We start from the raw sequence: 72,089 nt of genomic DNA, 5'->3' as shown, positions 1-72,089 counted from the left end.
GGGTGGGGGTTTGGGGCATGGGTTAACATGTGGTTTGGAGGGCTTTGCTGGGCTGACCCACATTGAAGACGGTACAGTGGGGCGGGGGTTTGGGGCGTGGCCAGCCCAAATGGCAGTTTTATATTTTTTAAAACAAATAATTTAAATTTTTTAATGTTTTTTAAATAAAGAAAATTACATAAAAAAAATTCCTAACGCTTATATTTTTTCTTTATCTCTTCTCTCGTCTCCAACATTAGTTCCAACTTTTCACCCTCTAGGTGATCAATGGGCTGGGCTAGAAATTTCATATCATCTCGTCTTTGTTTCAGGGCATCCCTAGCTTCTTTGCTCTTCCGAATTTCGGCCCTTTGTTGTTGGAATACGTTGAATGTATCTAACTTGCATGCAATGTCATCCAACTGATCGCTGTATATTCCCCTACGCGAGCCCGAACTCCCAACTGAAGGCGATGCCGTACCCGATCTTGATTTTTGAGCGCGCCTTTTTGCGGCATCTCTTCCGTATTCATGCCGGTTTGGCGAATCATCCAAAAAGTCCTCCAACTCTTGATCTCGTGCATCAGATTGGGCTTGGGACGAGGCCCTTGACCTTTTGGAAGACGTGTTAGTTTCGCTACCACTGGGGGATATTCGCCCACTTTGGATGAAACTTACAAATCTCCCAACAATGCATGAAACAGAAGTCGCTCCCCACATTTATTTTGAATGTAACCAATGCATTTGTCACAAAGTCGGCTTCGGTTTCACCTCTTTTTGGGTTTTGCTTTGCTTTATTTAAAAAAGCACTAAATTTTGTAAGTTGGCCGCTTATCTCGCTCCACTTCGAGGATAAACTATCGTTTTCACGATAAGTCTCCCTTCCCATTTCTTCATGGAATGCTTTACTAGTCGCTTCCTACAAATGGCTTCGATGTTGAGAATTTCCTATTTTAATGAAAACAAAATTTAACATATTACAAAGTTATATAAAAAGAACCATAAATATTAAAATAAGGGCTACAAAATATTTAAAAATACCTAAAGTTGGATGTTGAGATTGTTGAAGCCAAGCCCTCGCCAATGCAAGTTCTTCATTAACGACCCATCTTTGTTGTTTTCATTTGGCGGTTTCAAGTATTTTCTCCGCCTCTGTTTTTTTTTCTTATGACTTCTCTTTTTGATGGGTTTGGATGCGGAAGGAACATCGTTGGGTGGTTGAGTTTCGGGGACGGTTTCGGTTTGGGAAAGGTTGATGGAGGTTGGTGAAAGGTTGATGGGCGTTTGTGGAATCGGGCTAGGTATAGAATCGTCGGTGTGTGGGAAGTTAGTAAACAAACGATTCCCGAGATACGATGCATAACCCGTCATATCGGGCATAGAGGAGTGTAATAAAAAATGGACGAGGCATTGGACGATTGGGTGGTGGGCTAGGATTTTCTTGGAATGCCCACGGGTTGTTCGGGTCATAACCACGATTATGAGGATGCATTTTTCGTTTTGTAGAATGAGAATAGAGATGATTATAGAAGATGTGGAGTGTATTGTAGTTGAATGTGGTAAAAAAAGGAATAGAAGTGTGAGTTTTATAGTGAAAAAATAATTTTTTTAACATAGCCGTTGGCCAACGGCTAGTTTGGTTTGGCCAACGAGAACCCGCCATGTCATACTGATAGACCCGCCCCACGCCCGACTTTAAACTCCCGCCCCTTGGGCCACGCCCCAACCCAAGCCCACCCGGGGTGGTGGCTTGGGTGTTTTCAGCCAACCCACGCCCCAACCCAACCCAAGCCCCATACCCCACAGTCTTAGTTTGGTCTTCCAAGAAAATGCCTATTACCGTTGGGACAAGCGTATTTTTCTCTATTATTTGACCTAAGTTTCATAAAAAAATCAGAGTGGGGTCAAATATAATATATATTATTTATAACGATTCAAACCGGTTTATAAATGGTTCGGATCCGATTTTCAAAACGGGTCGGATTTTGTGAGCCCATTTTATCGGATGTTACAGTCTCCCCTACTTGTAGGAATTTCGTCCCGAAATAAACCATAATCGGTAACTGTTTTAGCATTTAAGGTAGAAACAAAGTAGGGTTTAGGTTCGATTGTGGTGGTAACGTTCCTGGTAGAGGAATCGTTCTCTGTTGCCAGAGGTGTAAAAATGAAAAGCGTCGTAACGCGGTGATGGCTGGTATCATGACAAGGATTTACTATTGAGTTGTAATCACGATGTCTAATTGGAATTTACATCATGACGAGGGATTTTGAGGCAATCGAAACGTCATAATGATAAAGTTACATATGAAATCACAAAATGAATCTTCAAACACATCGTTATCCAAACTGAGATTGACACTACTTACACAGAACTTGTCATGACAATCTAACAAATCTTTTGATCCTTTGACAAGAACACTTATATATAGGAAGTACCAGCGGCGTATCCACCATGTCGTTGTCAAATTTTCATCGGCTTTGTTATCAAATCATGATTAGTTCTACGTGAATCATCCTAAAATCTACCAAACACAACAACCAATGTTTGAGTCTCGAATCCAAAGAAAACAATACTAAATGATGGCGGTACCTCTATCTTGTGTTATAAGGAAGTGGTCAGTCTATGAAAAAGTGAGACGTGACCCACTTTCCCTAAGTTATGAACAAGGTCCACTGTGATATATGATGACGTGAAATGAAATGAAACTTAACCGATGTAAAGTGACATGATATGAAGTGTAATGAAAAACAAGTGGCGTTGCACCATATTAATTGCAACGATGGCAACAATATGAAATAATGTTAACTTGAAACGTTAAAATCCAAATTGAAAACAATTGTACCTAGAATAGTCAAAACAAGAAATGAAATTGATGGAAAATAAAGTAAACAATTGGATTGAAGCATTGAGTCTTCATGGTGGATAAAACTAGTTGGGTTGCTCGCTCGCACCGTTATTGTTGACCTCAGTTGGGTTCGCGTTGATGTTGTAGGCTCCACCTCTTGCTGGTGGGGTTACTGGGTTTGCCTGGTTTGCTTGGTTGATTGGGTTTGCTTGGGCTTGAGCGTTGATGATGTTAACCAGTCTAGGGCACGTGGTTCTAAAGTGGGTAGGGTCACCAAGGTTAAAGCAACCTCGAACATATGGAACCATGGGATACAATGGTTATTGATAGGGTTGGATCATGTTTTGGGTAAGAGGTGGAGTATAGTTTTGACGGGTACAACAGGTGTTACTCAAATGACCATAACGCCCACAATTTGTACACAGTCGGCAAGGAACAGTCGGTTGAGGGTGATAGTGGCAACTGGTGTAAGATGGGTTGGGTGCCACTTGGGTGATTGGGAAGGCTTGAAGAGGTACGACTTGTTGAGCTTGGATCACAATGTTAGGAATCACGGCAGCCATTTGCTTGGCAATTTGGGCAGCCATGCGTTTACCGGAGTTTTTGGAATCAACGCAAACGAGGTTGTGAGATTTTTGATGGATTTGCTTGCAGATATGCGAAAAATATAAACATATGATAAAATGAAAACGTTTGGGGTGTATTTGAAAATAATAACTCATGATAACACTTTTAAAGTGTTCTTGGGCTTTGCTCGTAATTGGGCCTTGCGTTGTCACACCCCGATATTTACAGCTCAGCCCGGTGGGCCCGGTGGAGAGTATCGTGACGTAAGATTGATATCGTCATGCTCAAACATACACAGAATAGCACAGCGGAAGTCTTGGAATATAAAATATTATTACAAACCCAAATGTCTGAAAATATCAAAGTATTAAGTACAGACAAGCTTGTAATAATCCATAGGCGGATCGTTAAAAAAAAGTTTATCAGACTAATGGCTTATGCGAAGGAGTTGCAAGTTCCTCGTCTAACAATCTCGAGCAGCTTCTAGCCTATTTACGTATTTGTACATATCACTTAGCCTTTTGAAAATACACCAGTTTTCACTAGTAAATACAATCAACCGACACATTTGAAAATGTTTATGAAAATTTGGCTTAGGTACACAAGGCATGAAAATCTTTTATACTTGGGACAAACTATATCTCATGTTATCAGTTTTACATAACTTGCTCTACATACGGGGCCCGGTACTATGCCGGTTCATGATTAACCGGCACACCACTTATTCCCTTATTGGGAAACCCATATTGGGTATAAATTTTTGTTTTAATAAACTATATGGTATCTGTCGGGTGTATGCCTACACCCCGTGCTTAGGTCGTGGCCATTGCAATTAATGAGTCAAGGATATCCAGGACACGGTCGCATTAACCCCCATTGTTTCAGTCAAGCAATACGAATTAAAACGGGTTATTTGAATTTCCCGACACATTGGTCTTCGAATCCCATACCCGACCATGCGGTAATTATATTACCGTATCCCAAGCCCGTATAAGGGAAAAATAGGTTAAGAGTTGTAACAACCCTCGAAAAATTTTCTAATTCCATTCTAAAAAGGCACATTTAGAAACCCTAATTAAAATCCCCAAGTTGTACGGTGCGACCCGAAAATTTAAAAACGAACGAAACTAGCAACAGGACCCCCTAAAACTTAAGGGGGGTATTCCCTAATTATGTTTATCGTCACAAAACGAAAATAAAAGATGTATTTCGAATTTTTACAACCCACCAGGTCTATACTCAACACAAGGCAGGCCTAGGCTAGGTGGCCTAGCCCCGCGACTCGCGCCAGGGACGGCGAAACCCGTCGCGACACGCGGGCGGGTAAAATTTTGGCAAAAAAGCCTCCGGCTTGGGACTTGATCTGGTTGCATGTTACGACGTAAAAAACTCGTACGTTACGTTTAGCAATCGTCTGTTTCTTTCAAAAACAATCACAATCCCGAACCTCTGCTACGATAACAGGGTAATAACTCGATCACTGCTACGATACAATGTTCGATCGATTAAAACCGATCCGATGGATGTTTAAGTGCTGCCTACATTAGGCTATACTTTGTCATTCGTCGTGAGGGTTTCAATCTCGTGAATTATCCTAAATGTTGAATTAAGTTATTAACCTAGTTTGGTTTGCATTTTATATTTTACTAGGTTTACCAGCATAACCAGTAGGCTACCTGTGACCGTTTAAATATGCAATGTGAGTCATTCTATTTTTATCAAAGTTGCTTTACAAAACCCTAAATGTTTTCCAGTTATATTTACAGTGATTAAGTCTTTGTTATCTTAAATTACTGACAGTACGTGGGGTTTTGTATACATTACTTAGTTAGCATCACTTTTAGGTGAACAGACCTAAATAGTGATAACGTCACTGTTGGGTGAACGGACCCAATAGTGATATGACCACAATCACTGATCCGGTCGAGTGACAACTTTGTCAGCTAATTATAAGATAGAAGAAATTGTAATCGCTTTTAATACTGTAAATTATAACAATGTGTCTTTTGTATAAATTGAATGCACTCGCCAGTATTTTTCTGATCAAATCTTTTTAAAACATGTTTCAGGTGATTTACTGTGAGGAAAAGGAAAAGTGCCGCATAGCACTTCGGCTTGAATAAGTGGCTCAGTAAATAAATAAACATGTTTTCTGTAATCAGGGAATTTCCCAGTGAAAATCCTTTATCGTAAAATATGGGGTTTGTCCCGAAACTTATAATAAAATAATTCGGTGTTTTCGGTTTAAAGATCCTGTTAAAATTTTCGATGCCAATCAAATACCAATACCACGAGTTTCTGTCCCGCGGCTTCTGAATCAGGCAAAACGGGTCAGGGGCCGTGACATAAAATGTGGTATCAGAGCCACTGGTTTAAGCAAATTAAGTATTTGAAAAATACATAACTTTTAATTAGTAATTTTGTGCTTCTGTGAAATTTAATTTCAATAATTAAAAATTTAATTTGGAATTTTGTGTTTCCCTATGTGTGACTAACAGCATGAATGAATTATAGAAGCCCTATGAAATTTCACGATACATTCCACTGAGATGGAGACTACCGGGAACCAGACCGGGTACCAGGCAGATGCAGACGAACCAATTGTGTTTCAAGCCCAGGAAAAACCCAAACCAAAGAAGAGGAGGAGGCTTTTAGACTGGAAATGGGGGAGAAAGAAGAAACCTGCAGCTCAAAAAGTGAAGAAAACCATTGAGCCAAAAGGAAAAGAGAAAGAAGTGGGAGAAAGTTCTGGACAGGCCCCAACCTTACCACCCTGGGAGGAACTCGACATAAAGCTGGCAAACTGCGACCTTTTTGGCCCAGTAGATGAAAACCTTGTGAACATTCCCATTCAAAATGAACTTCCAGTAAACTTGGAACCTGCCATCCCTGAACCTATTGTCAATCCACTACCCCTACCTGACCAAATCGAGGAATGGTGGACCAATGACTGACACTTCCAAAACATGATGATGATGTGTGTAAAATGCAACATATAAATCACATCAATTAAGGCATAAAACTAACCCTTTTTAAGTATTAATGTTGGAAAAAGAGTGTTTTTGTCTTCCTTTTGTATTTTCAGGATGAAATGAGCTCAAATTCACAAAAGAAGCAAAAAAGACAACTAATTCTAGCATAAATACAAGAAAAGGAATAAAAGTAGACTGCCTGGACCCTCAACGACATCCTCCAAAGCAAAGAAGAGAAAGCAGAAGTCTGAACACGCCCCGTGCTCAACCAGCACGGGGCCGTGCCCAAGAAGCAGCGAATTACAATTAATGCGGAGAGAGAGTGTCAGACGGGCACGGGGGCGTGTCCAGCGGACACGGGGCCGTGCCCAGCCTTCTGTTCAGCCTATAAATAGGAGTGCTTGGTTTCATTCCATCTCATCCCTTGGCACACCACCTCTCTCACACTTCATCCACCACCCACCACCACCATAACACCATCATCCACCACCATCATCCATTGTCCATCGTAGAGTGTGTGAGTCGTCTCGGGATCCAAGATTGATCGTAAGAGTTCTTGACAATCAAGGCCATGTTTGCCTAAGTCTCTTACATCACTTGGTGAAGACAAGTGTTTAGTATAATACTTTTTATTTTCAATCTTTTGCACTTTTTATTTGGTTTTGTATTAATGACTTTAATAACTAGTTACTTATGTTGAAGGTGATCTTTCCTTATCGTTTGTCCGTGGTGTCTTGGCATTATTTTACTGTCTATATAAAATAAAAGATTTTCACCATTCATATCTCCACGGTCTATATGGAGGTATGTTGGCTACCTGGTCGGGGGTTAAGGGAACGGTTTGGTAAGGGTCTTGCCCTTGTTCAGCGTTTAGAGGTCCTGCTTGGGACCTGGGTCAAATTTAGTAGGATCTCCTTCAATGCCCATAGGTATTGGATGGCGGGGATCCAAACTCTTTGACCCCCTCATAAGTTAACTACTATTAATACTATAACCCGGCTATTTAGGACTGTATCCCTGCTGACTCAGACTACTTAGCCGAGGGTAACGTCACCGCCGAAAGCGGGGCCTACCACAATTTGCATTAATAACTTAATTCATTATCTTTCAATAATCCGACCCTTTAGGATTGTATCCTTGCTGACTCAAACTACTGGGTTGAGGGTAACGTCGCCTTCAAAAGAGGGGCCTACTACAATAACTAAGATAATCTCTTAAACAAGTGCAAAAGTGCGAAAATAATCAAAGGTTATACTAATACACGTGTCGGATCCAAGTGATTCATCTTGTCTATCTGTTTTTATTTTATTTTATTTTTCAGCATTTAGTTAGTTTTTATTTTCTTAGTTTAAAAAAACATTTTTCTCACTTTTTGATTTGATTAGACGTTGAGGATAAACCGGTATTAAAAGCTCTTGTGTCCTTGGACGACCTCGGTATCTTACCAACACTATACTACGTCCACGATGGGTGCACTTGCCCATATGTGTGTTTAGTGTTAGTGAATATCGTGTTTTATAAATTTAAAACTTGGCTAAAAGTGTAAAAAGGGCTTAAATATACATCAAAAATATATCACACCTAACGCACATCAAGTTTTTGGCGCCGTTGCCGGGGACACAAGGATTTTAAGAAAGCTTAAAATCAACGGCCTAATCAGTTTTTCAAAACCTTTTTAAAACGCGCGCACATTTTTCTGCATTTTAGATTAGTTTGCATTTACAGTAGCCTGAACACGGGGCCGTGCTCACTGAACACGCCCCCGTGCTGCATATTTTTAGTTAGATACCTAGATACAGAGTCTGAACACGGGGCCGTGCTCACTGAACACGCCCCCGTGCTCAACGTGACCAGTAACTTTAATTAAAACGCCCAGATACAGACCCTGAACACGGGGCCGTGTCCACGGAACACGGGGCCGTGTCCAGCCTCTGTTTCCATCTTTATTTTTGTTTTCTGGTCCCGAGACTCAGTTGTGGTCTGTTGAGTGATTCTTATGGATCAATACTCAGGAGGTTACAACTACACCTACGATGAGGATGATTATAGGGGTAATTATTGCACTAATTGTCGTAACGCACGCTCGGTTCAATATAATACTTCATATCAACCATCCGATTCATACAACTATTATGAGGAACCCAGGTACGAACCATCAACTTCATACACATCCTATGAAGACCAAAGGTATGAACCTCCTCCCTCACACTCATATTTTAATGAACCAAGGTATGAGCCTTCATACTCATACTTTGAAGATTCAAGATATGAGCCACCACCTTCATACTCTTATTATGAGGAACCATGGCGTGAACAACCCACCTCATATGAGTACTATGAAGAACAAAGTTTCGACCCTTATCCATCATATACTTACAATGAAGAACAATGGTGTGAACCATCTACTTCATATGAGTACTATGAGGAGCCAAGGATCGAACAACCGGATTCAAGCTTTGAGGATCCAAATTCTTTTTCTCTCACCGAAGTGACCAATAGGATATTAGAACACATTAAAACTATCGAACGTTACATGAAAGAATCTCGCGCAAGGGAAGAGGAGTCCCGCGCAAGAGAAGAGTTAAACAGTAATAATAACGTAGAGATAGTTGAAAATGTAAAAATGGAAGAACAAGAAAGTGAAAAACCGACACATGAGTTAAACAATGAAAAAAGTGAGTCCGATAATGTTAAAATTCAAGAAGAGTCTAATTTTGAAGAAATTAATCTCTTGTCGCCTACTTTCGAAAATCATTGTTTAGTAACCCCCCATGCTAAGTTTTTAAAAGAGTTAAACACTAATACTAAAATTGTAGAAATGGTAAGTGTTAAGTTAACTAATGATCAAACTTCGCTAATAAAAGAAGATTCTTTTGAAATTAACATTACACCGGTTCCATGTTTCTTTGAAAATTCATTTATTAGTAATATCACCATTGATAAAGATCTTTGTGTTAACATAATGCCTAACTACATTTTTGAAAAGTTAAGTATTAGTGATTTCGCTCCACTTCAAATACCCATTTTTCTATCCGATCGGAAAGTAATAAAATCAATCGGTGAAGTTGAGGATGTCTTGGTTCAAACAAATCAAATGGTAATCCCAACCGACTTTGTCATCCTCGATGACGCTCCTCTAGTGTTGGGACGACCTTTTGTAAAAACTCATGAAGCTTTGAAAAACCGGAAGTACAACAATCTACCTCTTCAATTAGGGGCATTCAAAAGGAGCATAGATCTTGAGCGCTCAATGAAATATCCCTTTGGCAATAATGACCCCCTAATTGAAGATGAGCCAGAACCACCTGATAGGGAGGGTCTAGCCAAGGACCCTTATAAACGTGGCGCACCACGGAGGCATTCCGCGGAACTATCCTTAGTTTTAGATTAGTTTAACTTTTATGCTTTCTAGTTTAGTTTTAATTTGCAGGAATAAAACACACTCAGGATGGTGAAGGACACTAAGGGAAGCTTGAACCAACACCCCATGCACAAAAACAGAGCCTCTCGACAATGTTTCTTCATTACAGCAAGTTCAGCACGGGGTCGTTCTCAACCCAACACGCCCCCGTGCCCAAAACTCTGCAGAAATGCCCAGTTCAGGTATCTGGACACGGGGCCGTGCTCACTGAACACGCCTCCGTGCCCAGCCTTCTGTTTACTTTTGGTACTGGCAGTCTGGACATGGGGTCGTGCTCAGCCAACACCACCCCGTGTTCAGCTACCCAGTAACATAAAATCTTGTTTTTAACCCACTTTTACACATTGTAATCAACCGAAAAAACTTATTTTTGGGACACATTGAGGACAATGTGTAATTTAAGTGTGGGGGGGATGCTAAAACCTTGAATTTTGCAAATCCTAATTACAAGCCTTACACAAAACTCTATTGGAACCGCTAAACACCCCAAATTTTTTTCAAAAACTTTTCGTTTTTTTTTACTTGTCTTGGTTTAATTTGGGAATAACAAATTCTAAAAAGGTTATATTTTTACAAATTTACAACCGATAGCGTCGTGATAACAAAGAACCAACATAAGAAAATTACGAAACGGCATAACAAGTCTAGTTAAAAATTCGATTATATATACTTGATCGCATTAAAAACCCATTCCCACAAAAGTGAGTTTTGAGCCTTTATTGAGCATACAAATATACATCTTTAGACTAAATGCTCATTTTTCGTTTCTTGTGTGAATAGCCGCTTGGTTCTTACAACTCTAGAACTTGCCACGACAATACATTCCCGGTCCTTACCAACTTAAACCCAAGTAAGTAAGTGATGGAGGCATTAGGACTAACCATATTTTTCTTTCTACACCATTATTTTTCATTTTTTTTACCACCTACCCAAAATCCCCCTAGTTAGCCCCTTTGAGCCTAAACCTTTCATTTCATTACCCTAAAACCCTTTTTACCCACCAAAAACCCTTTTTTATTTTTCACCCTTTATTTTAGTAACAAGCTCGGTTTTTCGTAAGCTCGCTATTTTATGTGACTTATCAAAAAATATATATATATATATATATATATATATATATATATATATATATATATATATATATATATATATATATATATATATATATATATATATATATATGATGAAGTCAAAAACAAACAAAAGCTATATAAAAGCTTGTTTGGAGAAATACTTCAAAATAAAGAGTCACTAAAAACAAGGTGTGTCACGAAAACCGACGCTTTATACGATTTTCGCCCTTTTACTAACCACTAACCCATCCACCCACCTTTAACCCAAGCCTAACCCTTCACCCAAAAAAGTCCTCTTGATATTTACAAAGGTAAAAAGTTAAAAAGGAGGAGGATTGATTGCTTGGCAAGCCTATGGAAGGCGTAAGTTCCATGCCTCTCTCGAGTGATTCACTAAAAATACACCTTCGGCCGAGTGTTGAGTGATCTCTCGTGAGGTATGTGAACTTGTATATAAATGGAATTTTAATAAGGCATGCTATGCCCGAATAAGTAATTTATCCTGTGAAACGTTCTAAATAAATCATAACGAATAGGATTGTAAATAAATAAAAATAAAACTTACAAAGATCTTGGATTCCCGACACTCTATGACAAGCCAAAAACTTTCTCTTCTACCTATTCCATTTAGGAGTGTAAGCCACATTTAAAGAGTTTTACTTGAGGACAAGCAAAAGTTCAAGTGTGGGGGTATTTGATGTGTGTAAAATGCAACATATAAATCACATCAATTAAGGCATAAAACTAACCCTTTTTAAGTACTAATGTTGGAAAAAAAGTGTTTTTGTCTTCCTTTTGTATTTTCAGGATGAAATGAGCTCAAATTCACAAAAGAAGCAAAAAGACAACTAATTCTAGCATAAATACAAGAAAAGGAATAAAAGTAGACTGCCCGGACCCTCAACGGCATCCTCCAAAGTAAAGAAGAGAAAGCAGAAGTCTGAACACGCCCCGTGCTCAGCCAGCACGGGGCCGTGCCTAAGAAGCAGCATAAAAGACAAACTTATAGAAGCTTCCATTGCCCACCACGGGGCCGTGTCCAGCGGGCACGGGGGCGTGGTGAAAGTACAGCAGGCGCATTAATTGTAATTGCGAATTACAATTAATGAGGAGAGAGAGTGTCAGACGGGCACGGGGGCGTGTCCAGCGGACACGGGGCCGTGCCCAGCCTTCTGTTCAGCCTATAAATAGGAGTGCTTGGTTTCATTCCATCTCATCCCTTGGCACACCACCTCTCTCACACTTCATCCACCACCCACCACCACCATAACACCATCATCCACCACCATCATCCATTGTCCATCGTAGAGTGTGTGAGTCGTCTCGGGATCCAAGATTGATCGTAAGAGTTCTTGACAATCAAGGCCATGTTTGCCTAAGTCTCTTACATCACTTGGTGAAGACAAGTGTTTAGTATAATACTTTTTATTTTCAATCTTTTGCACTTTTTATTTGGTTTTGTATTAATGACTTTAATAACTAGTTACTTATGTTGAAGGTGATCTTTCCTTATCTTTTGTCCGTGGTGTCTTGGCATTATTTTACTGTCTATATAAAATAAAAGATTTTCACCATTCATATCTCCACAGTCTATATGGAGGTATGTTGGCTACCTGGTCGGGGGTTAAGGGAACGGTTTGGTAAGGGTCTTGCCCTTGTTCAGCGTTTAGAGGTCCTGCTTGGGACCTGGGTCAAATTTAGTAGGATCTCCTTCAATGCCCATAGGTATTGGATGGCGGGGATCCAAACTCTTTGACCCCCTCATAAGTTAACTACTATTAATACTATAACCCGGCTATTTAGGACTGTATCCCTGCTGACTCAGACTCCTTAGCCGAGGGTAACGTCACCGCCGAAAGCGGGGCCTACCACAATTTGCATTAATAACTTAATTCATTATCTTTCAATAATCCGACCATTTAGGATTGTATCCTTGCTGACTCAAACTACTGGGTTGAGGGTAACGTCGCCTTCAAAAGAGGGGCCTACTACAATAACTAAGATAATCTCTTAAACAAGTGCAAAAGTGCGAAAATAATCAAAGGTTATACTAATACACGTGTCGGATCCAAGTGATTCATCTTGTCTATATGTTTTTATTTTATTTTATTTTTCAGCATTTAGTTAGTTTTTATTTTCTTAGTTTAAAAAACATTTTTCTCACTTTTTGATTTGATTAGACGTTGAGGATAAACCGGTATTAAAAGCTCTTGTGTCCTTGGACGACCTCGGTATCTTACCAACACTATACTACGTCCACGATGGGTGCACTTGCCCATATGTGTGTTTAGTGTTAGTGAATATCGTGTTTTATAAATTTATATATATATATAAAATAGAAATGTCGCAATGTCGACGATTTTGGCTATCTGTGTTGACTTAATTATGTGTGTGCTTGCTATATTGTGTTGAATTGCTATCTATTTTGTGATATTAATCCATGTATATTGTTAAAAATCCAGATGGCAAATTCAGTACACCAATCGACAAAAGAAGTTAATCAAACGGGACCAAATAATCAGGAACATTTTCTCAATAAAGAAGATATAGAAAATATAGTTGCTCAGGGCATAGCAAATGCTATCCCAGCAATCGTCGCAGCCGTTAAGAATCTCGTTGAACCCTCCAAAGCCGACCATAGCAAACGTACCCGCGACGATAATTTCAGTTATAGCATAAATGGAGGCAACAATAATAACGTAATTCAAGCCCCATTTCCTAAGAAAAGGAAAGTGTTAACGACCGGTGCACTTATAAAGAATTCCTTGCTTGTAAGCCGACTGAATTCGCAGGCAACGAAGGAGCAACTGTTGCACTACGTAGGTTAGAAAAGACAGAAGCAGTGATCAAAATAAGTAAGTGCGCAGAAGAAGACAGGGTGATGTATGCATCCCACCTTTTCAAAGAAGAAGCATTATAATGGTGGAACACGGTGCTACAAGCCAAAGGAAGTGACTTGGCTTATGCCATGAGCTAGGAAGAATTTAAGGAATTGGTAGAAAGAAATTTTTGACCTTCCTACGAAAAAGAATAAATGACAAACCGATTCCTGAACCACCAGATGGTGGATGTTAATTGTCGTGAATATACTTCGAAATTCTTCGAGTATGCAAGGATAGTACCGACTCTGGCCTCGCCAGAACCTGTACTTATTTCTCGCTATATCTGGGGATTTATTAGCGAGATCCGCGACATAGTCAAGGCTGCTAGACCACGGACAATCGACGATGCAGTCGAATTGGCTAACAACTTAACTGACGGGTTGGTTCGTACGCGAGAGGAGAATAGGAAAAAGAAATTGGCTCAGAAAATTACTCAAGGTTTTCGTTTGAGTAATAGTGGTAACTCCAAGAAGAAGGGAGTCGGGCAGTCTTCCACCCCGCCATTTTGCATTACCTGTAAAAGAAAGCATTTTGGAAAATGTAAGGCATACTGGAATTTCTGCAAAATACCGGGGCACCGATAGGAGGAATGCAGGAAGAAGTCCACAGTCTGCTACAATTGCGGAGAGGCAGGGCATTTTAAGAAAAATGCAAGAGCTTTCCAGCTGACGATGCAAGAAGCAGACCTGATTCCGGATGTGATAGCTGGTACGTTCCTTGTCCATGACGTTTATGCAAAAGTATTATTTGACTCTGATTCTAACCAAAGTTTTATAAATACTTCATTCTGCCAAGATCTTAAGCAACCTTTAACCAAACTTAGACAAGTTTATACGGTAGAAACGGCAGACGCAAACCCTATCAGTATAGATAAGGTACTTCAAGTAGGGAAGATAGAACTCTCAGGCCATAAATTCTCGGCAAACCTTCTACCTATGAATTTAGCAGGATTCGATGTGGTGCTAAGAATGGATTGGTTAGTAGCCAACCATGCTCGAATCCTATGTGATCAGAATTCCTTAGAAGTTCGTGCGCCAATAGGAGAAATAATTCGAATTACAGGAGATAGGCCCCGCAGACCAATGAAGTTCATTTCAGTAATGAAAGTCGCTAGTTACGAACGGAAACATGGAATAGTGTATATGATTTCAGTAATCATTAACACTAAGGGAAAAGAACTTCAGGAAATTCCAGTAGTAGCATAATACTCCGATGTATTTCCAGAAGATCTACCTGGATTGCCACCAGATAGGGAGGTAGAGTTTAGGATTCATCTAATACCTGGAACTGCTCCAATAGCTAAGTCACCTTATCGTCTAGCGCCAACCGAAATGTTAGAACTGAAAAAGCAATTAGATGAATTGTTAGGAAAAGGATTCATACAACCGAGTTCATCCCCTTGGGGAGCACCGGTGTTGTTCGTAAAAGAGAAGGATGGTTCGATGCGAATGTGTATCGATTATAGAGAATTCAATAGGGTTACCATTAAGAATCGATACCCGTTACCTAGGATTGATGATCTTTTTGATCAACTTCAGGGAGCTAGGTACTTCTCTAAGATAGATTTGCGCTCCGGATACCATCAACTGAAGGTACAGGAAGAAGACATACCTAAAACTGCTTTCAGAACTAGGTATGGTCACTATGAGTTTACAGTTATGCCATTTGGATTAACGAATGCTCCTGCAGCATTCATGGATATGATGAATAGGATCTGTAAGCCGTACTTAGATAAATTTGTAATTGCCTTCATCGACGATATACTCATTTATTCCAAAAGCAAGGACGAACACTGCAAGCACCTGCATGCACTCTTAACCCTGTTAAGAAAAGAAAAGCTTTACGCCAAATTTTCTAAGTGTGAATTTTGGTTGCAAGAAGTGCAATTTTTAGGAAACATGGTGAATCATGAAGGCATTCATGTAGATCCTTCCAAGATAGAAGCTATCACAAGTTGGAAAGTCCCGGAGTCAGCAACAGAAGTCAGGAGTTTTCTAGGATTATGTTAGTGCATGCGTCTGTCGACTTCGTCTTGTATCGAGTCTTGTATTTAGATAGATAGATCAGGGCACGTAGTACGAGAAAATGTCAAATATAGGCTTAGAGGTAATTCCGCATGGAATCTAATTCCGCATGAGAGCTAATCTCGTGTGAGTAATTCCGCACAGAATTACTCTGCCTATATATAGGGGTGTCTTGATTTCATTTGTAACTTTCCGGCTTGTGTACCGAAGTGCTGCCGAAGTGTCGAATCGCAGTAAAACTTTGTCAAATCAATCAAGAAGACAGTTTTAGTGTATTTCTAGTTGAATTGAACTTGATACGATTGTTTCTGCCTTTCGTATTGAGCAAAAACTCTTCTGATCGACTCGTTCGGGTCTGAAAACGATCCTACAAGTGGTATCAGAGCTCAGGAGGAAGAGTTCATACCAATTCAGCTGCAAATTCTGATTTCTACACCTTCTTTTTCACAATTAACAAGTTTTTATGGACAAAATGCTTTGAATTTCACATATCATGTGCGCAATCATGTTTTAACAAATCCTTAAAAGTTTCAGACTTAAAATCGGATTAAAACTTGATCAATTTGACAAATTTCAGTTCGAGATGATGACATCAGCGTAATTCCGCACGGAACTAGGTCCTTATTTCGCTTCAAATTGTAATTTCGTTTGAAAAGTTCAAGCGAAATTAGTAATTCCGCACCAAAGCAGTAATTTCGTTTGGGTGGTCTATGCGAAATTAGTTAATTTCGTTTCAAGGAGTAATTTCGTTTGATAATTCCGCACGTAATTACAATTCCGTTTGAAATGGTATTGATTTCACATGAAATTAGGGTATTTCGTTTGAGCTGGGTAATTTCGTTTGAAAAGGTATTTCGCACCAAAGTGTTAATTTCGCTCGAAAGGGAATTTCGTTTGAAAGTTAATTTCGCTTGAAACAGACTGTTTGTGATATTTTGAAAACCGAAACATGGAAGAAGAATTTTATAACGCCTTTGCTACTCCGATTACCATTACTCAGCAAGCTATGTTGGAAAATGAAACGGGGACTATGCAAAAACCGTCTAAGCTCATGAACATTGAGGAATATAAAGGATGGGAGGAACGTTTCGAAAATTGGGTGCAAGCAAATTATTTGGATGCTTGGGAATGCGTTGAAACGAAATATGTTAGACCAACGAATGATGACGAAGATGAGATTGCTATAAAAGATCTTAGTGCGGATGAGAAAAAGAAATACGAAAATGAAAAGATGATGATCAGTTTACTGCAACAAGCCGTTAAAGAGGATATATTGGTCTTATTGCAACATAGTGGGAGTGCATATTCGATTTGGAAAGCGTTAAGATCTAAGTTTGTTGGAAGTCAAGAAATGATTAAGAACAAAAAATCGCTTATGAAAAAAGAGTTTGATCTATTTCGTGGTTTGAAAACTGAAAGCACAAAGCAGATAATTGAAAGATACTGCAATTTGTTAGTAAACATGAAAAGGGTGAGCATCAATAAGGACAATGAAGAATTGATTGAGAAATTAGCAGATGCGTTGCCACATGAAACTTGGGGCACGTACCTTATGATGTTGAGGAACAAGAAAAGGGTTTAACACTCTAACACTGAGTAAATTCATTGAGAAACTTGAGGCTCAGGAGATGGAACAAAGGAAGATTTCAAGAATGAAAGATTTTCATGGTGAACAAGATATCGGTTTGTATTACAAAGGAGGTATCGGTGATAAAACCAACATGTCACCAAAGGTTGAAATTGCATTCAATGCAAAGAGTTCATCGGGAGGTTCATCTAAAGGATCAAACAGCAAAACAAGTTTTTCGTCATATCCGTCATTTGATCCAAATATTTCAGCAACCAAGAATGGCAGGAAATTACAATGCAACATCGTATTGAATCTTGAGAATGATCAGGATTATTCTGAAGAAGTTGCAAAAAGTCACATGTCTTTGTTGGGGACTGTGTTGGAGTCGTATGGAAGTTTAGTAGCAGGTCAGATCGGGAATCCAATGCTGACAAAAGAGGATTACGATCAGATCGATGCTGAGGAGATGGAATTAATGGTCATAAAGTGGTGTTTGGCGAGTGTGTTGAGAAGAGCTGAGAAATTCAAACAGATCACAGGAAGAGATGACTTCCGTGATGCTAATGTTTCTACTCTAGGATTTGATAAATCTAAAGTTACTTGTTTTCGTTGCAGGGAAAAAGGACACTTCAAGAGGGAGTGCACAAATCGCGAAGCAAGTGGAGCTCAAAATCCGTTCAACAAGAATGACTACTACCGAAAGGCAATTTATCATCAAGTTGCTCAACAACCACATCAACAACAACCACAAACTGCTCATGCCAGGAAGGAGATTGAAGAATCATCTAAGAGAGCTTGTTTGGTGAATCAAGAAGATGATCAAAAGTCTTCAGCAGTTTTCAGTTGGGACAAATATGTTTCTGCCGATGGTAAAGCATGTCTGATAGATCAAGATGATGAAAAATTACCAGAAGGCTTTAGCTGGGCAAATTTCAGTTGGGATGACTATGATCCTAACAAAACTTCAAGTCACAAAGCTTTTGTTGCTCGAGTTGTTGAAGACAGTGATAATGATGATGATTATTATGCAAAAAGAATGCAGAAGCACTTTAGAATGTTAGAAGAGAGTGACAGTGATGATGAAAAAGCTAAAAAGAAAAAGAAGAAAATTAAAACACCAGTCAGCAGTGATGATGAAGAAGTTCCGGTGATCAAAAGGAAAGTAAAAGAAGTTCCAGCTTTCAAAGTTGATACAGAAGCTGATGCGAAAAATATTCCGGCGATTTGTGAAAACTATGAGACTATAAAGAAGAAAAACAGTGAATTGATTAACAACATGAACAGGCTGAAAGAATTACGATGCATACAACGATTCCAGCAGTGAACAAGCAACAACAATGAAGACACTTCAGGGAGCTTTCATGACGAAGCAGAAAGTTGTCAACAATTATATTGAGAAGTGTGCTGTGCTAGAACAAAAACTGGAAACACAAAGGATTGAAACAGAAAGAGTTAATAGGTTGTTAAAAAGTTACTCATGTTCTTCTTATGTCATTGACAGGATTTATCCAACCATTGAAGGCATGAAGGTTTTTGAAGAAGAAACATCTGAAGAGAAAGTATCTGAAGAAAAGATTCCTGCAAAGAAGAAGAATACAAAAGTGAAAGACTCTGGTAAGAGACAAAGTGTCAGTTACAACAAGTGTCCACCCCCGCTTGAAAATGGATATTCACCAAGAAATCCAAATTCAGAAAGAGTTGAAAAGGCAACCAACTTACAGTGGGAGTCTGAGTCTACAGAAAATTTGCCAGATAACATTGATATCACTTTTACATCGTCTGACACTGATCAACAATCTCAATTGATGAAGAAAGTGGTGGATCATGTGTTAGATAACGATGAAACGGAGGAGTCAAAGTCGGAGTAAAAAACAGAGTCAAAGTCTGAGTCCGACATGTCAAGTTCAAAAGTCAAACAGGGCAAAAAAGTATACAATAAAGAATTCTTGTTATCAAAATCTAATTTGAATGAAGAAACGTTCAAAGTGGCATATACTTTGAATGATTCTGACAAATTATATTCTGGTGAAGAATTTCCAATAAGAGGTGTTAAAACAGAAATGATCAAAAAGGTTTTCAAACTAACAGAAATTAATATTTCTGAAATAAAAGATTTAAATCTTTCTGGAAAACCTAAACCTTACACCTCAAGAGTTAAACAAAGAGAAAACAAGAAAAAGGGTTACAGTTCTGGTTATCGAAAGAAACCAAATTATACCGGTAACTTCAAAAAGAAAGGTCTTGGATTTACTCCACCAGAAAATTATAAAAATGAAAAATATGTTAGAGATTTTAAATCAAAAATGATTTTTATTTTAGGTACATCTTCTGAGGAAGAAAAAGAAAAGTTGTTCAGAAAGCAATCGAACAGAGATTTTCTTGCGAAGAAGCAAGAAGAGATGCAGACTGTTGATCAGAAGACGGAAACTCGAACCTGTTTTAAATGTGGAAAAATTGGTCATATTGCCATGAAATGTTCACAGGCATATTAAATCAAACAGGGAGTTTCTAAACTGAAAGAAAAAGTGGTTGAGTTTGAACCACCAATTGAAAGATCTAAAATTTTCAAAAACTCAAAATTTGAAATTGGTGAATGTTCAAACAGGTTTTACAAAAAGAAAGCAAATCTTGACAATCAGAAATGGGTTGTTAAGAAATCTGATGAAAGTTCTAGCAATGATTCTGATTCTTCAAAATCAGATGAGCTATCTTCTGGCAATGAATCTAATTCCACAAAGTCAGATGAGCCACATGTTGCGAAAAAGGGTGAAAACTCAGTGCCAACTGTGGATGATGTGAACTTTCCACCACTTGGGGCTGAAAATTTTAAGAAGAAAATTGGAAAAGTTGAAATTTCAAACCAATTTTATTCTGATCAAAAGGTTTTTGATGTTGATAAGGCCTTTAACCCCAAAGTGAAGCACATTTTTGGGAAAATGATTGATGGGAAGGCAAAAGGGGTTAAGGAATTCTATGAGAAGAAGATGAATGGAAAGAAACCGAGTGTTGGTAACTCGGAATCACCCAAGGCTGGTCAGGATTGGGTGGATATATTCTTTGATTAAAAACCTGACTTGCCGGAACTCCCATGTTGGTAATTGGGGAGTAGGAATCGGCATCTTTCTTGAGAAAGTCACAGGTTGGTAGCTGTGATATTTCGATCTTCAAGTGGTAAATCAGGGACATTAAATTGTACTTGATTTTCTACAAGTGATTATGGGTGATAATAATTCTAAAATTGTTAAAATTGTTCCAAGTGGTTGAAAGAGCAATCTGATGAATTAATCCCAACCTACAAGTGGTAAAATCAACAAAACTTATTTTCAGGAAAAACCATTTTGATTAAAACAAACTTAAGTGTTTTGAAATCATAATGGGAAAGTAGTTTGTTGTAAAGGGGAGTTCTAATTGTTTATGCCAAAAGGAATTGTTGTGAATTGCTTGAAACAAGAGTTGTCACTTTGCTTGTACAGTTTATTTTCAAAGTTTTCTTTAAAGTTTTTGAATTTTAGGGGGAGTAAGAAATTTCAGAAAATCCAAAAACATTAGAAAATTTGAAAAATCCAAAGACTTGATAAAACAAAAAATGAGTTTTGTTGTGAATAAGAGGAAATGATAGTACATCAGTGGACTATCACAACATGCTAAAGAATTGTAAAGTCAAAATGTGATAAACAATCTCATTGTGGATATGCCAGTAGGTTTTTATACATTCAGTAGATTGTTTTCAGGATATAAACCTAAAATCATAACTTACTTATGTCTTGGGGAACATCTCTCGGATATATGGGTAACCCCCGAAATCTTGTTTGAAAGATTTTCTATTTCTGACATACTAGGTCTTTGTGCGTGGTGATATCTGGGGTATTATACCAGGACTTCTGATTTTGCGGAAGCAATAGCCTAGTCCTCGTATAATACTTTGCAAATGCTTTAATCTTAAAGCCAGCCCTCAGTACAAAAATGATGAAACATTGAAAAATGCTAATCATGTGCTGTTGAAGAAAAGATCCCTAAACGGGACACACCTAAAGACAAGCCATCATCTCTCTGCACGAACAGAAGTTCTGACCTGAGCTCCCACGGTTTCGCATTTAGCCATTTACAGATATCGTTAGTGTACATTCACATGTAAGACTGAATATAGAAATCTGGATACGGGAGTATATTCAAGTGGTAGGACACTAATCTCGTATCTCGAAACAGTTGAACTTTGTATGAAAATTTAAGTGGATCAGTATACTGACAATCTAGGTGAATTGTTTAGAACTTAAAATGTTTAAAGCTTAACGGTGTTAGTGATTTGTCTCAAAACTGATATGATCCTCTTACACAAACTCAAAAAAATATTGTTTGTAAATATTTCTTTTCTGCATTTCTTTATAAAAATCCAAAAGATTTGAGTGCGTTTTAGCATAAAATTTTGAAAAATTCAAAAAGATTTTCGACAACTGGTGTTGAAGAGCTGATTTTCAAAATTCCGAGTGCTATACATGATGAACATTTTGTGAGGGGGAGTTTGTGTGTGTTTGCCTACAAGTGGTGATCAGAAGCTTTTAAATGATAAATCATTCTATATTTTTAAGTGGTTCATTAGAGATTAAATTTGAAAAATCATTTACTGATTAATTGTTACCTGCAAGTGGTATAAGTTTTTCAAAATTTAAATTTGTGAAATTTATTGTGAGGTAGAGTTTGTGCAGGTTTGAGTAAGAGCTGGGTCAGTCGATCCTGAGGAGCTTGTGTTTAGAGAAAGCCAGGTTTCGATTCCTAATGCAGAGTGTGTGCCAGGTCATAATCCAGATTTCAACATATTGATAGGGGGAGTCTGAAGGTGTATAGAGCCAGGTTCCGATCCTGATACTATCAATGCTGATGAACTTAAGGAATCAAGAGATCTGATCAAGAAAATTGAAGAGAGATAAGAGCCAGATCGAGATCTTGGGATGATAGTATGAAGAAGAAAAAAGAGATTTGAGGATGCTTTACATTGTTGGATACTTTGGAAGAGTTCGAGCAGACTGATAAAGACTGAAGTTTGAAGACTCGACACTGAAGACTCGTCAACATTCGAGGGGGAGTCTGTTAGTGTATGCGTCTGTCGACTTCGTCTTGTATCGAGTCTTGTATTTAGATAGATAGATCAGGGCACATAGTATGAGAAAATGTCAAATATAGGCTTAGAGGTAATTTCGCATGGAATCTAATTCCGCATGAGAGCTAATCTCGTGTGAGTAATTCCGCATGGAATTACTCTGCCTATATATAGGGGTGTCTTGATTTCATTTGTAACTTTCCGGCTTGTGTACCGAAGTGCTGCCGAAGTGTCGACTCGCTGTAAAACTTTGTCAAATCAATCAAGAAGACAGTTTAGTGTATTTCTAGCTGAATTGAACTTGATACGATTGTTTCTGCCTTTCGTATTGAGCAAAAACTCTTCTGATCGCCTCGTTCGGGTCTGAAAACGATCCTACAGATTAGCTGGATACTATAGGCGTTTCATCCAAGACTTCTCTAAGATAGCTGTTCCATTACCTAAGTTAACCTGTAAAACTGTTAAGTTTGAATGGGGACCTAAGCAGGAAGAAGCCTTTAGAACTCTCGCAAAATTTTCTATTTCCCGTTCTAAAAAGGCACATTTAGAAACCCTAATTAAAATCCCCAAGTGGTACGGTGCGAATCGAAAATTTAAAAACGAACGAAATTAGCAACAGGACCCCCTAAAACTTAAGGGGGGTATTCCCTAATTATGTTTATCCTCCTCACAAAATGAAAATAAAACACGTATTTCGAATTTTTACAACTCACCAGGGCTATACTCGACACAAGGCAGGCCTAGGCTAGGTGGCCTAGCCCCGCGACTCGCGCCAGGGATGGCAGAACCCGTCGCGACACGCGGGCGGGTAAAATTTTGGCTATAAAGCCTCCGGCTTGGGACTTGATCTGGTTGCATGTTACGACGTAAAAAACTCGTACGTGACATTTAGCAATCGTCTGTTTCTTTAAAAAACATTCACAATCCCGAACCTCTGCTATGATAACAGGGTAATAACTCGATCACTGCTACGATACAATGTCCGATCGATTAAAACCGATCCGATGGATGTTTAAGTGCTGCCTACATTGGGCTATACTTTGTCATTCGTCGTGAGGGTTTCGATCTCGTGAATTATCGTAAATGTTGAATTAAGTTACTAACCTAGTTTCGTTTGCATTTTATATTTTACTAGGTTTACCAGCATAACCAGTAGGCTACCTGTGACCGTTTAAATCTACAATGTGAGTCATTCTATTTTTATCAAAGTTGCTTTACAAAACCCTAAATGTTTTCCAGTTATATTACAGTGATTAAGTTATCTTAAATTACTGACAGTACGTGGGGTTTTGTATACATTACTTAGTTAGCATCACTTTTAGGTGAATGGACCTAAATACCACGGGTTTAAACGATCCTGTTAAAATTTCCCTTGCCAATCAAATACCAATACCACGGATTTCTGTCCCTCAGCTTCTGAACCAGGCAAAACGGGTCGGGGGCCGTGACAAGAGTATTTACCTGAGCTAGCTCCTGTCTTATATTGCAAGATTTATAATATCTCAGCCGTATTCAAATAATTAGGCGTAGGTACAACTTACCGGAAGGCTCTAGTCTGGAATGATGGTATAAATAACCAATTAGAATACTAACGGGTCTTAATTAAGTTATAGACTTAGACCGGCTAGTTAAGTATGAAAACGGTATGATATGCTAGATTAAGCGATGACCGGAATAGAATGTAATTTAGACCCAACAAGTATGAAAACTTCTATAATAGGGTTAAACTAAATACATTCTAGATTTTGAAATAAAAAAAAATGATAAGGTTAAACTCGTTTTGGTAAACTTACGTAAACTAGTTATGTAAGTTAAACCGTACGTGTATAAGTGATCACGAGTAACCAGCTGAGACATATACAAGTTCCACAAGTAATTATGCTTAAAACATGTTATAATACCACTAGGATACTAACATGTATGCCCATTAAGGTTTTAAAACCGAATTAAGCCTCATAAGGGCGTTTTGGTCATTTTCTGACTTATAAAAGGAGCTTGCAAGCAAACTGATTTTATGGTCATAAACGTTCTGGAAAAATATTTGATTTTTGATATACTATCGGTAGATATCAACTATATGTGGGGTTTACGATTTAAAACCAAACTATGCACCGTATGGGCATTTTGGTCCTTTCACACATAGTTTTAAGGACTTATTTGGGATTCTGAGTTCGTGACTTATACTTACTTGTAGAGATATTAAAATGATTTATAAAATCAGTAGGTAACAAGTCTTGGGTGATAAGTATGGTTTAAAACCATACTATGCGCCTAATTGGCCTAAAAGTCGATAAATGACGATATTAACGATGTTTTAGTAAATCTGTTTTTATAACCAGCTTTGATTAGTTAAAATATGCTCATTGTCATAACATATCAGTAGGTAAAATGTTTGACATGATTTTTATGCTTAAAAACTAATTTAAGTGCCTTAGGGGGCATTATCGTCATTTAATAGTACTTATCAAAGACTTGTGCATAAACTCAAAATATAATCTAACTTTAAATCCCCAATAATCCTTCATATCAGTAGGTATCAATTTTTACCAATAAAGTATGCTTGAAATCATTCTAGATGTAAAAAGGGCATTTTCGTCCTTTTAAAAGCATAATTTACGACTATTTATGTAAACTCATTTTATGACCAGATTTATAACATCAAATCATGCTAAACATGTTATCATATCAGAATGCAATTTATTTGCATGCTCATGTATGCTTAAAACCTTATTTTTAGCGAAAAGGGTAATTTGGTCAACTTTAAGCATAATAATGGAATTTGCAATAAAATCTCGAATTACTATATGACACGTAATATAACCTTAGGGAGTTATACTACATCATATTACAATCCTAACGAAGATTTAAATCAGTAGCAAATTATTTCTAATCCGGTTCATAAACGAAAGTCAAAGCAAAAGTCAAACTTCGCGACTTTCGGTTGCGAACCGACCCTAAAACTGGAATTGACGAGCCGAACATGTTTACACATGTTGTAGTAATTATTACCGAGTTGTTTAAGTGATAAAACATATTTTAGAACACTTTTAACCTCAAATCGCAATTATTTTAAAAACTGACCCGTTGAATTTTTTAAAACAATATTATGTTGACTCGTCAATTGACCAAGTAAACGTGATTCTTAGGAGGTGCCCTTTTGAGGGATTAACACCAACCTAATTACGATCACGTAGCCACGTTCGTTGCGAACCATGGCTTGAACGTTTAAGGTCTAACTAAAACTCAAAGCGTTTATCGTAAACGCTTGACTTTTCGGCTTTTAAGCCAAATAAAAGAACTAGTCACAAAAGGAGCACTTACAAGTGGTCCTATGGGCTGAAAAGAACTCAAAGGAGGTTCCCAATTGCTCAGGACCCTCCACAATTGAGAGGATAGAAGGATTTGAATGAAAGTGCAAGTTCTAGCAAATGAATACACCACCTATTTATAGTGTTTGGAGGGTTCTTGGATGATTGCCAAGTGTTAGAGTGCTTCTAGGATCATAACAAGTGTTATACTAGGGGTCCCTAAACAATTAACAAGTCCATGGTTTTGATTTAATGGTTTTAGCAGCCTTGGAGTGGGCTGCAAGGAAATTTTTGTAACTGGCACCTGTATACAGACCGTATTTGTAACGCCCAGCTTTTTTGTAACTTTCCGTTTCTAGAAAGCTTGTCTTGTATTTCTATATTTTTTTAGTCATATTTCGTTCCGTATCATTGTAATCCGAGACTTCGATCATAGTTAAATTAATTATTTAATACGAATTATACTTCGTTATTTTTACATGCTTAAACATTTTAAACATTTGAACATACTCGTACTCTTGTAAACACATGCGTAACTTACAATCAATACGTGATTCTAGATATCCTATACGTGTAAACACTTGAGTATATGGTCACAATACACAACCTATACTTTTATTTTATATAAACTTATTACATAATTTTATATAAATCAAACATTAATATATGGATATATATCAGTAGTAAATTACTTAATTATATATTAATAATACATATTATTATTATAAGGCATAAATTGTCAAAATTTGAAAAGCTTTTAAATGGCCTTGTGGCTAGTCGATTACACAGCCAAGACATGGCTCAATTCCACTTTGATCCATTTTTTTATATTTCATGGCACTCATTAATAATGTTAATAATTAATATATATTAATATATCATCTTAGATGACAAAAAAAAAAAAAGAAGGAAATGAGGAAACAACCCATGTAAGCGGCTGTGGTTCCTAGCCATTTGTGACAAACAAATATAATTAAAACAATCTTATTATATTTTAATTCAAAACAACATAAATTATAAACTAATGAAAACCAATAAGGATTACTTTTCATATGTTTATTTTCATGCCCTCGAACTCCACATCCTTAAACCATATGTAAACATCTCTTAAACTCCAAATCGAACACATTCAACTTCCTAATCTCTTACACTCGTCAACACTTGGATAATCGGAAGACTTAGGAATTTTGTGAGTATACTTGACCCATTTTACCGTTTTCACACTTTTGGGTGTAACATGTTTTTATATACAAAACACACTTAGTATACATATTCTTATGCAAATACATAAACAAACAATCCAATACATGTTTACTATTTGTTATGCTTGATTCGTGTTTTCTGGGTGATTCTTATGTGATGAACTTGTCATTAGCTTTGTACAAGCCTCCACTTAACATGTATAACGCTATAGGAGTAACGCACCGCCCGTGAACGAGAGGTCATGTTAGGTTTATTCATTCATATATTTTTTTTACTTGCGTAAACAGAGGGTTGACTTGTTAATCGCATGCCAGTTTATACGTTAATCTTGATAACTAGGTTTGCCATGTGGATTGTTCCTTATCGTTTTTATACTTATATACTACCCACCAAACTTGTATGCTCACCAATACTTTTGTATTGAACTATACTTTTAAGACATGTTGCAGGTTTAGCGATGATGTTGGTGATGCATGGAATCTAGTAGGATGCTTAGATACACACTTTAAACTTGTCTTCTTATTATATCGTCTTTCGTTATTTATGTTGTATTGTTTCAAATCCTTGTAATTGACTTTTTAGAAATGAAATAAAAAATTATTATTTAAATACTTGTCACAAATAGTGTTATGAAGTCTCTTGCAATCTATTTCATCTCACTCCGATGTTTCCGCCATCGGTTGGGGTGTGACAAATTTGTATCAGAGCCATAACTATAAGGAATTAGGAAAAATCGTCATGCTTTTGACCTAGTCTAAAGTTAGGCACCAAATTCGACCATACTTGCTTGACGTGCTACTTTTATGAAACATCTTTATGTGCTATTCTTGAAATGTGTCTTACGTGTTATGTTCTTGAAATGCTTTATGTGCTCATGCTTGTTATTATTATTTGGAACATACGTATTTTTACTCGTTTATAATAAACTCGAAAACACTCGTATATCATAAACGAGACGACTTCACCAAAATATGCATGAAACCTACAATTTGGTGAAAGACTCTCAATCCACCTATTCTTTTTACATGAAATTCGCCACCAAGTTAGGAGTGAAATCCTCACCTTGATGGAGAATTTCCATTTTCAAATTCTAGTGGACCCTCGTCAAAGTGATGAAATTAAAATTTTGACCCACGAGTACCAACCACACTTAGGGTACGAAATCGTCAAGTTAGGGGTGAAACCCGCACCTTGTCGACTAGTTCTACTCCTTGATTTTTCATAAATCCCACCAAGTCTCGAAATTTCAATTGATTTGGGACATGTAGTAACCGGAATGGCGAATACCGTTAACCGACATGTCGGCGAGAGTATTCCACCTATTAGGCCAAAACATGCTTCTCAAATTCAAAAGACTTTTCGACCACTTTGGTTAGTCAAAGTTCCATTTTGGAATCATCCGAATTTTAATCAAACATGTGTTTCTATTATTTATCTTATACGATGCAATCTTTTCAAATTCAAATTTATTTCTGATATTTTCTTCTCACACACACAAGATATTAAATCTTTTTCATACCTTTATACGTATGCATGATTTCAAAACGTCACTCAATTTTGTTTACATTCTTTGTAACACCAAAATGGAGACATATCATCGAGATAGGAGTGATTTCCTTACCTTGACGATTAACTCCACTTCTTCTTTTCTTAAAACGACCTCACCGACGAGTTAGGGGTGATTCCCTTACCTAGGTGATCGTTACCAAAATTTTCTTTCAAAAGAGACTTCATCATACAACACAATCATATTTTACACCTAAATCGTTCATCATTCGTCAAAATCCCTACTTATGCGAATTTCAAAATTTATTATTTTATCAAACGTATTCTTTATCTAATAACCTATTTCACGTAAATCATATACACGAAAAAATTCTTAATCATGCCTTAAAACGTTTTGTCACCCGAATTTCAAAACCTTGCGAAATGGTACCTGTCAACTTAATCGGTCCAATGGATCTCTTGCCCATGAACTTCATATTCGACCTAATCACTAAAACACGATCACATTATATCATCATACTAGGGACTTTTATGCATAATCGAAAATAAAACTAACATTCCTCACATGCCTATAAGATCTCATAGATATTATAAAATCATTTTACTTAAACTCTTTTTCAAAGTCAATAAATCAGTTTACTAAAAACACTTTTCAACGATCACTAAGTTCATTATGCTAAATTTCTTTTTAAGAATCAATGTTTTCTCGAGAACCTCCAAATTTCAAATTTCTTATTTTAATGCAAGGTCCTTTAAAATGATATAAACCTATTATTTTCAAAAGCCTTTTATACATACACCACTCAATACTTCCTTTCAGCTTCAAAACACACGGGCAAGAAAACCTCATAGGGACCGACCATTTTCGACTTACCTACATTCTTTTAAAACAAAAGTAGCATTTCCGTTCCTTACAAAATACGTCATGCATAACCAATAAGTACTTTATATTCTTTTACGTTTACAAACTTGATTCTACATTCCAAGTCAAACTCAATCTATTTGATTCGATAAACTCAACGTTTTGCCCAAACAACTATACATGCATATCATCATACATGTTATAGTCAATATCTCATGACAATTTCACTTATACCATTCGTTTTTTACATACTCAAACTTCTTGATCACCTTATATGCTTAAATTCATTATATTTCAATTAATAATATATTCGTAATCATTATTACTCATACTTATACTCATACTTATATTCATACTTATACTTATACTTATACTCATACGCATACTCATATTCATGCTTGTATTCATACATTCGTACCTATACGTGAGCATAACCTGAGGGGTTCACTCACTTTGGTCTCATACATACTTAAACATAAACATGCTTATATACTACATTCTTATACGTACACATTCTTATTTTCAAAATTTATGTATACCCTGATTCATACACAACTAGTACAAGCTATGCGGATTAAGCGACGATCGATATAATCGCGGGTGCACACGGGATTATAATGATAGGCGCATGAGAATCATAGGGTGTACTATTGTGTATGGTAAGACACGGAACGTAACATGACATCGAATGACAAAACGGACGTAACATGGTCAAAACATGGTGGATACGCCGCTGGTACTTCCTATATATAAGTGTTTTCACCATATTACCGGACTTTTATAAAACTTGCCATGAGAAATTCGGTGTTTTGCAGACCCTATTTAGCCCCAATTCACAAACTTTAATAACTCACAAATGCATTGCTAACGCACGATATCCGATTATCCATGACGAAACCTCATACTTAACATCTCATATTCGTTTTATATCCAATACTCATACCACTCCTATCCTTGTATCCATTTACTAGATCGCTCGCTCACTTTCGAACCACAATTATTTCAAATTATACTTTCACTTTTTGCAAGCCTTACTTACAATCAATCGGTTTAAACATTCAACCCCTAACGTACCTCTTTATTTCTAAACTGTTTTCCATCCTTTATTTATGCAAAAACACAATCAGTTGGCCGTTACCTTCAAAACTATTCTTAATTAAAGTACCTAACTTTCTCACTCCTCACCGATAAACAATTTTCTACAAACGAATGATTCTACAAATGCTCCTTAAGACCGATAAAACTTTCTTACAAAATACAGAGCAAACACACTTTTCATCAAAGTAAATACCGTTTTATACGAAAGCTTTCTTTCTTGGGTAGCTTATTTTTTTAAAAAAATACCTCTCCATTTCGAGTTATTCAAACTTGTTTAAACTCGCTTGGCTATACACACACATGCACGTTTTACTTATGATTGACGCATCAAATCACCTTAGTAAATAAGTTACGTTTACAAATCAAACATTTTCACTTTTTGATGCCTTATACATTTCAAAACACTCCAAAACTTCAAAATCTCAATTTTAGTCAATCATTCATTTAGCCAAAATGCCTTTTTGCAAAGTCTTCCTCTTGAACAAATTTCGGGACGAAATTACCTAAACGAAAGGAGACTGTAACGCCCAGCTTTTTTGTAACTTTCCGTTTCTAGAAAGCTTGTCGTATTTCTATATTTTTTAGTCGTATTTGGTTCCATATCATTGTAATCCAAGACTTCGATCATAATAAAATTAATTATTTCATACGAATTATACTTCGTTATTTTAACATGCTTAAACATTTTAAACATTTGAACATACTCGTACCCTTGTAAACACAAGCATAACTTACAATCAGTACGTGATTCTAGATGTCCTATACGTGTAAACACTTGAGTATACGGTCACAATACACAACCTATACTTTTATTTTATATAAACTTATTACATAATTTTATATAAATCAAACATTAATATATGTATATATATGAGTAGTAAATTACTTAATTATATATTAATAATACATATTATTATTATAAGGCATAAATTGTCAAAATTTGAAAAGCTTTTAAATGGCTTTGTGGCTAGTCGATTACACAGCCAAGACATGGCTCAATTCCACTTTGATCCATTTTCTTTATATATATATATATATATATATATATATATATATATATATATATATATATATATTATGGCACTCATTAATAATGTTGATAATTAATATACATTAATATATCATCTTAGATGACAAAAAAAGAAGGAAATGAGGAAACAGCCCATGTGAGCGGCTGTGGTTCCTAGCCATCTTTGACAAACAAATATAATGATTACTTTTCATATGTTTATTTTCATGCCCTCGAACTCCAAATCCTTAAACCATATGTAAACATCTCTTAAACTGCAAATCGAACACATTCAACTTCCTAATCTCTTACACTCGTCAACACTTGGATAATCGGAAGACTTAGCAATTTTGTGAGTATACTTGACCCATTTTACCGTTGTCACACTTTTGGATGTAACATGTTTTTATATACAAAACACACTTAGTATACATATTCTTATGCAAATACATAAACAAACAATCCAATACGTGCTTACTATTTGTTATGTTTGATTCGTGTTTTCTGGGTGATTCTTATGTGATGAACTTGAAATTAGCTTCGTACAAGCCTCCACTTAACATGTATAGCGCTATAGGAGTAACGCACCGCCCGTGAACGAGAGGTCATGTTAGGTTTATTCATTCATACTTGCGTAAACAGAGGGTTGACTTGTTAATCGCATGCCAGTTTATACGTTAATCTTGATAACTAGGTTTGCCATGTGGATTTTTCCTTATCGTTTTTATACTTATATATCACGCACCAAACTTGTATGCTCGCCAATACTTTTGTATTGAACTACACTTTTAAAACATGTTGCAGGTTTAGCGATGATGTTGGTGATGCATGGAATCTAGTAGGATGCTTAGAGACACACTTTAAACTTGTATTCTTATCATATTGTCTTTCGTTATTTATGTTGTATTGTTTCAAATCCTTGTAATTGACTATTTAGAAATGAAATGAAAATTTATTATTTAAATACTTGTCACAAATAGTGTTATGAAGTCTCTTGCAATCTATTTCGTCTCACTCTGATGTGTCCGCCATCGGTTAGGATGTGACAATATGGTCCAAGGTATACGGTCCGTAAGGACCTGGTCAGCTCACAACAACTTTCATCTGTTGTTAAGTTTGGCCCCTTCACTTCCAAACTCTCATGTATGGATGTTTTTATGATAGAAAGCCATCTTAAGACAATGTTAGGCACACTCAAGAGTATAACCAAGCATCATAAACTTCTCGGTTCGTTAAAAGTTCACTCAGAAGTATAAATTTACACGTTGACGCTTTTAACCCCTCAATTTGCGAACTTGCGCGCATTATCGCATAATAGCATAAAAGCCCTAAATGGCCAATATTAGGCATTCCCGAGAGTATGATTGAACATCATAAAACTTTGGGTTTGTTAAAAGGTCACTCAGAGGTAAGAATTAACATGTTGACACTTTTAACCCTTCGTCGCGCAAACTTTCAATTAATCGCGCAACTTTCGGACAATTATGTAAACGACTCCTCTCGTCCAACAAGTGGCTTATATGAGAATACGGACACCGTATAAGGTCACTCAGAGGCTTAGTTTCAGCATGTTGACACTTTTAGTCCTTCCATAAATATAGTTTTTTGTTTTTGATGAAATTAGTCCCTCATAGTCAACGTTTGAATTTATTAGGGTTTATTACACGTGTCAACACATCATTGGACACGGTTTTACGAGGTGTTACATGCATGCCGCCATACTTCACCTTCGTAATCATGTAGGCCCCCATGATTACCGGGCTTTCGAATGGTTCGCATGTGTTAGCCTGGTAACGTACACTAAAACCCGGAGAAATAATTCAAATACACAATTACAAACACAAGACGTTTGTTGATAACAAATAAACTACACTAATTCGTTTCTTGTTAACTAAGGCCCATTCTATGTCCAATCTTCTCTTCGTACCTATTCACCTGTATCATGTGTAAAATGGTTTTTGGGTCAACAAAAGTTGGCGAGTAGATCTTTATTTGTTTTTATTTAACTTTAAAGTTTAGTTGATTTTATTTAATAAAAAGTATTTAACATGCGATATTAAGTGTAATAGGTGGCATAAATCAATTAATCCAATAATCAACCAATCCATACGTAAATAATATAACATGACATCACAAACCATAAGCAAATAAACAATGATGCGATTCAAGCCCCAAAAGGCGAAAATCGAAACCATGAAACAATGATGCAATTCAAGCCCCGTAAGGCGAAAAGCGATACTATGAAACACTTGACATAAAGCGGTAAACACATATAGCATATGAATGATAACATGTAATGCAACGTACGAAACACACAATGAGCACATGTAACACTTAACTTGGCATGTTATAAAAAAAAGTATACAAAACGTATGAAATATGACACATGAAACACCCCAAAAAGTTAAAGTGACAAAAAAGAGGAAAAGTAAGAGCTACTCACAGTGGTTGCGTTTGCGATTCCTTGTAAAATAACGCACGAGGAAAGATAGGGAATTCCAAAAGAACAAACACAATTACCCTAAACATTAAAATACCATATGACGATCTAGTTAATATTTGTAAGTTAAATAATATTCCTAATATTTATTGTTTAAACCTTCATTAATCAAATTGTTAACTACTTGATTTTATAAACTGATCTTAATCTTAAACTATATTAATAAATTATTAATTAGTTGGGTTTTACAACTAAATCTTAATCTTTATCTTAAATTATATTCTAAAAAGAAAAATAAAATAAAAATATAGTAAGCAGGGTTCACCAGGTTTGAACCGTGACCTTTCTTTTCAGAGGGGTAGAATTGTACTACCCGAATTTCTTTAAACAATGAATTAGTATCAGTGACTACATGTTTAATATAAATATTATTGTTTTATACAAATGGATTAAACTTGTGGGTTTTTTTTTATTTTATTAATTTGTTTCTCTCACGTAATAGTTTGGTACATAAAACCCAGCCGAAAAGAAAGAACAAAACCAGAACTTTCAGTTCATTACGTGATTACAAATGAGGATGCTTCTTTTGTACAACAGTATAAATGAATTGATTTGATTTAATATATATATAAAAAAATAAGATGTGATAAGAACATTAGGTTCGTACAATCCAAAGCTTACTGTTACTTTTATTTCTGTTCACATATTTATCATCTCTTTGGATATCAAGTTTGAAATGGCAATGATGTGTATGTACCAAAGATTTAAATCAACCATGAAGTGCACTGTTATAGATAATTTTTTTATGGTTCCTCTCATCTTACATGCCTATGTGCGTTTCTTTTTACATACATATGTATGTATGTATGTATACAAAAAAATAAACGAATAAATAAATAAAAAGTATACCGGAACAAGTCGGCTGGTTGGTCCTCCGATCTCCGGCAGCGTTCCGGGACTCCGGTGCGGTAGCGTTTGATTGTTTAGAGAGAGATGAGGGAGTGGTAAACCGTCTAAGGTTCATGTGGTTTCACACTTCAAATGATTCGGCTTGAGAGGAACAAAAAGCTTGACACATAAATGATCTTGATTGTCGGTTTTTAAGGTAAGGATTGAAGCGGGTTATGGCATTAAGATGGTATTCCGTCTAGGTGCGTGATCGGTGAGAAAGGAAATGTGAATTAGGATCAATTAACAATCTATCTATTATATATAATAAACATCATCAATTTTGCTTTGCTGATGTGGCACAATATTAGAGCTTCTCAATTTCACTTTTGGCTCCAAAAATTCGGGTCAAAGATTTTTATATATGGGTTAACACGGGATCCGTATTCTGTTTTCATGACCCATACGCATATACACGTTTCTTTTGTAAAACCCTAGATTTGTATCTCCTTCTCCTGTACTCCTCAACTCTTCACCCTTCTGATACAATCTTCATCAAACCCTAGCTGTTCCGTCTTTAAGCATTGCATCCCGGAGATTTCTTAATCCGCATATATATTCTCTTCCTCATTTGAATCCAGGTATGTTCCGTCTTCAACCACGACGTTTGATTTACTAACATTCATCTAATATCTGAGTTTGTTCATAGATTAGGGGTTTTTGATGATTCTCTATTGTTACAACTTGCGTTTCTGTTGATTATCTTCTTAGTAATAATATTATCATACTCAATTGTTTATAATGGTTTTATATTTATCGGTTTCTGTTTATTGATTACGAAGAAAACCTAAATTGAGCTTCAATTAATTTCAATTGTAGTGTTTTAGACCTAGGTTACCCTAGCTGTTCCGTCTTCAGGCATTGCATCCCGGAGATTTCTTAATCTGCATATATATTCTCTTCCTCATTTGAATCCAGGTATGTTCCGTCTTCAACCACGACGTTTGATTTACTAACATTCATCTAATATTTGAGTTTGTTCATAGATTAGGGGTTTTTGATGATTCTCGATTGTTACAACTTGCGTTTCTGTTGATTATCTTCTTGGTAATAATATTATCATACTCAATTGTTTATAGTGGTTTTATGTTTATCGGTTTCTGTTTATTGATTACCAAGAAAACCTAAATTGAGCTTCAATTAATTTCAATTGTAGTGTTTTAGACCTAGGTTTTTAAACGTGAAGTTGATACGGACGGTTACTTAGTTTGATCTAACCCTAGGCACTATATATTGATATTTGAATTGAATTTGAGGTTATTTCAATATTACTGTATTTGGTTAATAGTTTGAAATTGATAATAAGTTTGTTTGGTTTTGTTAATTGTGTGATAATTGGTTTTGAGTGATTGGAACGGAGTGCTAGGAGTACGTTTCCAGATCTGGTTAACTTTGGAGTTGCAAAGTTGAATGGATTTAGGCGTGTGGTTGCTCATGTTGCTATGATCTTCTTTAAGCGTGGGATGGCCAAGCCTGAGACGAAGGTATTGAGTGCATGATTTTGCGTACTGACTTAATTGTAACGGTAATGAAGACAGAGTCCTTCGTATCCTAGGATGAGATAATCATTTTGTAAGGGTTCAGGAAATTTCAAGCTTGAGTGTGGAGCCGTGCGAAGGTGAATCACTTACAGTTACTGTTTCTGAGATTAACAAGTCAGAGGTATGTTATACACTTATTGGAATTTGTCAAACGTTATCCTTTTGATACACAAATTTATCCAAGAAGTGACAAGTGAAGTAATAGAACACATTGTTATGGTGATCAGATTCCATCCTACATTGAGAGCGAGCACGAATTCCGTTTTTTGGCTGTAAGTTTTGAAGTACTTTTGCAGAAGAGTTCAATGTTAGTTCTCCAAATGTGTGCATTGTTCTAACAATGAGTTGGTTTGCTGGTTTTAATGGTCCAACCTAAAACATTAGAAGGAAGCCAATATGTTACCCCTGCTATGAGTGACACCCGACCCAACATATCTACTAAATATAATTTTTTAACAAGTTTATATATCTTCAACATGCTCATAAGACTGATGGTGTTTTTAGTTATTGATTCAGGTGCTTTATACCCACTATAGTGACGGGGAATATTTCCAGAATAGATGCAAAGGTACTCCACCTCTGAACCAAACTAAACAATTGTTATATTTGATTAGCATTTTTGAGTCACAAAAGATGATTGTTCAACACAATTCAAACTCTTGAATGTGGACGTATTCACCAATATTTTCTATTATTCTTTTGTAAAACCTAACATGTGTGCCAATTTTTGGCAGGAAGCCAGGAGATATACCATGAGCGGTATGGACGATTTGGTATTGACAATATCTGGAGAGACGATGTCTTGCCATGTTGTGTTTATTGTCGGCATTGGGAAGTGTTTAGTGTCACCACATCATATTTATTTTCAAACTAACATTTCTATCGTGTGAGCACCTTATTGTCTTGGCGTCTTGGAATGGCTTCCTGTTTTCATAACCCATTTGTTCAATATTAAAAATATGTATATGACTGAAGGCGAATGGTTAACTCTTCGACCTTCCGTGACAAAGTTACAGTCCAAATACAATATGTATGGGGCAAAAAAATGTCATTTGCATTACACATTTTGGCTTTAAATGAGTATTTATAAATATCTATTGAAAGGGGTAGGTCAACGCTTTAATACATGCTTGAACTCTTCCAACAAAGTTGCTTGTAATCTGCATTTCATTTCTTTTTCATGCAATATTTTGATATATTCTTCAGCGTTGTTCTGTTAATACGTTTGTGTTTGGCTATCTATCTTGATTGTTATTCAATTCAGGTTTATCTTTTACATGTAGACTTTGACAAGGACAGATGCTCATGTTTTATCAGACGAGATCTGCAAGAAAACTTTCGTTTTGAGGCGTTATGCTCTCTATTTGGTTTGTTTTCTACTCCCTTTGTTTCTGTCTATTTAGTCTTATTTGATTTGATGTATACAAGTTGTTATTGGCAGGATTACTAGGAGTATTCTTAAATTGTTTTGCTGAAGTGTTTAATGCTTATTTTTATACCAGAGGTTCGATTAAAAGCCAAGAACATACTGCAAGATTTTCAACAAAGATTATTGCTTTGATCTTTTGTTTGTAGGGCGAGACCTGTTGAAGTTTGGGCATTTCGATTCCATTGAGATTAAACTAGGTAAGAGAATTGATTCTAATGTGTGTCTAATTGTTGGGTAGTCTATTTCTCAATGATTTATTCTTTTTTCTATTGAAAGAGATTGATCTTCGACATGGCTATAGTCAAAATCTTCAATTTTGTTATGCCAAATGGATTCACTATGAGAGGATACAACCTTTTTCCATTGGTAAGATTCAACACGTACTTTAAAAAATTGCTCTGAAGTAAATACATATCGCGTTATAGAATCCTAAACATAGGGAATAGAATAGTTATTTTCAATTTTTCTACTTAGTTATAGTTTTTAATGTTTTTTTATATGATTTGATACTATCCATGTTTTTTCTTTTTCATGTGAAATGATCAATACAACCTCTGAAAAAAACTCATCATCTGTTAATCATACATGAATCATTAGATAGAGCATTTGAATCTTGGTTTTTATAATTGCGCACGAAGCGCCAATCCGACGGCTGCGTATTAATTTCTTTAGGTGAGTAAAAATTGAATGTATTATTATATAGCTGGTAAAAGTTTGGTTTTGGTCTTTGTATTTCCATTTACTTTGTTTTTTCCTTGGTTCTATACTTTTTAAATTAAAAGTTGCTAATGTTCATAGTTTTCCTTTTCCTGCAAAGCTGGTTGGTATACAAAAAGTTGTATTTTCTTAAGGGTTTTAACTTTTAATTGATAAATCCGATTGGTCTGCTGATTATGTTTTCTGAATGCTTTCTTTGTAGTAATTTGCGTTTTCTATTGGCTGAAGAGACTATAGTTTCTGTTCTTACTCTACCTGTAGGATCGTTATTGACGATCAAATGAGTCAATCTGAGCTAAACACCACTGTTTATGCAGCGGAAATACACAAACAGCTTGAATCAAAGTAGAATGGAGTAGAAACAGAATGCAGATTACTTTAAACACGTTTTCTCATTAATACTTCTCAGAAAAATTCGACAGCAGTTCGGCTACACGGTCGACATTCAGATACAAAATGAGAAAACACTTTGACTATATATAGGGGCCTGATTCCGCTCCAAATGACATTGTGTCATTTCGGGCGGAATCAGAACTTTGTGATTTCGCTCCAAATGACACAATGTCATTAGGAGCGGAATCAGAACATTAAAGCATAAAGTTACAATTTCAACCCCTACACTATACAATCTTGACATATATGACCCCTAGACCCTATACAAGCTTGACTAATACTAAGACGCAGGCTTTAGACATTCGTGCACCAACAAACTCCCCCTTGGATACAGCCGCAGCCTTCAGTCTTGTCTTCGGGTCTTCAGAGTGACTTGAACGTTTCTTCCCTTGACTTAGGCTTCCTCCTAAGCAAATTCCTCACTCTGTCATTCTCTTTCTTCCTTTTCTTTTCTTCCTCAGCTTGAATATTCATCCATTTTCCTCTGTTTTCTTCAAGCTTTCTACGTTCACGTTAAGCTTTCCTCTTTTCTTTCTCTTCAAGCGACCACCAAGTTGACTTCCATTTACTTTTAGAATTTATGCCTTTCTGAAAGCAAAGAGTAGCAACTCTGCATCGCCTGCTCTTTATCTTCAGCCTGATAGTGAATCTTGTTAGTGAATAAACATTCAATATCTTTCGCTGAGCAGTTCACTAACCACATCGGGTCATACACATGTATCTCTCTTATCTCCCTTCCAGCTCTGTACGTAATCACAGCTTCTGTAGAGATACAGCTGTATACCCATCCCATGAAGCCATTATAAAATTCCTGCTCCATCTTCGGCATTGGTATATTCTTCATCGTCTTTGGCTTTTTAACGTTAAGTATTGTTTCTTCAATCCCTGTTACCGGATCTACCCTCTGCACTCTCTTTGGGTAATGCGGCTTCCAGTGTCGAAAATCTTTCAACGATTCAAACTTTATGTACCCCCATATTGCGACATCATTTTTCCGTACCGGATACTCTAAAGTTCTTACTTTCGACAGCTCCTCAACATCCCAACATAGTAATGACATTATATCATATAGACGTTCAAAGTACTGCACTCCAAACTCCCTTCTGATCGCATATGCATTAACATAAGGTAGGAAACCCCAGCTAATGATGTCACCAAGTGAAATGCTTCGATCTCTCTGATAGAACTTCAACGGCCTTTTGAATTTTCTCTCGTGACTATCTTTAAACCATTTCTGCCGTTCTTCCTTCTGCATATCCTTAGGAGTACCATCGAAATTTTTGTCTTTTAAGATCTCAGCCACTTTTCTTCTCAACTCATCTCTATTCTCTTCAATAAAGAATTCCATCAGAGCAGGATACTGAGAGGTATCTTCACTTACACTCTCATCATCTGTGCAATCTTCAACCTCAACCCTGTCGTACATATCAGCATCCTCTACATACTTATACTCGTATTCAGGTTGGTAGTTGATGTCGAATGCATTTAATTCTTCCTCAAAATCAAATTTGAAATCAGGATCCACCATACGTGTCATTTCTTTAATCTTTTTCAATGTATACATATGAAAGTGTTCACCTTCTTCCCTATTAGTATCCAATCTCAAAACTAACTTTTCAACATGTTCAACATTTTGAGCATATCCATGCTCCCCCTTTCCATCAGCTCCCCCCGTCTCTTCATTCACAATATCGTTCAGAAAATCATCAACAGTTCTTTCATTGGAAGCTTCAGTTACTTTAATTCCCATACCACCTTGAGCATCATCATCGTCATTATCAGAACCATGACTGCTAGCAGAAAATACTTTCTCATCATCGTCATCTTCCTCGTCATCACCCTCTTCTTCATCACCTTCTTCATCGTCATCCTCCTCATCATCTTCCTCATCGTCATCAGCAGCAAGATCTTCTAGAGTTACAGGTTCTTCAAAAATTGTTGATACGGAAGATATAGGAACTGGATTTTCAATCACTAAGGATGGAACAATTGATCTCTCAACAGCTGCCACACTGCTTTCAGCACCCTTTCCTTTATCTTTCATATGTTCATCAATCTCAGCTTGGCGTTTTGCCCTAAGCTCTTCAACTTGTATCTCTTCGAATCTTTGTTCAATTGACGTTCCGAGCATATTCTCCACTACTTTATCAACATGTAGAACTCATGCTCTTTAAATGCCTTTGCAGCCTCAAGCTCTTTGTTTTTCATCTCGAAATACTTGTTCTGCTCATCTCTGCGAGCCTTTTCTTCTTCAAGTTCAACCACTCGCACCTTCAGGAAATCAATCTCAGTTTGATCAGTATCAATCTTCTTTAACAATGCCTTGTTGTCAGACTCTAATTTCTTCACGCGCATTTCAAGAATCTTTTCACGTTCAACAACTTTCTTGCTTTCTGCTGCAACTACTTTGTTTTCATTCAACACGTCATCCATATTCTTTTCTAACTTCTTTACCTGTTCATCGTTTGCAAAGCTAAAATCTCCAATATCTTCAAGATTATCCGGAGGAATATGAAGACCCTTGTGGGCAGAAGAACCTGGAGTTAGTTGAATTTGAGTGAGTGGTGGTGTTTGAAATATTTCTTGGGATGTGAGCAAGGTTTGTTGTTGTGGTGGTGAGAGATGTAGTGGTGAAAGATGTAATGGTGAAGGCTGTCTGGGAGGTGTTGGTTGTTTTGGTGGTGAAGGCTGTCTAGGAGGTGTTGGTTGTCGTGGAGGTGATTATATTAGTGATTGATGTGGGGTAGGCTCAGGTGGTGGTGTTGGTGTTTTACTGGGTTCTTTGGCTGGTTTCTTCTTTAACACAATCTTTGGCTTTGTAATCTTCGTAGTAACTTTCTTGATTTTCGGAGATACAATCCTTTTCTTTGCACCTGCTTTCTTTTTTCCACTTGAAGGTGATTATGATTCAGAAACGTGCTCTGGAGATAGAACATATGCAGAATCATCTTTCTCCTGTCTCTTCATTTTCCTTAACTGCTTTTCTTTCTCTGTAGCTTCTTGAATTCTTCTTAGACGTTCATTCTCATCTATTTCCTCATCTGAAGAACTCGAAGAGCTTGTTGTACTTTTATTGACATCATCACCTTCAACGTCATCAAGAACCTTCTCTTTCTCAGCTTCCACATTAACTGCTTGCTCAGACACTAAATCATCAACATTAAGCATCACTTGATCAATATCAGCATACGGATCTTCTTCCGCAGTAACCACCGGCTCTTCAACCTCCGGTTCATCAATCAATAACGTCTTAGCCACTTTCTTTTGTTTCTTCTTCGGTTGCGATGAAGACCCCTCACCCTCCTGTGATTTAGGTGTAACTTTCTTGCCTCTCCTCCTCGTTTCTTTGACAAACCAATCATTTGGGGTGGTTTTGAACTCCTCAAGAGTTTTTAGCTCATCAGCATAAGCTGCTTCCTTCATTTCTTCTTCATTTCTCCAGTTTTGATGATCGACTGGATCAGGATCAACATAATTCGCATCCTTGATAAATCCGAAGAATTTAGCAACTATCTTTGGTTCTGGATGATTTGGGTGATATCTTGCAAGCTGCTTGAGAGAATCGTTGCTCATGTGTGACTAAACTAACAAATCACCCTTCAAATCACGTTCAATCTCTAGATATGCATGATCAATCAGCATTTGCACAAATCTTGGATACATCCAAGACTTACTCTTTGTTAGGATATTCTCGACCATGTAATGAAAAACAATATGCGAGAAGTTGTATTTCTTGTTCAGAACCAATGCAGTAACCATGTTCATCTGATAATCACGCATTGCATCGTACCCTCCTTTGGTATGACTGAGTGACATTAATACACAATGTACAATAAACTTGTAGGGTTTCTGGCATTTTGACTTCAAATAATTTCCAACATTCAATGCGCCCACATATCCCATCCTGGGCATACATCCCTTTACCATCCGTTCTAGAAATCTTGTTGGCGAGTTTTCATCGTCCGGAAAATTCACAACCTCATGAATAAGTGCTTCAGTAACAACAATTTCTTTCTTTTCATTATGCACCTTCACAATTGAATGAATTGCTTTGTTTGCTTCATCATACTTCATACTTTGAATGCTTCCAGAATCGTTTAATATGTGACTTGTACAATGGACGTTGATCAGTCAAAGACTTTTGAATAGGGATTCTACCCATGAACTCCAAGATACTGCTGAACTTTGCCAACTCTGTATTTTTCTTCACATCCAAGTCACAGCAACTGTTGTGAAGTGGATCAAATACCACATTTGAACCCTGCAAACAATACAACATACAATGAGTTCACTCTTAGAAAATTTCAGCATCAAAACATTTACAAGTGAAAACACATGTAATGACAAGGCATTACAAGAGAAATCACCCTAATTGATTTGGAGCGAAATCACATAACACTCGGAAGCGAAATCAGGTTGACACATAGAAGCGGAATCAGGTTAACATATAGGAGCGGAATCACTAAGTTGAGTTAGGAGCGGAATCACATTAGGTGACTTAGAAGCGAAATCAGAAAAAGTCACTTAGGAGCGAAATCTCAACATCATCTTTGGGGCGGAATTGGCTTTCTTTTTCAATTACAAGCGGAATCAAAATTACACCATTCAAAACTCAACAGATCAAGAAATTGAAAAGGTTAACATGTTAATCTGTTAATTCCGACACTTGGGTTATGTTTTGATTTCAATTTTAACCCTAAACATGTCCTAGATCTAAGTCTGCAACACTCACTCATCGTCAATCATGCAATTTGTTCAGATCTGTAACAATTTACACACAAATACATGATCTACACTTCAAAACGACAACATACATATGATCTATTGTTCAGATTTAACAGTTTTTAACCCTAAAACTAAGTTTTTCACATAACAGATGCCGACAGTTCAAATAGCACATGATATAGCCAGATTAGAGCCTAAATCTACTTTGCCCATGATTACTAGATGAGATAATCACAAGATCTGATAAAAATTGGGCAGCAATTCGGTAGGAAAACAAAGAAACTAGGGTTTCGCTCTTGGTCGCTGAGAGAGAATAAGCTGGGGCGAAATCAGACAAGTGATTTCAGGAGCGGAATCAGGTGGCTTTTATAGCCTATCTGATTCCACTCGAAATGGTCATAAAGTCTCTCAAGCGAAATCAGCTTTGAAGCTACGAGCGGAATCAGAATATGAAGCATCCAGGAGGGAAATTAGCTTTTTAATGTAAAACTTGTATTTTAGAGCGAAATCAGAAACATGATTTTCAGATTTTTTTAATTTTTAACTTTTCTGATTATTCACCGACACATCCAGTTAACCAAGTCCAAGTTAATGACCTTGGTCAACTGTTTGGCCTACCAAGTTCAAATTAATGACCTTGGTTGACCAGATTATGAAGTACGCTGACGTTTTGATCTGAAAACAGTTCAAATTAATGAACTTTTGAAAATTTTGATCCTTCAAACACTTTTTCAAATTTCAAACCTGTACCAATCACAGTTTAGTATCTCCTGCTTACCCAACCCTCATCAAACAGACATGATCTGCACAAGGCTTTACGGTGGGTCCCCTTTAGGGATCTTCTTTACAACAGCACATGATTATCATTTTGCAATGTTTAATCATTGTTATGCTGAGGGGAGGCTTTACAAGTAAAGCATATGCGTAAAGCATTATCCGGGGACTAGGTCAGTATTTCCATACAGCAGAAGTCCCGGGATAATACCCTAGATATCACTAAGCATAAAGACCTAGTATCTCAGAATAAGGGACCTTTCAAACGGGATTTCGGGGGTTACCCATATATCCTGGAGGTGTTCCCCACGTAAACACAAGTAAATTTTAGGTTTATATCCCACACTGATCTACTGATTTTGCAAAAACCTATCGGCATATCTTTTGCGAGACTTCTTAATTGCATTTTAAACGTTACATTTCTTTAGCGTACTGTGTCTGTCTAGCTGATGTACTATCATTTCCCCTATTTTACACAAACTCTTTTTCAAGTTTTCTAATGTTTTTGGATTTTTGTATTTTATCATGTTTTTGTATTTTTCTGCGAATTTCTCCCCCTATAAAGAAAAACATATTTTTGTGTTTTTGTTTTTATCGAAAAGCAGAAAACAAACTATACAGAAAATTGACAACACGACATGGTTCACATCTGATCGCCGCCCTCCTCGGCTTCACATTCTACTACCCTCCCAGATCGCAGATTTTTCATCCCGTTCAATTTTAAAAGATAGTAAAATCTCTTTTTGTCAAAGGGTTTTGTATAAAAATCAGCTTTCTGATAATCGGTGTGTACGTGTTCAATCCGGATTAACTTCTTCTCGTGACAATCACGGATGAAGTGGTGACGGATTTCAATATGTTTCGTTTTTGAATGGTGAACCGGGTTTTTAGTGATGTTTATAGCTGTTTCGTTGTCCACATATATCGGTGTATCCAAGAATTGCAAACCGAAGTCGCGCATTTGCTGTTGGATCCAGAGGATCTATGAGCAACAGCTGGAGGCTGAAACGTATTCAGCCTCGCATGTAGAAAGCGCCACTGCGGTTTGTTTCTTGCACTGCCAGGTAACGAGTCGAGTTCCGAAGAACTGACACCCAGCAGTGGTGGACTTTGCATTCTGCTTGCAGCTTCCAAAGTCAGAGTCAGCGAAACCTGATAGGGAGAAGTCACCCAAGCGAGGATACCACAAGCCGATGCTTGGGCAGCCTTTCAAATACCGTAAGATACGTTTGACAATCGTCAGGTGTGACTGCTTCGGGCTCGATTGATATCTGGCATAGAGACATGTCGGGTACATGATGTCTGGACGAGAAGCAGTGAGATACATCAGAGATCCAATGATTGACCAGTACAATGTCTCGTCCACTTTCGTCTGGACAAATTCCGTGGTTCTGTGCAAGGGGGGTTGCTGCAGGACTGCATTCAGTCATGTCGAACTTGTCAAGCACGTCCTTCACGTATTTCGTTTGGTGAATGAAGATTCCGTCGGGCATCTGCTCCACCTGCAGCCCGAGGAAGAACTTCATCTCCCCCATCGAACTCATTTCAAACTTTTTCTTCATCACTTTCTCAAACTCTTTACAAAGATCGTCATTGGTGGAACCGAAAATGATATCGTCAACATAAATCTGCACGATCAACAAATGTCCTGCCACTTCCTTTGTGAATAAAGTACTATCAACTGTCCCTCTTGTGAACCCGTTGGCCAACAAATATTGGGAAAGCGTCTCGTACCAGGCTCTCGGGGCCTGGTGTAGTCCGTAAAGCGCTTTGTCCAGCAGATAGACCTTGTTTTTGTGCAGTGGATCTGTGAACCCCGGTGGTTGTCCCACATACACCTCTTCTTTGATTTTTCCATAAAGGAAGGCTGATTTGACGTCCAGCTGGTACACTTTAAAGTCTTTCCATGACGCGAACGCCAAGAAGATCCGAATTGCCTCTAGTCGTGCAACAGGCGCGTAAACTTCATCGTAGTCGATGCCTTCTTGCTGACTAAAGCCTTGTACCACCAGTCGTGCTTTGTTTCTCACCACGATTCCTCTGTCATCCCTTTTGCACTTGAAAACCCACTTTGTTTTTATCAACTTCTGATTCTGTGGCAGATCAACTAGTCTCCAAACACCTAGCTTTTCAAACTGTAACGGCTCCTCCTGCATCGCATTTACCCAGCTATCCTCAGTCAACGCCTCTTTGTAAGTTCTGGGCTTGATCTGCGAAATAAAACACTTTAATGAGAATTCTTCTTGCAGATGAGCAACAGAAGAATAAAAACATGTAAGAGCTCGGTTTATTTGGTCTTGGGTTTTGACACCACTTTGCAGGTCACCAATTATTTGCTCTGACGGATGGTAAGACAAAGTCCGAGGCATCATGGTGTCAGGCACATTCACTTCCGATTGCAAGTTCGATATATCAAGATCAACGGTTTGATCCTCAGATTCCGTCGAAGTATCATTTGGTTCCGCATCAAAGGTTGGAGCGGGTTCCGCCTCCGAGTCGTCAGAATCGTCAAATGTTGGAGCTGGTTCCTCTGGTGGTTCGTGAGCTGTTCCACTTGGTCTGGCTTCATCATTGTGAATACCCTCGGTGGGTTGAGAAACCACTAGCGGTCTAGGCACTTGCTCTTGTGACATAGATTGCTGATACTGGTACAGAAGTGCTAGTTCCTCGTCACTTGGCGGAACCGGTAGATGAAACGACTCCCAGAGCTTGTCATAGTCGAACAGGAATCTTTGTCCGGGAAGTTGTGGTGATGGAGTGTGCTTCTGACAATCCACATGCTGAACTTGTATCACTTTCCCCAGGCACGGTACGAACAACCTCTTCAATGGGCTTGCGTAACCTACAAAGAAACCCTCATTTGATTTAGCACCAAATTTTCCATTCTCATCAATAAACGTACACAGAGACCCAAATGGCTCCAGAAATTCAAGATTCAGCTTATATCGGTGCAGCAGCTCAAAGCATGTCTTTTTGTACTTTTTGACGGTGAGAACGCGATTCAAAGTATAACAGGCTGCTGATACTGCTTCGCTCCAGAAGAAGATCGGTAGTTTGGAATCGGCTAACATTGTTCGAGCTGTCTCTATTAGGGTCCGATTCTTTCGTTCAGCCACGTCGTTCTGTTGTGGTGTGTATGGCGCACTGAATTCATGAAGAATTCCCTTCTCATTGCAAAACTCGTACATTTTGTTGTTTTTGAATTCCGTTCCGTTGTCACTACGAATTCTTCGGATCGGCAGCTTATACACCGTTTCCATCTTCTTGAACAACACCATCAACGACTCAAAAGTTTGACCCTTTCTTTCTAAGAACACGACCCACGAGAATCTTGTAAAGTCATCAGTCACCACCAAGCAGTACAAATCTCCACTGATGCTTTTTACATTGACAGGCCCGAAGAGATCCATGTGTAATCTCTCAAGAGGTAACCTGATCGAATTAAGTATCTTCGGTGGGTATGACTTCCGAGTCTGCTTCCCTTTTTTACAAGCTACACAATCATCAGACAAGTGAAAATTCTTTAAGTTTACACCTTCTACCAAATCATTGTGTACTAGAAAATTCATTTTACGAACATGAATGTGGCCCATCTTTCGATGCCACATAATTGTTTCTTTTTCCATTGCCTTTGATTTTGACACAAAACATTGTTTTTGATGAGTTGTTGGTGTTGCAACGCTCATATCAAGAATATACAGGTTGTTCTCCCGTGGAGCGCACAACAACACCATCTCATCAGGGATTTTAAACCCTGGTTTTAAAATCACACACTCGTTCTTTGTGAAATGTACACTGAAAGATTTATCACATATTTGTGAAATGCTAAGTAAATTGTTTTCCAACTCTACGATATAGTTCACTTTCTCGAATGAGATGACACCATTCGTCAACGTTCCCTGTCCAACAATTCTCCCACCTGCGAAGCCCACATAACTTCCATTTATTGATTTGACGTCGTAAAGAAGCGCTAGCGTCCCTGTCATATGTCTCGATGCACCACTGTCCATGATCCACTTCGAAAGGATAGACCTGGGCAGCCCCTGCAAACATCAAATCAATTTATTCAAACAATGACGCCCATGACTTTTTGACCTCAGAAACAGTGCCAAACATTACATCACACTTCTCATCATTCTTAGGAAAGTTAAATGTGACATTAGGAACATCATCTTTCACAACTGGTTTTACTCTGTTGTTAATCGGGGGAAACTCAGCAAGAAATTTATCAAGTTCATTTTCAAACTCGACAACATCATCTTTTAAAACCTCTGTTTCATTTTTTAAAGCATTTTCCATCTTTTTGACCTCGACAGATGGTTTCGACTTCGCAACCCATGATTGGTTTTCAAACATTTATGTTTTAGGATAAATTTTTGAAGTCTTGTGAGACTTGGAAGATTCACCAATCTTGAAGGTTGATTTTGGCTTATCCTCGGACTTCAAAGATTCTCCTCTTTTTAGAATGCGAATCGGAGAAACCATTGGTTTTTTACCTTTTGTATCAATTGGTGATTTTGGTCGAGGTTTTTGAACAATTTGTTTTTGAACAGTTAGTTTTTGAACAGTTTGTTTTTGAACAATTGGTTTTTGAACAGGTTTTTCAAACACTTTCTTGCATTGCTTTGCCATGTGCCCGATTTCATTACAACGATAACAGACTCTTCTGTCATATTCGACAAAAGTTGATTTGATTGTCTCCTCTTTCAACTTTTTCGCTGCATTGAAATCGTCCATGACCTTTTGACTAAAGATGTAGTCCTTTTCATCATCTGCACTCGGTCCAGCAACAAAGATATCATTCATTTTCTCTTTTGGTTTAACCACCTGCTTAGCCGTTTTCTTCTCAAAACCAATCCCTTTGTTTTTAAGATTGTTTTTCTTGTTATTACCCTTACCTTCCCACTCTTTCTTTCCCGAACTGGTAGAACGTGATGTAACAAATGATTTTTTAGGTTTTGAAAAGAATTCTTTGTTGTTAACCTCATCAATGTTCATTTCAACCAACTTAAAAACTTTCTCAACATTCTCAAACTTCACGTTATGAAGAGGATACTCGAAATCGGAGTAAAGCTTGTCTGTTCCAATCATAGTGTATACCACCATAATCGGATCATCATTCGCACTCTTGTCCGATTTCGGTATGAACCGATCCAAGCAATTACCCTCATCTTTAGACTCACTAATAGCTTTCTCAGATTGAGACTTCTCAGAGTTATCACTCTCTTCATCTAACACCTGATCGACAACGGTTTTAATGACATGTGATTCGTTGTCGGTGTCGGATGCAGAGAATGTAACATCAATGCTTTCAGGCAAATCATCCTCAATTGATCTCAACTTGAGATTCAAAGCACCTTCCACCCCATCTGGATACTTTTGCGTATAATGATTCCACATTGGGGGTGGAACGCTCTTAAAGACTGGTGCAGCATGTGGCTGCTGTGGGACAATTTGTTCAAGAACATAAGATGAAGCCACATAACTCATCAATTTTTTTTATCAATCCTCTCATTTTCAATTTTAGCTAATTCAAGCTCTTTCTTTAGTGAAGCGATCGTGTCAAGATGAAAGTTAACCTCAACTTGTTTATCAAAAAGTGTTGCTTTAGCCAATTTTGTTGCTTTGTCATTTTCAACACTCTCTTTTCGGATCATTTTAATTGACCTGGCAAGAGTATCATAAGCCTCTTTGACTTGTCCAAGGTCAAATTTAAGCATATCAGCATGATGTTTCAATTCCTGATACTTAGTGTCTTTCTCAAGACATTCCATGCACGGTTGTAAACACTTCTGGCATGGTGTTTCAGGGATTGAAACAACTTTCTCAACAACAACCTGTTCATCACACACAATTTTCACATCTTGTTTACCGACATTTTTCAATTCAGACTCAGACACTTTGACTTCCTGAACTCCAGATTTCTGATCTGACTCCTGTTTGACTAACACGATACTGACAGACTCTGACTTCTCGAGTTTTGTGTCTACCTCTTTTAGCTTTCCCATGAGAGCTTTGTCAGCGATATCTTTCAATGTCTCTCCAGTCAACTCTTTTGTCACATCTATCATTTCCTCGACAACTTCTTTCTTTTCTTCGTATCTTGGACACGATCCAGTCGTCGGTTCTTCAAAATAACCTGAAAAAGATTCAAACACTTTAGGAGGCATTATTGATTTCATAGAACTTGCCAATACCTCCTGTTCTGACTGGTAATAGTAAACTTCTGCAACAATTTCTTCAATGTCAACCACATTCTCAACAGGAACATCCTCAACAACCATTTCTGGCTCAGTCACCATCTCCGGTACTTCAACAATTTCTGCCATCATGGCCTGCCCATTGCTTCCAGGGATGTATTTATCCCAAGTGAAACCTTCAGCTACTCTTTCATCATCTTGATTCACGATAAGAGCCTTCTCCAGTTTGTTTTCGATTTGCGGCCTCTAAACAGCAGGTTGTTGGTTAGGTCGATGATAGATCGCCTGCCTGTAATAATCATTTGTGAAAGGGTTCTGATGGTTGTTCACTTCACGGTTCGGGCATTCTCTCTTGAAATGACCACGTTCCTTACACTTGAAACAGGTAACCTTTGATTTGTCGAACCCTAGCTTCTGATCAGGACCTGAGAGACTGTTTCTGCCTGTGATCTCCATAAAGTGTTGTGCCCTTCAAACCAAACTTGGCATGCACCATTTTATATCAATCAATTCAAGCTCCTCGGGGTCGATCTGGTCGTAATCCTCTTTTGTCATATCGGGATTACCGATCCTTCCCACCACTAAACCTTCATATGCCTCTATAACGGAAGCCAGTAAAGCAATGTGTTGTTTCGCGGCTGTTTCAGTAATTTCATTTCCATTCTTAATATTCACCGCGATGTTACACTGCACCCCAGAAACGTAAGCCTGATTGTTGGAACTTGTAGAGCTTTGAGGTAAAGGCTGCTCTTGAACTTTAAAGTTTGGATCATAGTTTACGAACGGTGAGGGCGTGTTTGATTGTGGAGTGTTTGTAGAAGCACTTGAATTTGTATCAGCACTAAAACCCGTCTGTATCTTCGGACTTTGATTTGTTGCAACAGGAGTGCTTCCTTTGTAGTAAAGAGATACGTCTTGTTGCACATTTGCTGAATTCATCTTCTTTATCTTCAACAACTCCAATTCATGAGCCTCTATCTTCTCGATGAATGAACTGAGATTCAAATTCACGAAATCTGAGTTATTCTTCAACATCATCAAGTATGTCCCCCATTCATCATAAGGTAATGTGTCGGACAACTTGTCGATCCACTCTTCGTTTGTCTTTGTAATCTCCAACTTTTCATCTCTACCACAAGATGGCAATAACGTTCAATCAACTACTTCGATGTTTCACCCTTTATCCCGGTAAAGATGTCGAACTCTTTCTTGATCAAGGCTTTCTTGCTTTTGATCATAGAGACGCTGCCTTGGAACTTCAACTTTAATGCTTGCCACATCGATTGCGAGTTGTCATCATGTTGTAACAGCACAAGAATATCTTCTTTTATGGCCTGTTGAAGAATACTGACCATCTTCTTCTCCGCCTTAAAATCATTCTGTTCGGTTTCAGTCAAACTTCCAATGCCTTTCTCTAAGCCCATTCCATCAACAGGTGGAACATATCTTTTCTCTATCTTCATCCAACACTCAAAATGGTTGGCTTGGACCCAATTCTTGAAACAACCCGACCATCCGGCATACTCGTCTAAGTTCATAAGCTTTGGTGGTTTTTGCATTGTTCCTAGCTCGTTCTCCATGTTGACATTTTGAACTATGCTTGCCGGACTTTGTGTTGCCGTCATGCCACTACTCGCGAAAAGGTTGTAAAAATCTTGATTTTCCATTTTAAGTGACAAATTCTGAAAATTTTTAACCTTTTGAAAAACAGATTACTTTTACTGAAATACTTTCTACACAGACTGAATTCCCAACACGATATCACGAACGAAACGGACTTAATGCTCAAACCATGTTTTTACACTTAGAATGAATTTTAGAGCGAAATCACAATTTTAAGTTTTGGAGCGAAATCAAAAGTTACTCTCTGGAGCGAAATCAGAAAGTGATTTTTGGAGCGAAATCAGAATGTTATCTCGAGCGAAATCAGAACTTGAAAACTTTGGAGCGAAATCAACAGGTAATTCTAAGCGGAATCACCTTTGGAGCGAAATCAGTGATTGAATCTCGAGCGGAATCAGAATACATGAGCGGAATCACTGATTCCGCATCTACTGCTCGAGCGGAATTAGAACTTTTGGAGCGAAATCAACCAAAAACACCCTCGAGCGGAATCAGGTTTCGAGACATTTTTTACCAATTTTAAGCCGTATTTTGATCTGAAACTCTCAAGGGTTTGTTAATTGTCAATTTTACACAATATGTCCAAATTTCAGTCCATTTTGTCCGTGGCAATGTCCAGAAACTCAAAAAGTGTAGTAAAAAAGCTTTGATTCTGGTATTCTAGCTCATAACTGGCTCTGATACCAATTGTAGGATCGTTATTGACGATCAAATGAGTCAATCTGAGCTAAACACCACTGTTTATGCAGCGGGAATACACAAACAGCGTGAATCAAAGTAGAATGGAGTAGAAACAGAATGCAGATTACTTTAAACACGTTTTCTCATTAATACTTCTCAAAAGAATTCGGCAGCAGTTCGGCTACACGATCGACATTCAGATACAAAATGAGAAAACACTTTGACTATATATAGGGGGCTAATTCCGCTCCAAATGACGTTGTGTCATTTCGGGCGGAATCAGAACTTTGTGATTTCGCTCCAAATGACACAATGTCATTAGGAGCGGAATTAGAACATTAAAGCATAAGGTTACAATTTCAACCCCTACACTATACAATCTTGACATATATGACCCCTAGACCCTATACAAGTGTGACACCCCGTTAAAACACGCTAGCTTGGCAGTGGCTGCTTCAACTTTCGGGACGAAAGTTCTTAAAACTTGGGGATAATGTGACACTCGAGGTTTTTCCGAACGAACACCTGGTAATATTTTGTGTATGTAATTATTATTAAATGAAAACGTGATCTTTATTTGCTTATTGTGTGTTGAATGTACGTATTATATATAAATGTATGCGAGTCGAGACCATGACTCGCAACCGGGCGGTTGCGAGTGGGCTGTTCATTTTGGTTATTGGGCCCATATGTGTATAACTTGGGCTATCTGTTGACTGGATTATGTGTTGCTGTGACTGCTTAATTGTTTAGGCCGGCCCAATAACCCAACGACTGTTTATTTATATGTGTGTTACGTGCCAAGTATGTGTTTTACGTGAATGCTTGTATACCGAACCTGACCTATACCAGTAACCATGTTAGGACGTGGTGACCAACGTGATTGACAAGTAACCTAAACCTACCGAGCAACCCAAGGTGAGTTCACAACTTAAAAGCATGCGTCCCGGTGGTTTGGGACACGAGACTAACAACTCTATCCCCTGGTAAAAGGGGATACCATTTACATACCTTCCCTAGTTATGGGAACAAAACTTACTTTTCCTTCCCTGGTATTGGGAAACCTTTTGGACAATCCTATCCCCTGGTAAAAGGGGGATACCATTTACATACTTTCCCTGGTTATTGGGAACAAAACTTACTTTTCCTTCCCGGGTATTGGGAAACCTTTTGGTTAATTACTGTTTATACGGATTGCAACTAACGGCACTAAACGAAACTCTATCACTCAAGTCCCTACTACAAATACCGATTAGTCGCCGGGTTAGGCGAGCGGGTTATTAGTTGATAGCGCTATTTAGGTGTTTACCAGCCTCACACCGTGCCCTGGTTTGGGACGGGCGTGAACTAATGAACTCAGAAATCCGTCAATGATGATAGAACATTGACAACGGGGCATCCTGCGGATACGCAACGGTTACTAGTGTTCGGTATTGGAAAAACAGTTTAGTCGCTAACTTTTGGGGTAGCTCCCCAGGGCATGTATAAACGGGTAAATTAACCGGTGAAACAAGTTTTTGGTAATTAAAACTGGACAACTAGTGAACTCACTCAGCATTATTGTTGACCCCTTACTGCATGCTTTGCAGGTAACCAATGATTCAGGAGCTGCTGCTTGGGGATGTGTAGTGTTCGTCAAACCCGTGTGTTGGGATAACTGTTTTGATCAATGAACTGTCTTTAAAACTGTTTTGGTTTATGCTTCCGCTGTTTTGTTAAACCAATTACCGAATCTAAACTCTAATGTTGTTAATTACTTCGGATATTAAATATTTCTACTATTAATTAAATGCTCAGTATAATTGGTGGCTGGATCCTGGTCAGTCATGCCCTCGAAGCGGGTGTTATCCGCAGGTGGATTTTGGGGGTGTGACAGATTGGTATCAGAGCCATTGGTTATAGTGAACTTGGTTTTAAAAAGGGGAAAATCTTTTTGGAGAAAACCAGACTATAACCCGTGACTCGTGACGACACTACACTCCAAGTACAAGGCTCAACACTTTTGACCTCATAGCTCGGACCAGTGTTTACTTGTTTGCTTACTTTATGTTTCCTGTTTCGCTATACGTACTAGTATGCCTAACTAGTGAACGCCCACATACGATATTGCATGTGATTGCACGTTAGCACACCAATATGAATTCATGTACACATTCTCGTATCATGTGATTAATAGGGTGGTAATTCCCTAAACCTCCATGACTTACACTACTTGATACTCTTTGAAATCTACTCGAGTGTGGGGAACCATTTGACATGAGTTAAGAGGAGCTGAGATGAACATGCAAATCACAATATTATTGTGGGTGCACACATAATAATATAGTGGGGTGGATGTGAGTCCCAGTGAGGCTTAACAAGTGAAAAAGGGGTTCCATTTCGTTATTTGTATGATGAGAAACACAACAGTCCATAGGAGCCGTAGCAGTGATTGTCTCCTACTCGAACACGATCTTTTCACTTCTCACTGCACCCCTTTCGAACCTCGATGCTATCGAGTATTACCTGAACACCCATATGAACGCCTAGCGAACTGTGTAGAACATTAGGTGCTTGTACGAACATCCCCGGGATGGATGTTGAAACAACAATGATTGGTCTATATCCTTCTCACCTCTCTTCGCTTGCTGGAACTTAACGTGTTGACGTCTTAAATCCCGAAGTGCGATCACTCCTGCAACACTATCTCAACATACCGTGTATTAATCAGTCAAGAGGATAGACGTAGTACCTTACTGGCTTCAGCATTTGAACGACCCTAGTCACCGACAACGAGCATCAGCGAATTGACTCCAATCGAACCCTTAACCCTAGTCAGCGGCTCATAGGAGCCAGCTCTTACGAATCAGTCGGGCCATAAGCGATGACAATTGACAATGGTGCGGAAACGCGTAACGGCCAGCTCAATAAGTACACCTTGGGACGCGGCACGGAAACGTGACGAGATGGACTTGTCAGTGAAGGATCGTAGCGCACCATTTCAAGCAACATTAGAAACAACAGTCGCGACAACATCAAGGTCAACAACATTGGAAATGATGCTCATGGAAGGGCATTTAGGGTTGACGCAGGCGACGCCAGGCATAGTAGCAACATGGTAGCTTGTATGGGTAGTTGTTTGCTTCATCTCTATTCTGCTTGACCCTGATACTTCTTAAAACCGAACCAGATGCGGAATCGACTGATGGCAAGTCAAGTAGAATCTCAAAAGTTCGTTAGGATGTAAACACGACCTTGTGGGACGAGTGTCCAATGTCGACCTTCCTTCTACCACACTCGGTGGTTACAACGCAGTAGTTAGTGTGAATTGGTTACCCAGGAATCACGCGAATATACCCAGTGAGGAGAAAACTTTGTGTGGAGGATCGGCATTTATTCTAAAGCATCAGAGTAGTTCAATAGTTAGCGCCATTCCAGCTGTGAAGGCCAGAAGTGTCTACAGAGGGATTACTCCGCTGTGTTAGCAACCGCTACGGATGTTAAGGCTAAGGAAAAGTGGAACGAGGATCCACCAGTTGTTCGTTGTTTCTCTCGGCGTGCTATCCGAGGAACATTCAGTTTTTCTTCCGAAAATTTGTTAGGCGGAATCTCAGTTTGATCTCACGTCTGAGGCAGCCCTGATTACTTGTACTTTTACCATTTTGCGCCAGGAAGGTCGCAAGATCTATCAAAGCAACTATAGGAACCGTTGGACAGGAGTTTTGTAGGGTCTAGTTCTTCGCTTTGGGGGAGCCCCACTTATCCTAGGGAAGATGAGCCTTTTCGTGTGTATACTGACTATTAAGAGCTCATCAAGGTGACAGCCCAAAACCGTTTGACTCGATCCTGTATTGACAACCTGTTGGCCAGTTACATGGGTCATGCTCCTATGTGAAGAATGAGTAGCGAACGAACTAACATCAGATGGAAGTCCAAAGGGAGGATGTTCCTAAAACGGCATAGTGAACGCAATAAGGCCATTTCCAGGAGACACCAGATGAATTATTCCATGACCTTTTGGGGTGAACAACCCACCGGCTGCTTATGGATCACACTGCAACTGTGTTTATCTAGTACGTTTTGAATCACTTCTAGGAGAAAGGGGCACCTTGAACAACCCTTGTATTCCATTGTAGAGCTTCTAGGGGAGGAGCGTCTACGTGCGAAGTCTACCTAAGTATGACTTCAGGATTCGGGAAGTACACATTTTCTTTTTATCAAACAACGAAGTGGGAATACACATGGATCTCGCTAAGATCCATTTGGTTAGGAACTGATCAACATCAAAGATCCCTTCGAGGATACAGGAGTTTCTTGGTCCCACTAGATACTATCGCAGCTTAATCACAAGATTTTCGAAGGTCGCACAGCTTAAGTCTCGTTGGCACAGCAGGGTGTTGTGTTCGTGAAAGACCAAAACAGGAGGACGTCTTTTCAGCTTTCGAATCCCAACTTTGTAATGCACTGAGCATCATCTTCACCCTAGGGTACGGGTGATCTAGCGGTATACCATGATGCTTCGAATCAGGGTCCCAGTACACACGGATGCAACACGAGAAGGTTATTGCTTACGCCTCTCGACAACTTAGGACGCACGAAAGGAACTACACAACGCTTGATTTGGAACGGGGAGCAGTGATCTTCGCACTTAAGTTATGACGGCATTACCTATACGGAACCAAGTGCGCCATCTACACCGACCACAGAAGTTTAGAACACATATTCAAGCAGAAGGAACCGAATATGCGACAGCGACGATGGGTCGGACTGCTGAATGATTACGAGTGCTCTATCAGGTATCACCCGGGCAAGGCCAATGTAGTGGCAGACGTCCTCAGTCGGAAGGACACTACGCCTAAGCGCGTAAGAGCTTTACAACTCACGATCCATTCTAGTCTACCTTCGCAAATACGAGCTGCTCAGATAGAAGCACTGAAACCAGAGAACGTTAGAGCTGAAGCCCTACGCGGGTCAAGGCAACGCTTAGAACAGAAGGAAGACGGTGCTTATTATGTAACAGGACGCATTTAGGTCCCACTCTATGGCGACTTACGAGAACTTGCGATGGATGAAGCGCACAAATCTCGCTACTCAGTACACCCTGGTTCGGAAAAGATGTACCACGATATTAAGACTACGTATTGGTGGCCTAGCATGAAGGCCCACATAGAAACTTACGTCAGCAAGTGTTTGACTTGTACGCGAGTTAAGACGGAATATCAGAAACCCTCAGGCCTACTCCAACAACCAGAGATATCACAATGGAAATGGGAGCAAATTTCCATGGATTTCGTTACTGGCCTACTTAGATCACAGCGCGGAAACGATACTATCTGGGTGATCGTGGAGCGACTCACGAAATCCGCACACTTCTTGGCAATCAAAGACAACAGATAAAATTCTCCACTCTGGCGAAGATATACCTCAAGGAAGTTGTTTTGAGGCACGGGGTGCCCACCTCTATCATCTCTGATCGAGATGCACGTTTTACTTCGGAACTGTGGCAAGCAATGCACAAGTCTTTTGGCTCACGTTTAGATATGAGCACAGCGTATCACCCACAGACGGACGGGCAGTCCGAACGCACTATGCAAACATTAAAAGACATGCTTCGCGCTTGTGTAAACGACTTTGGCAACAGCTGGGAAAGGCATCTGCCACTCGTGGAATTCTCGTATAATAACAGCTACCACACCAGCATTAAAGCTGCTCCGTTTGAGGCATTGTACGGACGTAAATGCCGGTCACCTCTTTGTTGGGCAGAGGTGGGGGATGGTCAAATCACTGGTCCAGAACATGTGGTAGACACTACTGAGCGGATTGCTCAAATACGACAACGCATGGCGGCCGCTCGTGACCGTCAGAAGGCCTACGCCGATAAGGGCAGGAAACCACTTGAGCTCCAGGTTGGGGAGCGGGTATCACTCAAAGTTTCACCCTGGAAGGGTGTGGTTCGTTTTGGTAAACGAGGCAAACTCAACCCACGGTACGTTGGACCTTTCGAAATCCTTGAGAAAATAGGCAAGGTGGCCTACAGACTGAACTTACCAGCAGAACTCGGTGCAGTTCGCAACGTTTTCCATGTGTCGAATCTGAAGAAGTGTCTGTCAGATGAGACGCACGTAGTTCCTCTGAAGGAACTCACGATCGACGAACAGTTGAAATTCGTCGAAGAACCTGTCGAAATCACGGACCGGGATGTTAAGGTCCTCAAGAGCACTAGAATACCTTTTGTTCGAGTTCGTTGGAACTCACGTCGCGGCCCAGAGTTTACCTGGGAGCGGGAGGACCAGATGAAGTCCAAGTATCCCCAGTTATTCCCAAACGAAAACCCCAGCACTGAAGCTACAACCGAATTTCGGGACGAAATTCCAAACTAACGGGGGGATGATGTGACACCCCGTTAAAACACGCTAGCTTGGCAGTGGCTGCTTCAACTTTCGGGACGAAAGTTCTTAAAACTTGGGGATAATGTGACACTCGAGGTTTTTCCGAACGAACACCTGGTAATATTTTGTGTATGTAATTATTATTAAATGAAAACGTGATCTTTATTTGCTTATTGTGTGTTGAATGTACGTATTATATATAAATGTATGCGAGTCGAGACCATGACTCGCAACCGGGCGGTTGCGAGTGGGCTGTTCATTTTGGTTATTGGGCCCATATGTGTATAACTTGGGCTATCTGTTGACTGGATTATGTGTTGCTGTGACTGCTTAATTGTTTAGGCCGGCCCAATAACCCAACGACTGTTTATTTATATGTGTGTTACGTGCCAAGTATGTGTTTTACGTGAATGCTTGTATACCGAACCTGACCTATACCAGTAACCATGTTAGGACGTGGTGACCAACGTGATTGACAAGTAACCTAAACCTACCGAGCAACCCAAGGTGAGTTCACAACTTAAAAGCATGCGTCCCGGTGGTTTGGGACACGAGACTAACAACTCTATCCCCTGGTAAAAGGGGATACCATTTACATACCTTCCCTAGTTATGGGAACAAAACTTACTTTTCCTTCCCTGGTATTGGGAAACCTTTTGGACAATCCTATCCCCTGGTAAAAGGGGGATACCATTTACATACTTTCCCTGGTTATTGGGAACAAAACTTACTTTTCCTTCCCGGGTATTGGGAAACCTTTTGGTTAATTACTGTTTATACGGATTGCAACTAACGGCACTAAACGAAACTCTATCACTCAAGTCCCTACTACAAATACCGATTAGTCGCCGGGTTAGGCGAGCGGGTTATTAGTTGATAGCGCTATTTAGGTGTTTACCAGCCTCACACCGTGCCCTGGTTTGGGACGGGCGTGAACTAATGAACTCAGAAATCCGTCAATGATGATAGAACATTGACAACGGGGCATCCTGCGGATACGCAACGGTTACTAGTGTTCGGTATTGGAAAAACAGTTTAGTCGCTAACTTTTGGGGTAGCTCCCCAGGGCATGTATAAACGGGTAAATTAACCGGTGAAACAAGTTTTTGGTAATTAAAACTGGACAACTAGTGAACTCACTCAGCATTATTGTTGACCCCTTACTGCATGCTTTGCAGGTAACCAATGATTCAGGAGCTGCTGCTTGGGGATGTGTAGTGTTCGTCAAACCCGTGTGTTGGGATAACTGTTTTGATCAATGAACTGTCTTTAAAACTGTTTTGGTTTATGCTTCCGCTGTTTTGTTAAACCAATTACCGAATCTAAACTCTAATGTTGTTAATTACTTCGGATATTAAATATTTCTACTATTAATTAAATGCTCAGTATAATTGGTGGCTGGATCCTGGTCAGTCATGCCCTCGAAGCGGGTGTTATCCGCAGGTGGATTTTGGGGGTGTGACAACAAGCTTGACTAAGACTAAGACGCAGGCTTTAGACATTCATGCACCAACACTACCAGACAAAGATAATTTAAACTATGGAAGTAATGTTCTCTTTTTCTTAATGTAAATGTATGTAACAGTTTATGTATTTGACATCAAGAAGACAACCATGGCGTCTAGAAGCTTTTCTGCCATTACACTAGGAGATTCAACCAAACCAATTGAAGTAAGGTTTATAAGAAAATGGACATCACATGGACACAACAACGAATGCTCCTATCTATTTGTCATAGAATCATTAGCGTTGAAGACGTCATGGCCTTAGGATGATTGATTTAGTTAAAGTTTAAAGTATCTCGCGTTTGCTACGTTTAAGGTTCATAGTTGAGTCTCTCTGTACTGTTCCTGAACTGATACTAACATAAATGCATGCCTTCTGATTGTTTTACCCATGCTTATAAGCTTATGCCTTCTTGAGTTGAGTCTCTTTGTACTGTTGCTTTGACTTTATTATTCTCTTTTATTTTGACTTTTTAACCTTATGCACCAGTGATTTTAGCTTTGGCTTAATAATTTGACTTTGTACATAGTAATGCTTAACTTTGCTTTATTGTGAGTAGGGGCGTAGCTTTCAAGGGGCCAAGGGGCCGGGGGGGGGGCGGACCCCCTGAACTTTTCGCTCAGTAGTGTTATGTATGTACGTTTCGTATAGAATTTTTTAGGTATATACGTTTTCGACCCCCGGTTTTATAAATTTTTTACTTATATAGAATTTTAAGGTCCCGTGACTTCCGACCTTTCCGACCTCCTGGTGAAAATTTTCAAGCTTCGCCACTGATTGTGAGTTTGAATTAAAGAACTATAGTTTTGATTAAGAAAGATTTAGAGAAGTGAGTATGTTGAATTAAGAATTTTAATTGAAGGCATGATATATATGCAGTTTGATGATGAGAAATCGTGAGTTATTTCGTCTTTTGCTATTAAATTATGTGAACATCCGTTAAACGAACATACATTGACATGAGCCCACTAATCTAAGTAAAAACTGTACAGTTTATTTAAAAAACTATTTGACCAACATTTTTCTTATTAACTTCATATTTTTGTCATTTATGGATTAAGGAACTTCTCCGAGACGAAGGCTTTTGTATTACAAATACGGATTTGGAACAATTTTGGCCTCATGAACTGATTGGGAAATATGACTTTGAAGTTAAGTCAAGTATCCCGGATAACACAACTAACAACGAGTCAAAGATTGTTGAGGATGTACAGAACAACGATAATGGCAAACGCAGTGTTTATGAAGTGTACGATGTTAATGCCTCATTGTCTTGCTCTTCTTCAAAGCGTAGGTTGAACATAGACAATCTTGGTGACAAAGATTTTTCTTGAAGTTTTAAGCGTTCGTATTTGGAGAATAGAGCCTTACTTTGATATGAGAATTAGTCTTTTGGTATATTTGAATTTTTGGGTTCTCCCTTCGGAATTGAGAATGTCCTCACAATTTTTTTTAAAAAAAAGCCATTATACTTAAAAAATATACATGATTAATAACTAATAAAATAAGAGCTATTCATTTTGATCGTGTTAAATACACCAGGTTGGACAAGAGCCCAAAAAAAATCAAATACCAGATTTATGAAACGGTTTGTTCTAAATTCTATATAGTTTTACAAATTATATATATATATATATATATATATATATATATATATATATATATGTAAACACTTTCATATGTAGCTTTATCCAATGTATAAGGCATTCATAGAACCCGGCCTCCAACGCTTTGTAAGAATTTATATAAGTAATGGGTTCAACATGATTAAAAACCATATTTTTACAAGAGTAGTCCCGACCTCCAACGCTTTGAAAGAATTTATATAAGTAATGGGTTCAACATGATTAAAAACCATATTTTTACAAGAGCAGTCTACTTTTTATAATACAAATATTTAGGAGGTTTTATTATAAATGTAACATTATTTGTCTTTTTCTTGATATTTTTGTACACGGTTTATAAAGAAAACTTGATACCTAATACCTAATGATGCAATCCACTTTGTTACTAATTTATGTCATGTCACTTTATTTGTATTACTTTTATTGATACACTTATGATTAATGTAATTTAAATTTTCCTATCCGGGTTACCACCCGGGTGATAACCTAGTTTAAGGAAATGATTGTTGCCATGCACCATGTTACAGCTTGGGAGGCAAGTTATTCTTAATCAATTAACAGTTTAGGCTTTTGATGCCAATATCGTATAGCCCAGTTGGTCAGGGGGTTTTCCACTAAGTGGTTTCCTCCTGGGGAGGTCTCAGGTTCGATTCCTACTAAGTGCAAATTATGTAAATATGGGATAACACCTCTGGGAGGGATTCGAATTTGGGGTGAGGGGTTTAAACAGCATATGTTGGCCCTCTGGAGTAAGCTGGAAAATCCAGTTGATCTACCGTTCAAAAAAAAACAAGTTTAGGCTTTTGACGAAAAAGGCCCATGTGGTATGATATTTGGGTTAATGTCATTTGAAAAAAAAAAACACTTAGTTTGCTCTTCCAAGAAAATGCCTATTACCGTTGGGATAAGCGTATTTTTCTCTATTATTTGACCTAAGTTTAATAAAAAATCGGAGTGGGGTTGATGCGTGTTGAGTGTATTATGTTTTTCTTAATATTTTAAGCCCATTTTACACATTAGTCAAGCTTTAAATTTATAAAACACGATATTCTACTAACACTAAACATACACATGTGCAAGTGCACCCATCGTGAGCGTAGTATAGCGTTGGTAAGATACCGAGGTCGTTCAAGGACACAAGAGCTTTTAGTACCGGTTTATCGTCAACGTATAATCAAACTAAAATTTTTGAGAAAAAGTTTTAAACATGAAAAATAAAAAACTAAAAATGCTGAAATAAAAATAAACATAAAACAGATAGACAAGATGAATCACTTGGATCCGACTCGCCTTTAATGTATCCATTGATGATTTCTGCACTTTTGCACTTTCCTTAGTTATAGTAGTAGGCCCCTCTTTTGAAGGTGATGTTACCCTCAACCTAGTGGTTTGAGTCAGCAAGAATACAATCCCAAAGGGTCGGAATATTGAAAGATAATTAATTAAGTTATTAATGCGAAAAGTGGTAGGCCCCTCTTTTGAAGGTGACGTTACCCTCAGTTAAGTGGTTTGAGTCAGCAGGGATACAATCCCAAGTAGCCGGTTTAATGTATTAATAGTAGCTACATATGAGGGGATCAAGTCATTCGCACCCCCGCCATCCAATACCAATGGTATTGAAGGAGGTCCTAGTAAGCTTGACCCAGGTCCTTGCAGGATCTATACACTGAACAAGGCAAGAACCTTACGAAACCATTCCCTTAACCCCCGACCAGGTAGCCAACATATCTCGACCGTAGAGATATGAATGGTGAAAATCTTTTACTTTATATAGGTAGTAAAGTAATGCCAAGACACCACGGACAAATGATAAAGAAGTTTCACCTTCAACATAAGAAACTAGTTATTAAAGTCATTAATACAAAACCAAATAAAAAGTGTGAAAAGATTAAAAATCAAAAGTAATACATTAAATGCTTGTCTTCACCAAGTGATGTAAGAGACTTAGCCAAACATGGCCTTTGATTGACAAGAACTCTTACTATCAATCTTGGATCCCGAGACTACTACACACATTCTAAGGTGGATGATGGATGATGGTGGTGGATGTGGGTGTTGTAGTGGTGGTAGAGTGGTGGAAAAGTGAGAGAGAGGTGGTTTCCAAGGGATGCCTTTGAAGTGAGCCAAGCACCCCTATTTATAGCCTGAACAGAAGCCCGGCCACGGCCCCGTGTCCACTGGACACGCCCCTGTGTCCATCTCCTTTCTCTTCTTTTAGCATTGGGCTCCACACGACCCCGTGTTCGCTGGGCACGGCCCCGTGTGCAGAAGCGTATCTGTATTATCAAGATTTGCAAGATTCTACAAATCTTAGCGTTGACCACGCTCCGTGCTGAGCTGGGCACGCCCCTGTGGTGGGCGTAGAAGCTTCCACAACTTTGTCCATTTCTACAGACATCTGACCACACCCCCGTGTCTAGTGGGCACGGGCCGTGGTTAGCCTTCTGTTTCTTGTTTTTGCTTGTGGAGATGCTGTCGAGGGGTCGGGCATGCTACGTTTATTCCTTTTCTTTGTATTTATGTTAGTTTTTGCTGCATATTTGTTCCTTTTGTTCGTTTAAGCTCATTTGGTCCTGAAAATACAAAAGGAAGACAAAAACACACTTTTTCCAACATTAGTACTAAAAAAGGGTCAAATATATGTTGCATATATTTTATGCCTCATTTGATGTAATTTATATGTTGCATTTTACACACATTAGGGGTCAAATATAATATATTTTATTTATAACGATTCAAACCGGTTTATAAATGGTTCGGTTCTGATTTTCAAAACGGGTCGGATTTTGGGAGCCCATTTTATCGGATGTTACAGTGTGAGGTTTATCAAACGTAATAGCGCTATCAATTAATACCCCGTTGCCTCCCAGGCAACTAGCTCGGTAGTAAGTAGGGACTTTCATGACAGAGTTTGAGTTTATTAACCAACATCGAATTTAAACTACAACATTTAAAAAGTATTCCTCCCAAGAATAATAGTTTGTCCCCCCCCCCCCCCCCCGAGATGCATACTTGTGAAGGACTAGTGAACTCACCTTAGTTTGCTCGGTATGTGTTACGTACTTCTACGCGTTAATTAAGTGTTAGGCCCGTTACACGCAACCTAAGGTAAAATATCTTGTAAGTGAGTATACAAGTAGGGTTTTGTAATACCCTAGTGTCCAAATCTAGTGTTTAGCATAATCAAGTTAACAGGTTAACATACAGTATAGTAACACACTGTAGGTTCTCTAGTTGGTGACAAGTGTTATAATTTTGAGAAACACAGACACCGCACAGTATTCATAACTCGGATAATTATAATTTGCTTAACCTCAGATTTGTTGTATTACTAGCAAATGCGGATCATAAACCTGAACAACCATTCTACACACACATAACTTCGGACAAGTATGACCCCTTGGAAATTCAGACCATAGATAAATATTATCTACATAACCTCAAGACACTTGTCCTTTATATATAAATAACATCCATGTATACCCGGCCCCCCTCTATATTTATGAAACCGGACTCACATAGAGCACCACATATGTTCGGACCATATGAATAAGTGGTCCCTAAGTAAACTCGGACCCCCTAGATCCCCTCATAAATTTGGAAACATGAAGACAAGTCCGGACTCCCCATCTTTTGTGAAACCCGGACCCCATTAACCCACACAAACCTGGCCCACTAACATTGTAACTCGGTCCAACATTTTCAATAACTCGCAAACAGTTCATTATGGAAACTCGAAATTTCCACATTCACGTTAAAAACCCAGAACTATTATTATTATACTTAGATAACATGTTAAGCAAATTTCAGAATTTATATATATAAGATATATATGGGGATGGTTCAAATGAAAACCACTTTTAACGCGAAAACTCGAAAACTAACTAAAAAAAGCCTAAAAAACACACAAATTTTTTTTTTTCAATTTTTTTAATAAAAATCGCTGGTTTTTATATATAAAAAAAACTTTAAAAAAAAAAAATTTGTGTAGTGCACATGTGTAATAATACACATGTGTAGTACACATACACATGTGTAGTATTACACATGTGCATTACACAAATTCTTTTTTTTTGAAAATTTTTTTTATATAAAAAAACCTGCGAAATTTGGTTTGAAAAAAAAAAAATTTTTTTGTATGTTTTTTTTGGCTTTTTTTAATTAGTTTTCGAGTTTTCGCGTTAACTAGTGGTTTTCATTTGAACCTTCCCCTATATATATATATATATATATATATATATATATATATATATATATATATATATATATATATATATATATATATATATAGAGAGAGAGAGAGAGAGAGAGAGAGAGGATGGATCATGAGAAAACTAGTTTAAATGAGAAAACAAAAAAACTAACTAAAAAAGCCTAAAAAAACCTAAAAACATACCAAAATTTTTTTTTTACAATTTTTTATAGAAAAATCGCTACTTTTTATGTATGGAAAAAAATTTTCAAAAAAAAAAATTTATTTTTTTTTGGTTGTACTGCACATGTGCACTAATACAGAAAGGCTAAACCACTTAACCCACCCCCCACCGACACCCCCAAAAACCTAAACCCCCCCACCCCCCGAAAACCTAAATTCACCCTCCTACCAAAAGCCTAACCCCCCCCCCCCCCCCAAAACCTAAACCCCCCACCCCCACCCTCCCGAAAACCTAAAACTAAACCCTAAACATAAACCCGAAAAAAACCTAAACCCCCCACCCCCACCCCACAAAAACCTAAACCCCCCTCCCCCCCCCCCCACACCCAAAAACCTAATCCTAATCCTAAACCTCCAAAAAAACTAACCCTAAAAGCTAAACTAGACTCAAAAAGCTAATTTTAAGCAATGCACATTGTAGTACATGTTATATTGCACATGTGCACTACTGTAATAATAGTATTGAAAACAAGACGACACCATAAATCTTTTTTTATGTCATAAAAAAAAATGCTCGAATATACTTGAATGAAAGATAAGAAAATTTGTGATCTTATGGTGCCATTTTTGTTTTAAAATGATAACGTATGGAGAAATGGGAAATGTTTGAAAAGTTATATATTTTTTGTTCCAATTTTACCCCTCCTTCATTAAAAGTCCCCCCTCCCCCCTTCCTTTTTAGTGGCTTTTAGTTAGTTTTCTAGTTTTCTCATATATATGTAGTTTTCTCATGATCCTCTCCATATATATATATATATATATATATATATATATATATATATATATATATATATATATATATGTCCGAAATTTAATGTGTAAGCCCACAAGAAAACTCGGAAAAACAAGTTTCTTTTTATAAATTCAGACAATAATAACAAAACTCGAACCATGTGATACTTTTTTAAAAGCTCGGAATACCCTTAACATAGTCGGACCATTAAACTATGCTTAATAAAGTCGGACTGCACTATTTACACATAAACTCAGATATCCTTGCAAACCCGGATTCATCCTTGTTTCGTTCACAAATTCGGAAACATTATATTATATAAACAAATCCGGACCTCTTTCATTATACAAATTAATTCGGAACTCACAAATCCGGACGACTTTGTGACTCCACAAAATCGGACCATGGTTATTCTCAGACTACCAACGCACATTAGCACAGAAATCACAGTTTTTCCAATGTAACAGTTACAATTTTTACAATCAAACCCTAATCAACAATGGTCATCAATGTATCAAATCAAAACAACGAATTGGCAGTTCTATCCTATGAATAGCATCCCTAGTATTTGACAAACAACACATATTCATTCGCAATACAGTGCACATTCAATCAGACGTGATCAATTACACATGTAACAATTGTTTGGAGCACTAGGATTTTGCATGAAATCAAAAGAACAAGAATAACAACATGTAACATAAACATTTACCTCAGATTAAATCTCGATGAATTGAAGATCAAAGATTGATAATTTGAGATTCGTGTTGTGTAGCAAAAATGATTAGAGGATGGTTAGAGAACTACTGTATAATTGAAATTGAGATTAGGGGAAGTTTTAGGGTAACAGTAGTTTATTAGAATTTCACTAATTACTCTAAACACCCTCAACTAATTAGCTTTCCCACAAAGCATATAATTCATGTATTTATCATGCAACACATAAGTTTCATATAAACCGTTTGTTTATAGTTATTATTTGAGTTAGTCACCAATGTTCAAGAATTCACTCGTGTGTGTTCCGGTAAATCCCCGAATTATCAAAGTAGACTCATTTAACCGACCCTAGTTAAATGCAGTGCTATGAATGTATGTCTAAGTTAATTGTAGTTAGGTTAAAGTATTAACCAGAAATTGCGGGTTGTCACATGATTCCCAACTTGAAAGAAATTTTGTCCCAAAATTTGATTAGCAGTCAGAGAAGAGTGGAAAGATAAGTTACGATGACTGTGGTTTTTCCTCGGGTACCACATCATCCCCAAGTTGAAAGGGAATTTCGTCCCGAAATTCGCTAGTCGTATCAGTGTTAGATTCAGCAGTTTTGAATAAGTGCGGATACTTGAGCATCATCTGATCCTCGTATTCCAACTTGAACTCCGGTCCACGCTTTGAGTTCCAACGAACTCTCACGATAGGTATACGACTGTGTTTACGGACCTTAACTTCCCGGTCCATGATTTCGACATTTTCTTCAATAAACTGCAACTTGTCATAAATGTTCAGTTCTTGGAAAGGAATCACAAGTGTTTCATTAGACAAACAGTTCTTTAAATTAGAGACTTGAAAGACAATGTGTACGTTACCAAGTTCATCAGGCAATTCAAGTCGATATGCCACCTCACCGATTCTTTCTAGAATCTTGAACGGCCTAACATAATGCGGGTTTAGCTTACCTCGTTTCCCAAAAAAAAAACAAAACAAAATGAACCACACCCTTCCATGGTGAGACTTTCAAAAGAACACGGTCGTCCACGGTGAATTCCAAGGGTTTCCTACGCTTGTCGACGTAGATTTTCTGGCGATCACGAGCTGCCGCCATACGATTTCTGATTTGAAAAATCTTCTCAAAAGTTTCGAGTATGAGTTCTGGACCCGTGATTTGGGTGTCACCAACCTCAGCCCAACAAAGAGGAGATTGGCATTTCTGTCCGTACAACGCCTCAAACTGAGCTGCCTGAATACTAGAGTGGTAACTACTGTTGTAAGAAAACTCTACCAAGGGCAGATGTCTTTCCCAATCGTTACCAAAATCGATCACACATGATCGTAGCATATCTTCAAGCGTCTGGATGGTTCGTTCACTTTGACCATCCGTTTGAGTATGATAAGCGGGGCTCATGTCTAGACGTGAGCCGAATGATTTGTGCATAGCTTGCCACAAATCGGACGCGAAACGCGGGTCGCGATCAGAGGTGATGGAGGTCGGCACCTCGTGCCAAGCAACTACTTCCTTCAAGTAGATGCTAGCAAGTCATGAAAACTTTTCAGTTTCCTTGATCGCAAAGAAGTGTACAGATTTCGTTAGACGGTCGACGATCACCCAAATGGTATCTTTTCTGTTTTGAATTTTGGGCAAGCCGGTGATGAAATCCATGGAAATCTGTTCCCATTTCCATATAGGCAGTTGTGGTTGCTGAAGCAAACCAGGCGGTTTTTGGTACTCTACCTTGACTTTCGCGCAAGTTAAGCATTTGCTCATATGTCACTATGTTAGCTTTCATGTTCAACCACGAGTATAAGATTTTTAGATCCTGATTCAGAACTTGGACGAATGGAGTATCGAGAATTGTGTGCTTCGTCCAACACAAGCTCTCACAGATTACCGTACAAAGGGACCCATATTCGCTCCATGAAATAGCGAATTCCGTCAGACTTAGTAACGAGTTGTTTCTCCCTGCCCCGCATGGATTCAGCTTGAAGGTTCTCATCCTTCAGTGATTCGATCTAGGAAGAACGAATCTGGTTCGGAAGGTTAGAATGGATAGTAAGTTGTAAAGCTCGAACACATTTAGGTTTGGTTTCCTTCCAACTGGGGGCGTCAGCTACCACATTAGCTTTACCTGGATGACACTTGATTGCACAATCGTAATCGTTCAAGAGTTCAACCCAACGACATTGTCACATGTTCAACTCTTTCAGGTCGAAAATATGTTGAAGACTCTTGTGATCGGTATAAATAGTGCATTTAGTACCGTACAATTAATGACTCCAGATTTTTAATGCACAGACTACGGCTCCCAATTCCAAATCGTGAGTCATTTAATTCTTCTCGAGGACTTTCAACTGTCGAGAAGCATGGGCTATCACTTTCTCGTGTTGCATCAAAACACAACCGAGACCCTAAATAGAAGCGTCATAGTACACCACGAAATCATTCGTACCATCGGGTAAAGGCAGTATCGGTGCACTACAGAGTTTATGTTTCAAAAAATGAAAGGCATTCTACTGGTTCGCTCCCCATGAATAAGTAACACCTTTCTGAGTTAGAGCGGTAAGAGGTTTAGCGATTTTTGAAAATCCCTCGATAAATCTAAGAGAGTACCCCGCGAGACCAAGAAATTGTCGCACCTCCGTAGGAGTCTTAGGTGCCGCCCAATTACTGATAGAATCGATTTTGGCTGGGTCAACATGTATTCCTGACTCGTTAACCACGTGACCAAGGAAGTGTACTTCTCGAATCCAGAAATCACACTTAGAGAATTTCGCGTAAAGCTGCTCCATCCTCAGGAGCTCCAATATGAGATGCAAGTGTTGTTCGTGTTCCTCCTTGCTCTTAGAATAGATTAAGATGTTATCGATAAACGCAATGACGAAGTCATCAAGATACGGTTTGCACACACGGTTCATAAGATCCATGAAGACCCCTGGTGCATTGGTTAACCCGAATGGCATGACCAAAAACTCGTAGTGGCCGTACCGCGTTTGGAAGGCTGTTTTGGGAACATCTTCCTCTCGGACTCTCATCTGATGATATCCTGATCTTAGATCGATTTTCGAGTAGAAGGTTGACCCTTGCAACTGGTCAAACAGATCGTCAATACGGGGAAGAGGATAACGATTCTTGACCGTCACCTTGTTGAGTTAGCGGTAATCGATACACATGCGGAAAGACCCATCTTTCTTTTTCACAAATAGGACAAGGGCTCCCCAAGGCAAATAACTAGGTCGGATAAAACCTCTATCCAATAGTTCTTGTAGTTGGTTGGAAAGTTCTTGCAACTCTCCTGGTGCAAGACGATAAGGAGCACGAGCAATCGGAGCTACTCCAGGTGTAGGTTGTGACAACTCGAACTTTAGACCTACTTTGTGTATCGATACGTGGTTATGAGAATGTTATTAATTTTATGTGAATGATGTGTTATATATGTTATATGAACCTTGTGAATAATAAATGTCATGTGCTATATGTGTTACGCGTATATATAATAATCACAACCCGAGCCGCACAACACCGCTCAATCGCACAAAGCCCACTTGGGCCACACCTTGTACGCGGACCCAATAGGGCACCCGAGTTGGGTTCGGCCCACTTGTTTTGTACGCAAACAAACACCCACCTAGGGGTTGTTCTCTCATTTGGTTACAATTCTCTTAACACACCCCAAAACCCTAGACTTTCTCTCTCTCTCTCTCGCAAACCCGACGGCACAAGGCAATCGGCGATCATCTTCTAGTTCGGGTCACCCTTTTCTACACTCAATCGGTTAGTGTATTGCTAATTGTTTCATGATTTCTGTTGCGTTTTTGTGTGTTACAT

The 72,089-nt window shown here is 38.3% G+C and overlaps 2 protein-coding genes across 2 annotated transcripts; one reads left to right on the top strand and one right to left on the bottom strand.

The window, feature by feature from the left end:
* Positions 1 to 35,192: 35,192 nt before the first annotated feature.
* Positions 35,193 to 38,039, top strand: LOC110925558. The gene is made up of 8 exons (XM_035986502.1): positions 35,193 to 35,383; positions 35,622 to 36,286; positions 36,387 to 36,464; positions 36,571 to 36,615; positions 36,860 to 36,911; positions 37,078 to 37,174; positions 37,627 to 37,710; positions 37,785 to 38,039. Coding segments are annotated over exons 2-7 (315 nt in total). The 5' UTR covers positions 35,193 to 35,383; positions 35,622 to 36,244; the 3' UTR covers positions 37,628 to 37,710; positions 37,785 to 38,039.
* Positions 38,040 to 41,021: 2,982 nt separating this feature from the next.
* On the bottom strand, positions 41,022 to 42,455 carry LOC118488911 (altered inheritance of mitochondria protein 21-like). Its single transcript, XM_035986336.1, has 2 exons — positions 41,799 to 42,455; positions 41,022 to 41,570 (listed from the first exon to the last, which is right to left on the bottom strand). Exons 1-2 carry the CDS (start codon positions 42,453 to 42,455, stop codon positions 41,022 to 41,024), a joined length of 1,206 nt encoding a protein of 401 aa, XP_035842229.1.
* Between the last annotated feature and the right edge of the window lie 29,634 nt (positions 42,456 to 72,089).

The sequence above is a fragment of the Helianthus annuus genome, chromosome 17 (genome assembly GCF_002127325.2).
Source record: "Helianthus annuus cultivar XRQ/B chromosome 17, HanXRQr2.0-SUNRISE, whole genome shotgun sequence".
NCBI lineage: Eukaryota > Viridiplantae > Streptophyta > Magnoliopsida > Asterales > Asteraceae > Helianthus > Helianthus annuus.
This window is presented reverse-complemented; position numbering and strand designations above follow the sequence as displayed.

What these genes read in the sequence shown, in the direction of transcription:
- LOC110925558 (XM_035986502.1), top strand. Translation starts at nt 36,245, where the DNA reads ATGATCTTCTTTAAGCGTGGGATGGCCAAGCCTGAGACGAAG. An exon ending in TGGCCAAGCCTGAGACGAAG is followed by an intron (nt 36,287 to 36,386) that starts GTATTGAGTGCA and finishes GTAAGGGTTCAG; the next exon opens with GAAATTTCAAGCTTGAGTGT. An exon ending in CTGAGATTAACAAGTCAGAG is followed by an intron (nt 36,465 to 36,570) that starts GTATGTTATACA and finishes TATGGTGATCAG; the next exon opens with ATTCCATCCTACATTGAGAG.
- LOC118488911 (XM_035986336.1), bottom strand. Translation starts at nt 42,455, where the DNA reads ATGAGCAACGATTCTCTCAAGCAGCTTGCAAGATATCACCCAAATCAT. An exon ending in ATGTTCTATCTCCAGAGCAC is followed by an intron (nt 41,571 to 41,798) that starts GTTTCTGAATCA and finishes CCTCCTAGACAG; the next exon opens with CCTTCACCACCAAAACAACC.